Genomic DNA, 72,089 nt, shown 5'->3' on the forward strand with positions numbered 1-72,089 from the left:
GTATTGTCTTTACATTAGGTTGGCATTGTCTTGACAGTTTTATATCGTCTTTGCATTATGTTGTCATTTTCCTGCATTTTTACATTGTCTTTGCATTAGGTTGGCAATGTCTTGACAGGTTTATATTGTCTTTGCATTAGTTTGGCATTATCTTGACAGTTTTATATTTTCTTTGCATTATGTTGGCATTGTCTTGTCATTTTATTTTATTTTGTCTTTTCATTAGATTGGCATTGTCTTGACATTTTATTTTGTCTTTTCATTAGATTGGCATTTTCTTGACAGCTTTATATTGTCTTTGCATTATTTTGGCATTGTCTTGTCATTTTATTTTGTCTTTTCGTTAGATTGGCATTTTCTTGATAGTTTTATATTGTCTTTTCATTAGGTTGGATTTGTTTTGTCATTTTTATATAGTCGTTACATTAGCTTGGCATTTCTTAACATATTATATTGTCTTTGTATTAGATTGGCTTTGTCTTGATATTTCTATATGGTTTTTACATTCAGTTTTCATCGTTTTGACCGTTTTATATTGTCTTTGCGTTAGGTTGTCATTGTATTAACAGGTTTACATTGTCTTTACATTAGGTTGGTACTGTCTCGATATTTTTATATTGTATTTGCATTAGGTTGGTGTTTTTTTGACAGTTTCATATCGTCTTGGCATTAGATTGGCATTTTCTTGACATTTTTATATTGTCTTTGCATTAGGTTGGCAATGTCTTGACAGGTTTATATTGTCTTTGCATTAGGTTGGCAATGTCTTGACAGGTTTATATTGTCTTTGCATTAGGTTGGCATTTTCCTGACATTTTTATATTGTCTTTGCATTAGGTTGGCATTGTCCTGACATTTTATTTTGTCTTTTCATTAAATTGGCATTTTCTTGACAGTTTTCTATTGTCTTTGCATTAGATTGACTTTGTCTTGTCATTTTTATATTGTCTTTTCATTCGCTTGGCATTGTCTTGACATTTTATTTTGTCTTTTCATTAGATTGGCATTATCTTGACCGTTTTATATTGTCTTTGCATTATGTTGTCATTATCTTGTCATTTTATTTTATTTTGTCTTTTCATTAGATTGGCATTGTCTTGACATTTTTTTTTGTCTTTTCATTAGATTGGCATTATCTTGACAGCTTTATATTGTCTTTGCATTATTTTGGCATTGTCTTGTCATTTTATTTTGTCTTTTCATTAGATTGGCATTGTCTTGACATTTTATTTTGTCTTTTCATTAGATTGGCATTTTCCTGATAGTTTTATATTGTCTTTTCATTAGGTTGGATTTGTTTTGTCATTTTTATATAGTTGTTACATTAGCTTGGCATTTCTTAACATTTTATTTTGTCTTTGTATTAGATTGGCTTTGTCTTGATATTTCTATATGGTTTTTACATTCAGTTGTCATCGTTTTGACCGTTTTATATTGTCTTTGCGTTAGGTTGTCATTGTATTGACAGGTTTACATTGTCTTTACATTAGGTTGGTACTGTCTTGATATTTTTATATTGTATTTGCATTGGGTTCGTATTTTTTTGACAGTTTCATATCGTCTTTGCATTAGGTTGGCATTTTCCTGACATTTTTATATTGTCTTTGCATTAGGTTGGCAATGTCTTGACAGGTTTATATTGTCTTTGCATTAGGTTGGCAATGTCTTGACAGGTTTATATTGTCTTTGCATTAGGTTGGCATTTTCCTGACATTTTTATAATGTCTTTGCATTACGTTGGCATTTTCATGACATTAAGCTGTCATTGTTTTGACCGTTTTATATTGTCTTTACATTAGGTTGGCATTGTATTGATAGGTTTATATTGTCTTTGCATTAGGTTGACTTTGTCTTGTCATTTTTTATAATGTCTTTGCATTAGCTTGGCATTGTTTTGACAGGTTTATATTGTCTTTGCATTAGGTTGACTTTGTCTTGTCATTTTATTTTATTTTGTCTTTTCATTAGATTGGCATTGTCTTGACATTTTATTTTGTCTTTTCATTAGATTGGCATTATCTTGACAGCTTTATATTGTCTTTGCATTATTTTGGCATTGTCTTGTCATTTTATTTTGTCTTTTCATTAGATTGGCATTTTCTTGATAGTTTTATATTGTCTTTTCATTAGGTTGGATTTGTTTTGTCATTTTTATATAGTCGTTACATTAGCTTGGCATTTCTTAACATATTATTTTGTCTTTGTATTAGATTGGCTTTGTCTTGATATTTCTATATGGTTTTTACATTCAGTTTTCAACGTTTTAACCGTTTTATATTGTCTTTGCGTCAGGTTGTCATTGTATTGACAGGTTTACATTGTCTTTACATTAGGTTGGTACTGTCTTGATATTTTTATATTGTATTTGCATTAGATTGGTATTTTTTTGACAGTTTCATATCGTCTTTGCTTTAGGTTGGCATTTTCCTGACATTTTTATATTGTCTTTGCATTAGGTTGGCAATGTCTTGACAGGTTTATATTGTCTTTGCATTAGGTTGGCAATGTCTTGACAGGTTTATATTGTCTTTGCATTAGGTTGGCATTTTCCTGACATTTTTATAATGTCTTTGCATTACGTTGGCTTTGTCTTGTCATTTTTATATTGTCTTTGCATAGGTTGGAATTTTCTTGACATTTTTATTTTGTCTTTGCATTAGGTTGGCATTTTCATGACATTAAGTTGTCATTGTTTTGACCGTTTTATATTGTCTTTACATTAGGTTGGCATTGTATTGATAGGTTTATATTGTCTTTGCATTAGGTTGACTTTGTCTTGTCATTTTTATATTGTCTTTGCATTAGGTCGGCATTGTCTTATCATTTTTATATTGTATTTGCATTATGTTGGCAATGTCTTGACAGGTTTATATTGTCTTTGCATTAGGTTGGCATTGTCTTGACAGTTTCATATTGTTTTTGCATTAGATTGACTTTGTCTTGTCATTTTTATATTGTATTTTCATTTGCTTGGCATTGTCTTGACATTTTATTCTGTCTTTTCATTAGATTGGCATTATCTTGACAGTTTTATATTGTCTTTGCATTACGTTGGCTTTGTCTTGTCATTTTTATATTGTCTTTGCATTAGGTTGGCATTTTCTTGACAGTTTTATATTGTCTTTGCATTACGTTGGCATTTTCCTGACATTTTTATAATGTCTTTGCATTACGTTGGCTTTGTCTTGTCTATTTTATATTGTCTTTGCATTAGGTTGGCAACGTCTTGACAGGTTTATATTGTATTTGCATTAGGTTGGCAATGTCTTGACAGGCTTATATTGTCTTTGCATTAGGTTGGCATTTTCCTGCATTTTTACATTGTCTTTGCGTTAGGTTGTCAATGTCTTGACAGGTTTATATTGTATTTGCATTAGTTTGGCTTTGTCTTGACAGGTTTATATTGTCTTTACATTAGATTGGCATTGTTTTGACAGTTTTATATTGTCTTTGCATTACGTTGGCTTTGTCTTGCCATTTTTATATTGTCTTTGCATTAGGTTGGCATTGTCTTGACAGTTTTATATTGTCTTTGCATTACGTTGGCTTTGTCTTGTCATTTTCATATTATATTTGCATTTGGTTGGCATTTTTTGACATTTTTATTTTGTCTTTGCATTAGGTTGGCATTTTCATGACATTTCTATATTGTCTTTACATTAAATTGTCATTGTTTTGACCGTTTTATATTGTCTTTACATTAGGTTGGCATTTTCCTGACATTTTTATATTGTCTTTGCATTTGGTTGGCATTGTCTTCACAGATTTATATTGTCTTTGCATTAGGTTGACTTTGTCTTGTCATTTTTATATTGTCTTTGCATTATGTTGGCATTGTTTTGACATGTTTGTACTGTCTCTACATTAGATTGGCATTGTCTTGACAGTTTTATATTGTCTTTGCATTACATTGGCTTTGTCTTGTCATTTTTATATTGTCTTTTCATTAGGTTGGCATTGTCTTGACATTTTATTTTGTCTTTTCATTAGATTAGCATTTTCTTGACAGTTTTATATTGTCTTTGCATTAGATTGACTTTGTCTTGTCATGTTTATATTGTCTGTATATTAGATTGGCATTGTCTTGACAGTTTTATATTGTCTTTGACTTACGTTGGTTTTGTTTTGCCATTTTTATATTGTCTTTTCATTAGGTTGGCATTGTCTTGACATTTTATTTTGTCTTTTCATTGGATTAGCATTTTCTTGACAGTTTTATATTGTCTTTGCATTAGGTTGGCAATGTCTTGACAGTTTTATATTGTCTTTTCATTAGGTTGGATTTGTTTTGTCATTTTTATATAGTCTTTGCATTAGCTTGGCATTTCTTGACATTTTATTGTGTCTTTGTATTAGATTGGCTTTGTCTTGATATTTCTATATGGTTTTTACATTCAGTTGTCATTGTTTTGACCGTTTTATATTGTCTTTGCGTTAGGTTCTCATTGCATTGACAGGTTTATATTGTCTTTACATTTGGTTGGCATTGTCTTGACAGTTTTATATTGTCTTTGTATTAGGTTGACTTTGTCTTGTCATTTTTATATTGTCTTTGCATTAGGTTGACTTTGTCTTGTCATTTTTATATTGTCTTTGCATTAGGTTGACTTTGTCTTGTCATTTTTATATTGTCTTTGCATTAGGTTGGCATTGTCTTGACAGTTTTATATTGTCTTTGCATTACGTTGGCTTTGTCTTGTCATTTTCATATTATATTTGCATTTGGTTGGCATTTTTTGACATTTTTATTTTGTCTTTGCATTAGGTTGGCATTTTCATGACATTTCTATATTGTCTTTACATTAAATTGTCATTGTTTTGACCGTTTTATATTGTCTTTACATTAGGTTGGCATTTTCCTGACATTTTTATATTGTCTTTGCATTTGGTTGGCATTGTCTTCACAGATTTATATTGTCTTTGCATTAGGTTGACTTTGTCTTGTCATTTTTATATTGTCTTTGCATTATGTTGGCATTGTTTTGACATGTTTGTACTGTCTCTACATTAGATTGGCATTGTCTTGACAGTTTTATATTGTCTTTGCATTACATTGGCTTTGTCTTGTCATTTTTATATTGTCTTTTCATTAGGTTGGCATTGTCTTGACATTTTATTTTGTCTTTTCATTAGATTAGCATTTTCTTGACAGTTTTATATTGTCTTTGCATTAGATTGACTTTGTCTTGTCATGTTTATATTGTCTGTATATTAGATTGGCATTGTCTTGACAGTTTTATATTGTCTTTGACTTACGTTGGTTTTGTTTTGCCATTTTTATATTGTCTTTGCATTAGGTTGGCATTGTCTTGACATTTTATTTTGTCTTTTCATTGGATTAGCATTTTCTTGACAGTTTTATATTGTCTTTGCATTAGGTTGGCAATGTCTTGACAGTTTTATATTGTCTTTTCATTAGGTTGGATTTGTTTTGTCATTTTTATATAGTCTTTGCATTAGCTTGGCATTTCTTGACATTTTATTGTGTCTTTGTATTAGATTGGCTTTGTCTTGATATTTCTATATGGTTTTTACATTCAGTTGTCATTGTTTTGACCGTTTTATATTGTCTTTGCGTTAGGTTCTCATTGCATTGACAGGTTTATATTGTCTTTACATTTGGTTGGCATTGTCTTGACAGTTTTATATTGTCTTTGTATTAGGTTGACTTTGTCTTGTCATTTTTATATTGTCTTTGCATTAGGTTGACTTTGTCTTGTCATTTTTATATTGTCTTTGCATTAGGTGGGCATTGTCTTGTCATTTTTGTATTGTCTTTGCATTAGGTTGGCATTGTCTTGTCATATTTATATTGTATTTGCATGATGTTGGCATTGTTTTGACATGTTTGTACTGTCTTTACATTAGATTGGCATTGTATTGACAGTGTTATATTGTCTTTGCATTACGTTGGCTTTGTCTTGTCATTTTATATTGTCTTTGCATTATGTTGGCATTGTTTTGACATGTTTGTACTGTCTCTACATTAGATTGGCATTGTCTTGACAGTTTTATATTGTCTTTGCATTACATTGGCTTTGTCTTGTCATTTTTATATTGTCTTTTCATTAGGTTGGCATTGTCTTGACATTTTATTTTGTCTTTTCATTAGATTAGCATTTTCTTGACAGTTTTATATTGTCTTTGCATTAGATTGACTTTGTCTTGTCATGTTTATATTGTCTGTATATTAGATTGGCATTGTCTTGACAGTTTTATATTGTCTTTGACTTACGTTGGTTTTGTTTTGCCATTTTTATATTGTCTTTGCATTAGGTTGGCATTGTCTTGACATTTTATTTTGTCTTTTCATTGGATTAGCATTTTCTTGACAGTTTTATATTGTCTTTGCATTAGGTTGGCAATGTCTTGACAGTTTTATATTGTCTTTTCATTAGGTTGGATTTGTTTTGTCATTTTTATATAGTCTTTGCATTAGCTTGGCATTTCTTGACATTTTATTGTGTCTTTGTATTAGATTGGCTTTGTCTTGATATTTCTATATGGTTTTTACATTCAGTTGTCATTGTTTTGACCGTTTTATATTGTCTTTGCGTTAGGTTCTCATTGCATTGACAGGTTTATATTGTCTTTACATTTGGTTGGCATTGTCTTGACATTTCTATATTGTCTTTACATTAAATTGTCATTGTTTTGACCGTTTTATATTGTCTTTACATTAGGTTGGCATTTTCCTGACATTTTTATATTGTCTTTGCATTTGGTTGGCATTGTCTTCACAGATTTATATTGTCTTTGCATTAGGTTGACTTTGTCTTGTCATTTTTATATTGTCTTTGCATTATGTTGGCATTGTTTTGACATGTTTGTACTGTCTCTACATTAGATTGGCATTGTCTTGACAGTTTTATATTGTCTTTGCATTACATTGGCTTTGTCTTGTCATTTTTATATTGTCTTTTCATTAGGTTGGCATTGTCTTGACATTTTATTTTGTCTTTTCATTAGATTAGCATTTTCTTGACAGTTTTATATTGTCTTTGCATTAGATTGACTTTGTCTTGTCATGTTTATATTGTCTGTATATTAGATTGGCATTGTCTTGACAGTTTTATATTGTCTTTGACTTACGTTGGTTTTGTTTTGCCATTTTTATATTGTCTTTTCATTAGGTTGGCATTGTCTTGACATTTTATTTTGTCTTTTCATTGGATTAGCATTTTCTTGACAGTTTTATATTGTCTTTGCATTAGGTTGGCAATGTCTTGACAGTTTTATATTGTCTTTTCATTAGGTTGGATTTGTTTTGTCATTTTTATATAGTCTTTGCATTAGCTTGGCATTTCTTGACATTTTATTGTGTCTTTGTATTAGATTGGCTTTGTCTTGATATTTCTATATGGTTTTTACATTCAGTTGTCATTGTTTTGACCGTTTTATATTGTCTTTGCGTTAGGTTCTCATTGCATTGACAGGTTTATATTGTCTTTACATTTGGTTGGCATTGTCTTGACAGTTTTATATTGTCTTTGTATTAGGTTGACTTTGTCTTGTCATTTTTATATTGTCTTTGCATTAGGTTGACTTTGTCTTGTCATTTTTATATTGTCTTTGCATTAGGTTGACTTTGTCTTGTCATTTTTATATTGTCTTTGCATTAGGTTGGCATTGTCTTGACAGTTTTATATTGTCTTTGCATTACGTTGGCTTTGTCTTGTCATTTTCATATTATATTTGCATTTGGTTGGCATTTTTTGACATTTTTATTTTGTCTTTGCATTAGGTTGGCATTTTCATGACATTTCTATATTGTCTTTACATTAAATTGTCATTGTTTTGACCGTTTTATATTGTCTTTACATTAGGTTGGCATTTTCCTGACATTTTTATATTGTCTTTGCATTTGGTTGGCATTGTCTTCACAGATTTATATTGTCTTTGCATTAGGTTGACTTTGTCTTGTCATTTTTATATTGTCTTTGCATTATGTTGGCATTGTTTTGACATGTTTGTACTGTCTCTACATTAGATTGGCATTGTCTTGACAGTTTTATATTGTCTTTGCATTACATTGGCTTTGTCTTGTCATTTTTATATTGTCTTTTCATTAGGTTGGCATTGTCTTGACATTTTATTTTGTCTTTTCATTAGATTAGCATTTTCTTGACAGTTTTATATTGTCTTTGCATTAGATTGACTTTGTCTTGTCATGTTTATATTGTCTGTATATTAGATTGGCATTGTCTTGACAGTTTTATATTGTCTTTGACTTACGTTGGTTTTGTTTTGCCATTTTTATATTGTCTTTGCATTAGGTTGGCATTGTCTTGACATTTTATTTTGTCTTTTCATTGGATTAGCATTTTCTTGACAGTTTTATATTGTCTTTGCATTAGGTTGGCAATGTCTTGACAGTTTTATATTGTCTTTTCATTAGGTTGGATTTGTTTTGTCATTTTTATATAGTCTTTGCATTAGCTTGGCATTTCTTGACATTTTATTGTGTCTTTGTATTAGATTGGCTTTGTCTTGATATTTCTATATGGTTTTTACATTCAGTTGTCATTGTTTTGACCGTTTTATATTGTCTTTGCGTTAGGTTCTCATTGCATTGACAGGTTTATATTGTCTTTACATTTGGTTGGCATTGTCTTGACAGTTTTATATTGTCTTTGTATTAGGTTGACTTTGTCTTGTCATTTTTATATTGTCTTTGCATTAGGTTGACTTTGTCTTGTCATTTTTATATTGTCTTTGCATTAGGTGGGCATTGTCTTGTCATTTTTGTATTGTCTTTGCATTAGGTTGGCATTGTCTTGTCATATTTATATTGTATTTGCATGATGTTGGCATTGTTTTGACATGTTTGTACTGTCTTTACATTAGATTGGCATTGTATTGACAGTGTTATATTGTCTTTGCATTACGTTGGCTTTGTCTTGTCATTTTATATTGTCTTTGCATTATGTTGGCATTGTTTTGACATGTTTGTACTGTCTCTACATTAGATTGGCATTGTCTTGACAGTTTTATATTGTCTTTGCATTACATTGGCTTTGTCTTGTCATTTTTATATTGTCTTTTCATTAGGTTGGCATTGTCTTGACATTTTATTTTGTCTTTTCATTAGATTAGCATTTTCTTGACAGTTTTATATTGTCTTTGCATTAGATTGACTTTGTCTTGTCATGTTTATATTGTCTGTATATTAGATTGGCATTGTCTTGACAGTTTTATATTGTCTTTGACTTACGTTGGTTTTGTTTTGCCATTTTTATATTGTCTTTGCATTAGGTTGGCATTGTCTTGACATTTTATTTTGTCTTTTCATTGGATTAGCATTTTCTTGACAGTTTTATATTGTCTTTGCATTAGGTTGGCAATGTCTTGACAGTTTTATATTGTCTTTTCATTAGGTTGGATTTGTTTTGTCATTTTTATATAGTCTTTGCATTAGCTTGGCATTTCTTGACATTTTATTGTGTCTTTGTATTAGATTGGCTTTGTCTTGATATTTCTATATGGTTTTTACATTCAGTTGTCATTGTTTTGACCGTTTTATATTGTCTTTGCGTTAGGTTCTCATTGCATTGACAGGTTTATATTGTCTTTACATTTGGTTGGCATTGTCTTGACAGTTTTATATTGTCTTTGTATTAGGTTGACTTTGTCTTGTCATTTTTATATTGTCTTTGCATTAGGTTGACTTTGTCTTGTCATTTTTATATTGTCTTTGCATTAGGTGGGCATTGTCTTGTCATTTTTGTATTGTCTTTGCATTAGGTTGGCATTGTCTTGTCATATTTATATTGTATTTGCATGATGTTGGCATTGTTTTGACATGTTTGTACTGTCTTTACATTAGATTGGCATTGTATTGACAGTGTTATATTGTCTTTGCATTACGTTGGCTTTGTCTTGTCATTTTATATTGTCTTTTCATTAGGTTGGCATTTTCTTGACAGTTTTATATTGCCTTTGCATTAGGTTGGCATTGTCTTGACAGTTTTATATCGTCTTTGCATTATGTTGGCATTTTCCTGCTTTTTTACATTGTCTTTGCATTAGGTTGGCAATGTCTTGACAGGTTTATATTGTCTTTGCATCAGTTTGGCTTTGTCTTGACAGGTTTATACTGTCTTTGCATTACGTTGGCTTTGTCTTGTCATTTTTATATTGTCTTTGCATTAGGTTGGCATTGTCTTGACATTTTATTTTGTCTTTTCATTAGATTGGCATTTTCTTGACAGTTTTCTATTGTCTTTGCATTAGCTTGAATTTATCTTGTCATTTTTATATTGTCTTTGCATTATGTTGGCATTGTCTTGTCATTTTATTTTATTTAGTCTTTTCATTACATTGGCATTGTCTTGACATTTTATTTTGTCTTTGTATTAGATTGGCTTTGTCTTGGTATTTCTATCTGGTTTTTACATTCAGTTTTCATCGTTTTGACCGTTTTATATTGTCTTTGCGTTAGGTTGGCATTGTCTTGTCATTTTATTTTGTCTTTGCATTAGGTTGGCATTTTCATGACATTAAGTTGTCATTGTTTTGACCTTTTTATATTGTCTTTACATTAGGTTGTCATTGTATTGACAGGTTTACATTGTCTTTACATTAGGTTGGTACTGTCTTGACAGGTTTATATTGTCTTTGCATTAGGTTGGCAATGTCTTGACAGGTTTATATTGTCTTTGCATTAGGTTGGCATTTTCCTGACATTTTTATAATGTCTTTGCATTACGTTGGATTTGTCTTGTCATTTTTATATTGTCTTTGCATAGGTTGGAATTTTCTTGACATTTTTATTTTGTCTTTGCATTAGGTTGGCATTTTCATGACATTAAGTTGTCATTGTTTTGACCGTTTTATATTGTGTTTACATTAGGTTGGCATTGTATTGATAGGTTTATATTGTCTTTGCATTAGGTTGACTTTGTCTTGTCATTTTTATATTGTCTTTGCATTAGGTTGGCATTGTCTTGTCATTTTTATATTGTATTTGCATTATGTTGGCAATGTCTTGACAGGTTTATATTGTCTTTGCATTAGGTTGGCATTTTCCTGGCATTTTTTATAATGTCTTTGCATTAGCTTGGCATTGTTTTGACATGTTTATATTGTCTTTGCATTAGGTTGGCATTGTCTTGACAGTTTTATATTGTCTTTGCATTACGTTGGCTTTGTCTTGTCATTTTTATCTTTCTTTGTATGATATTTCTATATGGGTGTTACATTCAGTTGTCATTGTTTTGACCGTTTTATATTGTCTTTTGTTTAGATTTGCATTGTCTTGACAGGTTTATATTGTCTTTGCATTAGGTTGGCATTGTCTTGACAGTTTTATATTGTTTTTTGCATTAGATTGACTTTGTCTTGTCGTTTTTATATTGTCTTTTCATTAGCTTGGCATTGTCTTGACATTTTAGTTTGTCTTTTCATTAGATTGGCATTATCTTGACAGTTTTATATTGTCTTTGCATTATGTTGGCATTGTCTTGTCATTTTATTTTGTCTTTTCATTAGATTGGCATTTTCTTGATAGTTTTATATTGTCTTTTCATTAGGTTGGCTTTGTTTTGTCATTTTTGTATAGTCTTTACATTAGCTTGGCATTTCTTGACATTTTATTTTGTCTTTGTATTAGATTGGCGTTGTCTTGATATTTCTATATGGTTTTTACATTCAGTTGTCATCGTTTTGACCGTTTTATATTGTCTTTGCGTTAGGTCGTCATTGTATTGACAGGTTTATATTGTCTTTACATTAGGTTGGTACTGTCTTGATATTTTTATATTGTATTTGCATTAGGTTCGTATTTTTTTGACAGTTTTATATCGTCTTTGCATTAGGTTGGCATTTTCCTGACATGTTTATAGTGTCTTTGCATTAGGTTGGCAATGTCTTGACAGGTTTATATTGTCTTTGCATTAGGTTGGCATTTTCCTGACATTTTTATAATGTCTTTGCATTACGTTGGCTTTGTCTTGTCATTTTTATATTGTCTTTGCATTAGGTTGGCAATGTCTTGACAGGTTTATATTGTCTTTGCATTACGTTGGCATTTTCCTGACATTTTTATAATGTCTTTGCATTACGTTGGCTTTGTCTTGTCATTTTTATATTGTCTTTGCATTACGTTGGCATTTTCCTGACATTTTTATAATGTCTTTGCATTAGGTTGGTACTGTCTTGATATTTTTTATATTGCCTTTGCATTAGGTTGGATTTGTTTTGTTATTTTTATATTGTCTTTGCATTAGCTTGGCATTTCTTGACATTTTTATTTTGTCTTTGCATTAGGTTGGCATGGTCATGACATTTCTATATTGTGTTTACATTAAGTTGTGATTGTTTTGACCGTTTTGTATTGTCTTTACATTAGGTTGGCATTGTCTTGACAGGTTTATACTGTCTTTGCATTACGTTGGCTTTGTCTTGTCATTTTTATATTGTCTTTGCATTAGGTTGGCATTGTCTTGACATTTTATTTTGTCTTTTCATTAGATTGGCATTTTCTTGACAGTTTTCTATTGTCTTTGCATTAGATTGACTTTGTCTTGTCATTTTTATATTGTCTTTTCATTCGCTTGGCATTGTCTTGACATTTTATTTTGTCTTTTCATTAGATTGGCATTATCTTGACAGTTTTATATTGTCTTTGCATTATGTTGGCATTGTCTTGTCATTTTATTTTGTTTTGTCTTTTCATTAGATTGGCCTTGTCTTGACATTTTATTTTGTCTTTGTATTAGATTGGCTTTGTCTTGATATTGCTATATGGTTTTTACATTCAGTTTTCATCGTTTTGACCGTTTTATATTGTCTTTGCGTTAGGTTGTCATTGTGTTGACAGGTTTACATTGTCTTTACATTAGGTTGGTACTGTCTTGATATTTTTATATTGTATTTGCATTAGGTTGGTATTTTTTGACAGTTTCATATCGTCTTTGCATTAGGTTGGCATTTTCCTGACATGTTTATATTGTCTTTGCATTAGGTTGGCAATGTCTTGACAGGTTTATATTGTCTTTGCATTAGGTTGGCAATGTCTTGACAGGTTTATATTGTCTTTGCATTAGGTTGGCATTTTCCTGACATTTTTATAATGTCTTTGCATTACGTTGGCTTTGTCTTGTGGTTTTTATATTGTCTTTGCATTAGGTTGGAATTTTCTTGACATTTTTTTTTGTCTTTGCATTAGGTTGGCATTTTCATGACATTAAGTTGTCATTGTTTTGACCTTTTTATATTGTCTTTACATTAGGTTGGCATTGTATTGATAGGTTTATATTGTCTTTGCATTAGAATGACTTTGTCTTGTCATTTTTATATTGTCTTTGCATTACGTTGGCATTGTCTTGTCATTTTTATATTGTATTTGCATTATGTTGGCAATGTATTGACAGGTTGATATTGTCTTTGCATTAGGTTGGCATTTTCCTGACATTTTTTATAATGTCTTTGCATTAGCTTGGCATTGTTTTGACAGGTTTATATTGTCTTTGCATTAGGTTGGCATTGTCTTGACAGTTTTATATTGTCTTTGCATTACGTTGGCTTTGTCTTGTCATTTTTATATTTCTTTGCATGATATTTCTATATGGTTTTTACATTCAGTTGTCATTGTTTTGACCGTTTTATATTGTCTTTTGTTTAGATTTGCATTGTCTTGACAGGTTTATATTGTCTTTGCATTAGGTTGGCATTGTCTTGACAGTTTTATATTGTTTTTGAATTAGATTGACTTTGTCTTGTCATTTTTGTATTGTTTTTTATTAGCTTGGCATTGTCTTGATATTTTATTTTGTCTTTTCATTAGATTGGCATTATCTTGACAGTTTTGTATTGTCTTTGCATTATGTTGGCATTGTCTTGTCATTTTATTTTGTCTTTTCATTAGATTGGCATTGTCTTGACATTTTATTTTGTCTTTTCATTAGATTGGCATTTTCTTGATAGTTTTATATTGTCTTTTCATTAGGTTGGATTTGTTTTGTCATTTTTATATAGTCTTTACATTAGCTTGGCATTTCTTGGCATTTTATTTTGTCTTTGTATTAGATTAGCTTTGTCTTGATATTTCTATATGGTTTTTACATTCAGTTTTCATCGTTTTGACCGTTTTATATTGTCTTTGCGTCAGGTTGTCATTGTATTGACAGGTTTACATTGTCTTTACATTAGGTTGGTACTGTCTTGATATTTTTAATTTGTATATGCAGTAAGTTGGTATTTTTTTGACAGTTTCATATCGTCTTTGCATTAGGTTGGCATTTTCCTGACATTTTTATATTGTCTTTGCATTAGGTTGGCAATGACTTGACAGGTTTATATTGTCTTTGCATTAGGTTGGCAATGTCTTGACAGGTTTATATTGTCTTTGCATTAGGTTGGCATTTTCCTGACATTTTTATAATGTCTTTGCATTACGTTGGATTTGTCTTGTCATTTTTATATTGTCTTTGCATAGGTTGGAATTTTCTTGACATTTTTATTTTGTCTTTACATTAGGTTGACATTTTCATGACATTAAGTTGTCATTGTTTTGACCGTTTTATATTGTCTTTACATTAGGTTGGCATTGTATTGATAGGTTTATATTGTCTTTGCATTAAGTTGACTTTGTTTTGTCATTTTTATATTGTCTTTGCATTAGGTTGGCAATGTCTTGTCATTTTTATATTGTATTTGCATTATGTTGGCAATGTCTTGACAGGTTTATATTGTCTTTGCATTAGGTTGGCATTTTCCGGACATATTTTATAATGTCATTGCATTAGCTTGGCATTGTTTTGACATGTTTATATTGTCTTTGCATTAGGTTGGCATTGTCTTGACAGTTTTATATTGTCTTTGCATTACGTTGGCTTTGTCTTGTCATTTTTATATTTCTTTGCATGATATTTCTATATGGTTTTTACATTCAGTTGTCATTGTTTTGACCGTTTTATATTGTCTTTTGTTTAGATTTGCATTGTCTTGACAGGTTTATATTGTCTTTGCATTAGGTTGGCATTGTCTTGACAGTTTTATATTGTTTTTGAATTAGATTGACTTTGTCTTGTCATTTTTGTATTGTTTTTTATTAGCTTGGCATTGTCTTGATATTTTATTTTGTCTTTTCATTAGATTGGCATTATCTTGACAGTTTTGTATTGTCTTTGCATTATGTTGGCATTGTCTTGTCATTTTATTTTGTCTTTTCATTAGATTGGCATTGTCTTGACATTTTATTTTGTCTTTTCATTAGATTGGCATTTTCTTGATAGTTTTATATTGTCTTTTCATTAGGTTGGATTTGTTTTGTCATTTTTATATAGTCTTTACATTAGCTTGGCATTTCTTGGCATTTTATTTTGTCTTTGTATTAGATTAGCTTTGTCTTGATATTTCTATATGGTTTTTACATTCAGTTTTCATCGTTTTGACCGTTTTATATTGTCTTTGCGTCAGGTTGTCATTGTATTGACAGGTTTACATTGTCTTTACATTAGGTTGGTACTGTCTTGATATTTTTAATTTGTATATGCAGTAAGTTGGTATTTTTTTGACAGTTTCATATCGTCTTTGCATTAGGTTGGCATTTTCCTGACATTTTTATATTGTCTTTGCATTAGGTTGGCAATGACTTGACAGGTTTATATTGTCTTTGCATTAGGTTGGCAATGTCTTGACAGGTTTATATTGTCTTTGCATTAGGTTGGCATTTTCCTGACATTTTTATAATGTCTTTGCATTACGTTGGATTTGTCTTGTCATTTTTATATTGTCTTTGCATAGGTTGGAATTTTCTTGACATTTTTATTTTGTCTTTACATTAGGTTGACATTTTCATGACATTAAGTTGTCATTGTTTTGACCGTTTTATATTGTCTTTACATTAGGTTGGCATTGTATTGATAGGTTTATATTGTCTTTGCATTAAGTTGACTTTGTTTTGTCATTTTTATATTGTCTTTGCATTAGGTTGGCAATGTCTTGTCATTTTTATATTGTATTTGCATTATGTTGGCAATGTCTTGACAGGTTTATATTGTCTTTGCATTAGGTTGGCATTTTCCGGACATATTTTATAATGTCATTGCATTAGCTTGGCATTGTTTTGACATGTTTATATTGTCTTTGCATTAGGTTGGCATTGTCATGACAGTTTTATATTGTCTTTGCATTACGTTGGCTTTGTCTTGTCATTTTTATATTTCTTTGCATGATATTTCTATATGGTTTTTACATTCAGTTGTCATTGTTTTGACCGTTTTATATTGTATTTGCATTAGGTTCGTATTTTTTTGACAGTTTCATATCGTCTTTGCATTAGGTTGGCATTTTCCTGACATGTTTATAGTGTCTTTGCATTAGGTTGGCATTGTCTTGACAGGTTTATATTGTCTTTGCATTAGGTTGGCATTGTCTTGACAGTTTTAAATTGTTTTTTGCATTAGATTGACTTTGTCTTGTCGTTTTTATATTGTCTTTTCATTAGCTTGGCATTGTCTTGACATTTTAGTTTGTCTTTTCATTAGATTGGCATTATCTTGACAGTTTTATATTGTCTTTGCATTATGTTGGCATTGTCTTGTCATTTTATTTTGTCTTTTCATTAGATTGGCATTGTCTTGACATTTTATTTTGTCTTTTCATTAGATTGGCATTTTCTTGATAGTTTTATATTGTCTTTTCATTAGGTTGGCTTTGTTTTGTCATTTTTATATAGTCTTTACATTAGCTTGGCATTTCTTGACATTTTATTTTGTTTTTGTATTAGATTGGCGTTGTCTTGATATTTCTATATGGTTTTTACATTCAGTTGTCATCGTTTTGACCGTTTTATATTGTCTTTGCGTTAGGTTGTCATTGTATTGACAGGTTTATATTGTCTTTACATTAGGTTGGTACTGTCTTGATATTTTTATATTGTATTTGCATTAGGTTCGTATTTTTTTGACAGTTTCATATCGTCTTTGCATTAGGTTGGCATTTTCCTGACATGTTTATAGTGTCTTTGCATTAGGTTGGCAATGTCTTGACAGGTTTATATTGTCTTTGCATTAGGTTGGCATTTTCCTGACATTTTTATAATGTCTTTGCATTACGTTGGCTTTGTCTTGTTATTTTTATATTGTCTTTGCATTAGGTTGGCAATGTCTTGACAGGTTTATACTGTCTTTGCATTACGTTGCCATTTTCCTGACATTTTTATAATGTCTTTGCATTACGTTGGCTTTGTCTTGTCATTTTTATATTGTCTTTGCATTAGGTTGGCATTTTCTTGACAGTTTTATATTGTCTTTGCATTACGTTGGCATTTTGCTGACATTTTTATAATGTCTTTGCATTACGTTGGCTTTTTCTTGTCATTTTTATATTGTCTTTGCATTAGGTTGGCATTGTCTTGACAGTTTTATATTGTCTTTGCATTACGTTGGCATTTTGCTGACATTTTTATAATGTCTTTGCATTACGTTGGCTTTTTCTTGTCATTTTTATATTGTCTTTGCATTACGTTGGCATTTTGCTGACATTTTTATAATGTCTTTGCATTACGTTGGCTTTGTCTTGTCATTTTTACATTGTCTTTGCATTAGTTTGGCAATGTCTTGACAGGTTTGTATTGTATTTGCATTAGTTTGGCTTTGTCTTGTCATTTTTATATTGTCTTTACATTATATTGGCATTGTCTTGACAGTTTTATATTGTCTTTGCATTACGGTGGCTTTGTCATTTTTATATTGTCTTTGCATTAGGTTGGATTTTTTTTCATTTTTATATTGTCTTTACATTAGCTTGGCATTTCTTGACATTTTATTTTGTTTTGCATTAGGTTTTGCTTTGTCTTGACATTTTTATATTGTCTTTGCAATAGGTTGGTACTGTCTTGATATTTTTATATTGTATTTGCATTATGTTGTCTGATCTACAACTCTAGTGCGCCTTCTGTATTACATCTTGAGCGCAAATTTCCCCCATCTTTCAAGATAAGCTCTGACATTGTTGAAATTGACCAATCAATTTTATCAAAAAAAATATGTGTCAAGAACCTTTAGAATTATTCAGTGGTGTGTCTGTGCGCGTTCTCCTCTGACCAGATCACAAACCCTAAGCGGATGAATTCACTTTCCGCCGAGTTTCGAATTTCAATTTCTTGAATTTGACTTGTTCTTATTTCATGTAGGAGTGGTTCTACGACAATGATGTACAGCAAACCAGACAGAGAGCATCCTTGGCGGATACCTCGACAGAAATTGTGAGGGTGTCATTCGCCATCTTGTTGGTCCAGGTCAACGACTGCAAGCGGTTTATTGGTATGATATGAATAAGACATTACATCACATATGCAGTGTGATGATTGGTCCATGTTTATGATTTCAGGAAGTACATGCTTTACTCTCAGTGAGATAGTTTAATGAAATGTTATAGTCAGAGATTGTTGTTTATTTTTTGGAAGCAGTGTGATAATGACCTTGTGGCAATTTCGTTCTCAATTGATGCGAAAAACACATCAACGAGATCTTGACCTAAAACAAACCAGAAGTGTTTATATAATTCTCCTGAAAGCCTGTGGACACCATACCAGCAGATATCTGGTTATTTAAATTGTGACAAAATCGTTTGCTACCATTATGTAAAAACAGAATTGTGTAAGCACATCGTTCTCAATAAGCAGCTTGTATCTAGCTCATGGTGACACTTGAACCCAGCAACTAAACAATTTTCGTTGTCACGTAATTAGTTGATATCATGGCGTTTTATATTTCCAAGGATATGACACGAAGATAAAACAGATTTATATACAACAACACTTTCTGACCACAATTCCGTCATGATTTTCGCTCAGAGTACCGGGTCCAATGGTGCCAACGTTTCTGTACTATTCACACATATTATGACATAGGCAAAATTAATATAAAGTTAAATTGTCTGGAAATAATATTCACAATGCCCCATCGCTTGAGGAAAAACTGTTGAACGAGTTTGTTAAGCTAGAAGAAGTACAATTTACGAGGTGAAAGTGACCACTGTAAGTGTAATATAATAAACGAAGCTGTTTTTCCTACTTGCTATACATAATTTTAATGCATGCTGTGCCCTTGTGGCATTCACTATAACAGGTCTCATACCACTAATCAACCAATGGCCTTGCAAGAACCAATGACATTTTTTTTATATTTTTTTTTCCTCAGGTGTTCGAGGGCGTGATCACCTGGGTCAAAGGTGAGACCAACATGTGGTCTTTTGTTTACTACTTAGCGGCTGTGTACCTGCGCGTTTATTCGGTGTGTATTTGGATATTCTAATCTTGGTGTTTTTCAAGTGATTTATCTAGGTACAATCCAAATACAGTTGGTGTGTCTTGTTTACCTGAGATTTGCAAGAATCTGAGCTGGTCAACGTCGTAGTTTTTTTTTTCATGTGGTTGATTACTGGTATGTTGATTTCCCATTTTAGAGCCATGTTTTCAACTTTTTTCATCATTTTCATATAGCAATATCGTCATATGTTAACATTGTCGTCTATGGAGTTTCAATTAGTGGTACGAGACCTCAATATACAAACTCAAGCTGCGTTGACAGTTATTATAATCCAGAGTTAGCGGGACCAGCGCAATATAAACGTGACCTTGATAATAAGATTGTGTTTTCCCCGAGTGCTCAAATAATAGAAGCTGACATTTTTTGACTAACATGTAATTGAAACACAAGACCAAATTATTAGATGTATTATAAAAGAGGCTATTCAATATGGGCAAATGATTTGCTCGAGCCATTGGTAAATTTATGGAATTGATTTTGCTGTGACAATGTATACATGTATGAACAATTATGTGAATATGGTGTTGTGTGTTATAGCTAGTAGGTGATGTCTTAAGTCTTTTGGATCAAGAGGGGGAGGTTAAAGTACTTGATCGGAAAGAATGATTATGAATGGCTTATTTGTACTTGACTGTGACCCACCCACCACTTGTAATTTGGCCGGTTGCTATTAGACATCACTAGCATGACTAGTTGGAAGACAACCATGTAAGAATAATGTGAATAGAATAATTGTCTGTAATGAACTAGAAAATAATCTTTTTTATCTTAACCAACAATAAACAACAAGTTTACAAAAACATTCGAGTAAGAATAAAGTAAGAATAATTGTCAAGTTTAACCAATAGGAGGTACAGGTGATGGTTGAATTATCTCGCCTGGCAGAAAATAAAAAAAAAAGTAAGTGGTAAGATTATATAAAGGTAATGAATTATTTGAGTAAGGTGTTGAGTAGAGGAATGTTCAATAGGAAGAACATTGTTGAAATAGATAATGCTTTGGAAATGAGTGGACTTACATAATTAAATCTTGAGGCACATTGTAAATAACTGGCGAGAGAATGCTGAAAGCACTGCCACATCCTCCCAATGAAAATAAACACAGGTTATGCACATTTACATTATAATTTACATGAAAAAGTACGAACGAGTACAGCCAGCCTTGCCTATGTGGTGAATGAAATGCAATTATTGCATGGCTTTCTGCTCAATATTATACAGTGTGTGGTAGCCTACGCCGAATAATCAATGGCGTGGTCACAAATGATCATGAAGATTAATCATGATCACATACTTCATATACATTATAACATTACATTAATGGGCAAAGACTATAAATCATACCCATGCCCTAGACATGGCTACATCCGATGCCATTCTTGCAATTTCATTATTGCTAGCTGCATAGACCAGACTAATGTACAAGTATTTAAACATATCGGCCTTATTTTGGTTTTAGATGCTATTTGATTGAGATGCATCGATACAACTGTGGCCGTTTAGGACCGGTAGGTTAGGTAATTGTTACTAGTCGCACCGTGCTTGTGCACATCACACAAATCATACGCGTTCACAGGTCATAGGCCTAGTAAATCGCTGTCATCATTTATGTACAATGCAATATTTGGCGATCTATTTTTGGCCATAAGATTCCCTGATTCATGACATCATGTGCCAATAAATCCTGAAAATCAGCTTTGCTAAGCGATGATTCGTTTAGAACAAAACACTGAATGATCATAGCATAGTGTGCAGATTTTTAGAGTTAAGAATATATTAAAATTTGTGGAAAAGGACAAGAGCTCTTACCTTTAGTACAATGTACGGCGTCCTCGGCTGGCTGGCAAAATAATCTACGTCATCGAAAGATGCGTGCACGTGTAGTGTGGACAATTTCCATGACGCTGCATAGCATGCGTAGAGTCGACTTCACGATTTTTGCCTATCAATTTTTTCAACAAATAATTCACTTTTTTCTTCTCGGAAAACCTCGTCAATTTTATTTTATTAACCTGAACTTTGTCTTGACAGCGCAAATTATACCCAAATAAGCGTCTTTGGTTGATTTCTGGTACCCAAAATTGATTCTCGGCTCAGTCCTAATTACGCATTTAGGAATGACCTGGTAATTCAAAATTGACCTCGCATGAAAATACTGCCGCCTACGTCGGGTCCCGGGATCAATGCGTCCAGTGTCATTGAACTGAGGTGAACGATCTCGAGGAACGACCTAGTTAATGCTTTGGTTAGCTTCACTTATTTCCGTCGTGCCATTGTTGACAAAAGTATCACATGACATGCGATCTGGGGTTCACAACCTCTCCGTTGTCACCATTTCTGTGTCAGTGTAGTAGTGTATCTGTTCGTCTGTCTGCGTGAAGTAAACGACATATTTGAAGCAAGTCAAGTTCACATTGTTAAGGTACATACTATCAACGTTTATCGGAAACTTCAGTTTACATTTCGCTCATAAATGTATTGAGGAGGCGCTGTGTTTCAGGCATAAACAGTGTGTTTGTGATCACAGTGATGTCTGGAGGTGAAGGCCGCCTGACAGTTGGCATATGGTGGTCAGATGTTAGGCTTTAACACGCAGTGATATAATTTTGTAATCTTGACGAGTTAGAAAAAATAGGTAGTCACGTACACATAACTAGAGCACACCATTCTTGTAGAATAGCTCGCCCGACGCTTTTAAAATCCAGTGCTGCTTTGAAGCATAATGCGCATGCTCATATTTACACGCTTGTAGCAACGTTTAACGCCACGTTGCCTCTGACTCAAATTTAAAGTTGGACACATCAAACGCATTTAGGTATATTGCATCCTTTAGCGGTCCGAGAAGTATGTATCAATAATTGTATAATATTAGGCTGATCTGTAAAAGACATGCCTGGAGTTGACCTCCAGTGATGGTCATTTGACGACTATATACTCGTTTAAGGTAGCGGGACTATTATTTGCATACTTGTTTTCATCTTCTACTTCTGACTAAATGACTACAAATAGACCCGGGAAAGTATATATTTTTAGAATCGCCAGACTTCAAGCTTTTCACAAGTGTATTTTGCATGCCCGTATCTGCAATCTACGACGCGTTACTCAATCAAAGGTGAAAAATTACTTTTTCTGTAAAAAAAATAATTACGCATTTATGCTGGCGATAAGAAGTATTTTTTTCACTTTTCCTAGTTGTTCAATAGTCTGGTAAATTGAATGTGTCTGGTTAGTTTTATTCAAGCAACGCGTTTTAAAAAATAGTGTCCTGAATTTCAATTACTGTTTTAGTCGCATTGCCCCCAACTCAAACCACAACTCGTTGGTAAATAATCGATGAAATAGTTTGTCTGGACACATTTAAGTTCCTCTCATTGTCACCTTATAGCTGTGAAAATTTGGTGTTAATCCGACGACAATAAGTATACGTTATTTTTTGTTAAAGACCTTGTATTTTGAAAAACATAAACTCCTAGAAAACGTCCATGAAGTAACAGCAAAGATTTTCAAGCTTGTTTATCGGCACAATCAATTTGTTTTCCCATCAAGGTCTGTTTTACCATGTGTAGGGACATCCAAATGTGTAAGGCTATTGGAAACCAAAAAAATAAAGGAATGGGATAGCTATAATTGGATAAATTCGGCATATGAAAACACCAAAATTAATGATTTTTTTTCAGTGGCTGTGTGACCTTGTGTCTGACACATTCATATGCAAATGACTAATCTGTGAAACAAACCACTCAAATGTTTGGAAACACTCATTGTGTGTCAGATAGCTACTGGTAACACATCCTAACATTGCTTTGTCTTGAGTTTATCTTTGAAACTTATAGGCACACAGATTAAACCTGTGTTGTTGATTTTGGAAAACACTACTGAGGCTGCCTTGCTTCCCTTCAGAAAATCTACATTTTAACCAACTTACATGACATTCTATGTTATATTGACTTCATCATATGAAAGTGTATAGTGCATTTCATCAATTAATAAATAAATGTGAAAATCGTAATTTTCAACACAAATAATAGTCTCGCTACCTTAAATCATTCATGCAAAGAAACTACTACTTACATGATATTAGAATGGTCGAGATGTAAGGAGTCAATTAAGAGTTACGGCGGTCATGGCATTAACAAGCTGTATTGCGAGGTCAATAGGGTCTCGTCATTTGATTTTTGGGGGTGGGCTGGGAGATTATTTGAAATAACTTTGCGGTTAATTAATTTTCTCTTGTTCCATTCCAGTCTATTATTGTCTTGCCTGGTCTCGGATACATCTTTTAATACGATGAATGAGAGAAATGATGGAAAAACGGAACAGGTTTTACCAAATACACCATCTAAATGTACATGGACCTTAGGAAGTGACATCAAAGAAAGTCCACATAAACATATTCCACTGTAAGTTGTTTTGTCGCTCTGAAAGTTTTTATTGTAAACACTGTTAAAGTAATGACGTACAGTCTTAAGTGGGAGTGAGTTGCAAAAAACTACCCTTTCCAGATAAATACACAGCATTTCGGCACCACGCGTACATGAGCATTTGCATATGTCTTGTATTAATGACAACATTGGGCATTGACTTTATTCGCTAATTGACATATAAGGGTAACAAATTATAATATTTGTGCTTAATAGTGGTATAATATGCAAAGTAAAATTAGGATTAGACGCATTCATATTATTTTTCTACAATCATGTTTGAATATGTGCTTGTATAACAATTATTACAAACATATGTATATAATAGCTGATTACACTAAGATGCACGCTTTTAAATGTATTTATTGTAATTTTCATCATGAGAAAATATTGTTATGTAAACAACATATAACATCATAACAAAGCAAGAGATGGGTTATTATTATTCGGCACAATATAACCATAAAAGAGATAGTGTTTTTATTACAGACCTGCCGTGGAAGAGAAAATACTCCCGAATGTTTTGAGTCGAACTGGAAACACGCCAATGGTGAGAATCAATAAACTCGGTAAAGATGCTGGGTTGAAATGTGAACTACGTAAGTACCACTGATCTCAGTATTGGTTGCCTGAGCCCTGATTAAAACAACTGCAGTATAATCATAAATTTGGCCTCAGAGTGCATTCACATTGGTATGTGATGTGACACACATTGTCTGCATAGAAGTAACTATTGAAAATACCTTGTATTTTTAGGGGGCGCTTATGAAGTACAGTTAGCAAAGGATGTAATCAACTGATCGATAAATCAACCAGCTATTGTTTTGTGGTAGACACTGTAGCTGACTTTCCAAAATATGGAATACAATCCTTAATATCATAGCTTATATATGTTCACTATGTCGCGTGATACTCTGTCGAGCATTGATTTCGAAAATGTCGTGGTTGTGAATTCAAATTACGTGTTTTGTGTATTACACACCGCATTATGCTTTTAATTTATATTTACCACCCCAAAACGACTACACGCAAATGACGATCATTGGGCGCATGCATTAGATGTATTTGACTTTCGGTTTATCGACGCACACATGGCGCAATATGGAAAAAAATACAGACATATAATTTCGACCGACACTACGTTTTTTTTCTTTTAAAGGGGAGTCCTCTCATATTTGCGCAACATTTTATGATATTTTGTTCATAATGTGATAGTACCCATTTTGTGCAAAAATTGTCAAATGACTTAGTTTTAAAGCGATGCATTTATTTTACACACATCATTGTAGCTGTAGATTTTTTACCGCAACGTACACGAGCTTCGAACATCTGGTGCGTATCGGAAACTAAATTGCATTTGTGAATACGACACGCCGTCTAATTAACCAATCAGAGGCCGTTAATTTTGACCAATCATCAGTGATATTAATGAACAAATTACAACCGAGATAACGTTTGCCTGCTACTTACTGAAGGTCATTTTAACCTACGAGTATATAATCTTATGTCTATTAGTTTTGTTGACTCTACGTAATAAACGTTGTTGCTGTTTCCTATTGTACTGATTGTATCTGTTTGGTAAGTATCGTTGACGTGATTTCAAAAACTACTGTTTTTTCCATATTGTTATAGGCGTGAATTTCACAGCGCCCGCACACATCATGATGATCTCGTACGCACATTTTGTTCACACAAGGTTGCAGTATTGTTAAGGATTAAAAGCTTGCACGTTTAGGCTAGACATAATAAACATATATTACAGGAATTTTATAAATAGATTGTTTACTAATTGCATTTAGTGGTGGCAAACCATGTAATGCTTTATCTGTGAGACATATCCCTGGTAATCGTGCCAACGACTGCAAGGATTGGCTGATCGCATGTTTACTCTAAGTGTGAATGTTATCAGCTAAACGAGTCAAAGTTCACAACGCGGAGTTCACAACAATAGAACGTGTGAGGTAATCGGAAAAAAATAACAAGACATGAGCACAACACTAATATGACTCATTGGTGTGTTGGTCTTTGTAGGTTAATTGGTTCATAACCCTCAATATATTTTGAACTTGTAAAAAAATTAACATATTGATAAAATCGCCAAGAAGTCGCTATATTAGTCGTCGCGTGTGACTCATCAATTAAATCATATAATCATTTTACTCTCTTGTTTCTTAAACAATTATATTATATTAACATAATCGTCCACAGTCATTTTATACAAGGTACACACTGTACAGTAAAGCGGGACTCGTCAAGCAACACACGAAACGATCTTCAAACTTGTATATCAAAGCTATCGATAACTATGCCGCCGACTGATAGCAGATACGTCTTTATTGTCAGCTGCAGAATTATAAAAAAGATGGAAGGTTGTCTTCTTCAACATGCTTGACATATTTCAACATGTGTGGGAACTGTTTCGTGACGATTGAAACGGTACTGGAACGAAATACATACCCCGGCACATCAACGAAAACCTATTGCGATGCTATGCGTGAAATCAAAGCGAGAATGGAATTTGTTTTAATTACTATACCAAAGCTATTTGAACCCCAGCCAATTAGCGACCATTTTCAATGCAGTATATGCATAGAGCCAGCACATTTCAAGGTCTTCAAAACCTTAATAAAAGAATGCGATGCAATGTGTAATCGGGACAGTGTTGGCAATTTGTATTGTATCCATAGACTGGCATACTCAATATATCAGCTCCCGTTTTTGAATTTATTATGATTTTTTTTGTTTCAGTGGCTAAGTGTGAATATTTCAATGCCGGTGGAAGTGTAAAAGATAGAATAGGCAGAAGAATGATAGAAGATGCTGAGGAAAAAGGATTAATTAAACCCGGTGATGTGATCATTGAAGCAACAGCAGGGAATACAGGTACAAGTTTCATTATTGTCTTTAAGCAATTCCAGTTTGTTGTTACCATATAAACAATTTTAATATTATTTTCATTTTGGTACGTAAATTCATAACTATGTACTTTACATTGCCAAGTTGTGATGACTATGGCATTTTGTGTGAACGTGTCGGATGGTTGTTATTTTGTATCTTGCTTTCATTTGCTATGAATGCTAGTAGTATTTGTAAATAACTTTCAGCACCATTATCCACATAATAATATAGGGTTATTACGAGGATACTGCAAAGTATGCATGAAGACAGTACAGCGTGATAATCGACCGACGGACAGTAATGTCGATGCGATCGCGTAATGTATTATACATCTTTTCCAGGAATACATCATGGGAATGCCGAAATCATTTTTAGAGGACGCTTACGCGTGTAATCGTTCCATATTTGGAATTTGCGTTTACTAATATGGTATGATGAAAATACCCAGTGAAATACCGCAAAATTACGACACGCTGTAACTTATGACGTTACGGTGACAGACGTATAATAATTTATGTTATTCAACCCCACCCTCAATTACCTTTACCCTTTTACTCGTAGGAATTGGTCTTGCATTAGCCGCATGTGTCAAAGGTTATAAATGTATTTTTGTCATGCCTGAGTACATGAGTATGGACAAGGTTGATATCCTCCATGTGCTAGGGGCAGAGATTGTCCGTTCTCCGACTGCAACAACGCTTGACAGTTCGGACTCCCTTTTTGGTGTGGCTCACAGCTTGAGTAAGGAAATTCCTAATTCCATTATATTGGATCAGTTTCGGAATGCAGAGAATCCGTTGGCCCATTATGATGAGACAGCTGAAGAAATATTATCAGCTTGTGATGGTAAGAAGATATATACATTCTTTCACTTTTTATTACTAATTTGGCGTTTGCATGTACACTAATTTCTAGATCACTACAATATTAATCTGGCGACCAACCGATTGATTTACATAATGAAGCTAATTCAAAGGAAGTAGTAAAAAAACAATAACATTATTGGCGGTATCTATTGTTTCATTTTTAGGTAAGTTGGACATGTTCATTGCTTGTACAGCTACAGGTGGTACAATTACAGGTGTGGGTAGAAAACTGAAGGAGAAATGTCCACAGTGTAAGGTGAGTATTTCTCTCTAAAATCTACATCAACACAATTGATTTTATTTTCATATGCATCAAAAGGTACATTATATTGCTGTAATATAGGCCTGTATACAATTTATGTAGGTGTAAGAAGGTTCATGAAATATTAAGTCATGTTTGCCATACTTTCATTAGGAGCTCATACCAAATAAAAAAGGCATATCCGGGCGAGATATTTAAATTTGAAATATGAAAAATAGTAAAATTGTATATTTCAAAAAATTGACCGATAATATAGGATATGAAAATTGACAAAGTGAAATCATTTCGGAATTTTAAAACTAATGTTCAGGGTGATATTATTCAGATCAATAACATAGTTTCACTGCCATGTTCGATTGTTTTAAAAATGTACAAATTTTCGCCATTTGTTTCTCCACGCACTTGCATCAATCTACGTGTAATTTTGCGTTTGGAATATATTGCGCAAGTATTTTACAAGAACTATAACGTGAACCCATTCCTTTATTAGACTGTTAATGGCTAATAATTCAGAATGTGTTGCTTATAAATGTCTTATGACCAACTTGATTTTTGTTGATCCGTGCAACAATAAAATAACTTTGATCTGTCATGTGGTTTCGCCCCAACTTAAATTGCTGGAAAATGTTAGGCATTTGTTTCTCATGAGTGCTTTAACAGACAAACATATTTAGCGTGTGTAGTTTATATTCTGCCAAAATGTATGAGAAAATAAAATAACATTGATCAGTCATTGGTTTGTCCGTCATCTTCTGGAAACAATCACAAATCGGGGCATCTGTTTACCATGAATGCTTCAACAGATCAACATATTTTTTTTATTGTAGTATGTCCGGTCAACGCTTTTTATAAGAAAAAAAATATGTTTCTTATGTAGCATGTTTAATATTTCAGGGGTGCAGAGCGATGTTAATTATTCATAGCTACTACACAATCTAGCTATTGTATTTTTTTTTATCTAAAATACATATTCAATAAATTGTTGCACCCATAGCGTGAAAACACTACAAATGCATGCTGAACTAATGAAATTAGTGTATATTAGTGTATATGCATATGCTATCGAAAGCCAATGCAATGCCCTGCGCATGATTCGTTATGTAGATGTGGATAGAGACAAAGTAATGTTAATCAGTAACTGTTTTAATAATTTTAAATTTGATTATATTGGCCTTCGACACATAGGGATGAATTGTGTAAGGGGACTGTCTATTTACGCATGTAGGCATAGTTAACTTAGTTATTAGGCTTACAGTTGTTACTAGTTTGCATATATTTTCGCTCACTTACATACAGAAACAATAACACAATTCCAACAAGTCGCATCGCGTTTAGATGCACCATTATGTATTATTTTACATGACCCAGACGCAACAGAAACAGAACATTCTTCCTGCTCCAGGTTCCATGTCAAAGTAAAACTAAATAAATCAGAGTCAAAATTTGATCTGCAGGATAATTGTATAGTACATTAAGTCTCAAAATTGGCAAATCTATACAGCAAGTGAAGGTGACATGAACTAGATGCAAAGGTCCTGCTTTAGATTATTATGATATGTAAACTGTAATATGCATGTCATTGAAAAAATGACACCCAATATGAAAAAAACATGTTTATGCATTATGTTTGTCTGTATAAATTGTCTTTAATTTGGATTTAATCTTTAATCTCATGTTTGTAGATAATTGCTGTGACCCCTGAATCATCTAAACGAAGTGAACTTGAAGGAGTCCAGGGTGCCTTTGTTGCGACAACTATGGATCCATCTGTAATTGACGAAAAAATAGAATGCAGTGACAAAGACTCATTCCTATGTGCAAGAAGACTGATAAGAGAAGAAGGGTTGTTATGTGGTAAGTTAACACAATTCATATAATTGACACTAATTAACATTATAACACATCACTCGTTAATACTGTACTGTAATTGGTCAAAACATGATCACGTGTTATTGTCTGAATTACCATAGTAGCGCCAAGGAAATTACTAGTTCCCTAGGGAGACTAGTACATCAATGAGTGCCCGGGGATGACGTCACTCGTCACCTGATCGTGTGATTTCCAATATGTCGTCTGCTAGTTCGATCGCTGGTATCGATGGTCGGCCTTGAAAGACTGGACAATTTAGCTTCAGTTCAGAAGAAGAGCTTGACACACTAGTAGAAAATAAAGATGCACCGAAGACGATGGACGCAATCAGATTTTCTAGTAGCGTCTTTACATCGTTTTGTGAAGAAATCGGGACACCGCTAGCAGACGACGAGAAGGAGACATGCAGTGTGTTTACTATTAATGATACAGTATGAACGTGTAATGTGGTATAAAACACATATTGCATGGCCTATGTGCTTAATATGACCAACACTAGCACAATACTAAACAACCACTTATTATAAGGGGTATTCAAAATATGTTTTTTTTGGTATATGAATATTGTATGACTTACACCCACAGGTGGCAGTAGTGGATCAGCTATGTCGGTCGCTCTGACAGCAGCTAAGGAATTAGACGCCGGACAACGATGTGTGGTTTTGATAGCAGACTCTGCCAGAAACTACTTGTAAGGGGATTATGCCATCAACATTTCACCATCATTGTCAATGTATTTCACCTCCTAAATATACTCTTTAACAGTTATAGCATATCATGTTACTTTTTAACACATGTTTATCACCAATTAACTGTGGACATTAATGCATAGATGGGTTTGGTAAAATCAGTGTAATTCAATAAGTTGCATCAGTTGCAAAACGCCCGTTTTGTAACCGAAATCGTCATGTAACTGTAAAGCCGTCGTTGATTGGCTTCTGTGTTGAATGACGATTTCGGTTTAACTAAACCTTGGAAAGTATCCTCTATGTTTTTCATGTAATTAGGTGTTTATGTGCATAAGTTTGAATTCGCCCGAATTGTGTTAGTGAAAGGTGTGCCTGCAAGTGCCCATTTTCAGTTTGACCATAGAAAGATACAAAGTCAGTCTGAAAATCCAGGCAAGGTTGGGTTACTGAATATGCATTCGTTTTTTATTTGGCCTTAAAAAACGTCTGTCCATTTACTCGAATGCAGTAACAGGTAACTCGCCCTTTAAATGCGATTCTTTCATTTGTTTAATACAAATATGCAAATGGTCGTTCACCCATACAGTTTTCATATACATATTTCACATCTTTACATTCTGAAATTCAAACTACATAATTTAAATTAATAAAATTACTGACCATTCCAGAATATAGCAGCCCAATACTGCACTTGGTGAGGTCAGGTTTACTAAAAATTAAATTCTTGACAGTCAATTCTACATACATTGCTAGTGTCACTATTACCTGCGACAATTGTTCAGACTTTGTGACCATTTCACGACTTCTTTTTAGAACAACAAGCCTGATTGTTTTGATATTACACTTATGGGTACCTGAGGTGGATTTCTCTCAGATTTGTACATTTAGTGATGATATCTTTAATTCTCTAATTTTGATGATTACTTTTGTAATTTTTGGTAAAAAATGATATTTTTGACTTCCTGTTAAAACCGCAAGTCCGATTGCTTGGATACTACACATAATGGTACTGAAGCTGAACCTCTCGAGTCTCTCCCAGATTTGTTCTTTTTGTGATGATATCTTCAATTCTTGAATTGAAATGTGCATTGCAGAGCTATCTTATCTGAGAGACTGCTTGTTATATAAACCCAAAACTGCAAGCCAGTGTAACTCAGTTGGACTAGTTATTATTTGGCTTTTTCATGCATAATTTCTCATATGCATAACAATATGTGATAATTGTTCATTGCAGGACCAAATTTATTTCAGATGACTGGATGATAGAAAGGGATTATGTGGAGAAAGATGGTGGTGGGGCATCAGCCGGTAAACAACCGTGAGTGGCTTGAATTCTACATTTACTTGGCAACCTTCGAACGAATAACATAACTATCTTATCACTAAAATAATACACCACACCCAGTATCATACATAACATAGGTATCCAGAATATAGTTTGACATGATGACGAAGTACGTGTACTCCCATTTGGTATTTTTTTTCGTCCAAAAACTGAATGGCAAAAAACACATTTGTGACATGTGTTATCAGAATTATCAGAATTTAGTATTGCAAATATAATCAACCAGCATTGATTATTCTCTGATATAATATTAACTAATGTGTGTGTGTTTTGTTTAGATGGAAGGATATGAAAGTATCATCATTAGATATAAAATACTCCATGACAGTATTATCGTCACATTCCTGTGAAGATTGCATCGATATTATGAAAAAAGAAGGATTGTCACAGATGGTTGTAGTGGATGAAACTGGGTGAGTCTTCATTACATTATCACCAGATACAATCAGTAGATGAGGCTGGGTAAGGTATATAATTTATAGTGTAGTAGTAGATGAAACAGAATGATTCATTAGCATATAACCGGAGTGGACTAAGCAAGATAGGTAAATCAATTATATCCAGGAACAGATGAAACAATAAGCACTGCATCGTGATTATAATACTATGTAATGTTTCTTATAAAATGTTTGATGAAAAACATTGCCTATAAAATCACACTACAAAAATCACATCTACATTTATTGAAAATATGAGAAATAAGAAATGTAGATGGAGTTACATACTTTCAATCGTAATCGTGGTTTGTTTGTCTCACTTTCGTTTTAATGTTTTTTGTTACTGTATGTGTTGTAGATGAATATATTATAGAAATGCAAGGCTGAATGAAATGTGGTGAAATTATGTCATCTTGTAATCATGGTATTATATGTTTCAAAATAAAATCTACCCCTGTATTATGCGATATCGAATGTTATGAAATTCAATGTAATACATGACCCTAATATAAACAAAAATTCTTAATTGTAGACAAGTGTTAGGTATGGTAACCCTTGGTAACATAAATGCCCAGTTAAAGGCTGAAAAGGTGGATAAATCTACTGTAGTGTCAAGCGTTACATACAAGCAGTTTCAAAAGGTACTAGTATTATATTACATCTTCCGCTAAAGAATACTAATAGAAAATATATTTGAACCATCTACCGAGCGTGTATAACAAATCTATTTTACAACATATTTTAATATTTTATTATAATCAACAGAAAAATACGTTACTTGTGTTACTTGTGGCACAATTTTCACCAGATAATAGACCAGTGCAAGATGAAATGGCTTTTTTGTCACTTTGTACTAACCTGATAGTCGAAATGGTGAACAATGGTCATTGGAAATGCTAATACAAAACACATTGTTTGCCAGTCCGAACGTTCACAAGCTTTTGAAATAAATATTTTACGTAACAGCTTTTGCTCAAATTCATTGTATGCTTGATATATTATCTTAGTACCGCACATATTCCCTACAGTTATTCTCATACTGAAATATATTGTTTTACAGATTACTTTGGATACTACTCTCGGCAAGTTATATCGCATATTTGATGCTGATCATTTTTCAATTGTAGTAAATGATCAAAAACAATGTAAGTGACATTTACCATATTCGGCTTAGTGTTTGTCTTTTCTCTGAAAAGGACACGAGTCAGAAGTACATATTAGATGACACACAGATGGGTGTGTATTGCGCCCTCTACTGACCGTTTTTAAAATTGCAGAGTAGCAGCGTTATATTGTGTGAGGCAGGGTCAAATCTAAACAGTGTATTTGACAGTTATATTTGGCAGACGGCATATTAGTTGGTTTAAAATATTTATTTTTATTTGTTTGATAGCGTCTGACAGTGATGACCCGTCAAAACAGATGTTTGCCATTGTGAAAAAATACGATCTCCTGAAATTGATCTCCAAGCAGCAAGAAGCTGAATAAGTTACCACTGTTTTCTGATATGGTTTGTATAATTATAGTACTATATTGTTTCATCAGTTCATATGTTATAGATTGTGTTATTTTATCATCCCTATACTCAAATACATATATGCGTAAACAATGATTTATTAAAGTTGCTATTTAATTTTCATAAAATTTCGTTAAGCACCCAGGGCAAGCAATGTTTGTGGCTAAGATTAATAAATGTATTTTTAAATACTATATTCAAGTATTGTGTTAAATGTTCACCATTTGGTACCATGGTAATGCTGTTTATATTTTCTATAATTGTGGCATATAATGCTTTATATCGTTGCACCAACAGGACACCACTGGGAATTTGAAGTTGTAATGATCCTGCTCAAGTAAAAGAATTGTATTTTATGGTATTTTTACGAATTAATAAAAATAATATTTTCATTTTGAGAATGTAGTTATAATTTACGGCTCCACAATTATAGTTAGGAAGTTGCTCTGTTTTACTTATTTGGTATTGTAGTAATGAATATGAAAAGTCGGCATGGCAAATAATATACATGTTTTTAATGTAGTTAGAAATATTTGTTTGATGGCGTCAGACAGTGATGACCCGTCAAAACAGATGTTTGCCATTGTGAAAAAATACGATCTCCTAAGTTACCACTGTTTTCTGATATGGTTTGTATAATTATAGTGTTTGTGGCTCTACGATTAATGAATGTATTTTCAAATACTATATTCAAGTAGTGTGTTAAATGTTCACCATTTGGTACCATGGTAATGCTGTTTATATTTTCTTTAATTGTGGCATATAATGCTTTATATCGTATATCATAGTTACAAATACACTTCTAATACCTATAATGACTTATCAATTAGTAGGCATTTTGCTAAGTATATCACCAATAAGACTGTAGTTGCTTACGTCAATATATGAAAACAAAATACTCTATGATCTATATTTCATGAATAAAAGTATAATGAATTGTTATGTTGTTATGAATATGTATATTCGTCATCATTCAATTGGTATTGCTTATTATTTTATATTACACTAGTGTACAACGTCTAGTCACACCTAACGTAAATACATTACATCTTTCACGCAACTCGCGGGATCTCGCAGTTGAACGGAGAATCACCTATTGTCCAAGTTGGTTGCGTCTCCTCAACTCTTTTATTTATTAAATTCATTGATATTCAAGTAAATTTCTTCACATTTGACTATTATCTGTAATTATACGAATAGAATATTTGTGCCAATAATCAGATTTTTTCACAGTGATAGGCCGAATATATATAGGGCAGGTAATTTTTTGGGATGTTCATCCTAGATTGTTTTTTCCCTAAACAATCTAACCCATGTATAAAATTGTGTAGTCATGTTCATTACTTAAATATGATAATGGTGAAATTATTCACTTTTAAGGCAGTGTTCCTGGTCTAATATTTATGCAATGGCATTTATGAAAGCTATGTTATACAGGGAACATAATTCTGTTTGCTTTCTTCAAAATAAAACTGAAAGCTCAGTAGAGAATATATTTTACTCAGTATCTCAGTCTCATTGTCATTCCAATTGCCTCAGAACAGCGCCCTCATGTGTTCATCGGAAATCGGAGATGTGGTATAATTTTGACCACGACTTTCAATCTCGTTTGAGTAGTAGTTGGATTGCACTTCGTTTAATATGTTTTGAGTATGTATATGAGTATCTTTTGGCGATATTTGACTTAATTTTAACTTGAGTAAATGTGTATAGTAGACAATAACCGTCCGTGTCGGCTTCTAAACGACTGTCTATCAGCGCATGAACTGAGTTTAACAACCCATACCTTCTGCACCTCTTAATCACCACCTTTATATCTTTAAGGTAGCGGGACTATTATTTGCATACTTGTTTGCATCTTCTAATTGTGACTAAATGACTACAAATAGACCCGGGAAAGTATATATTTTTAGAATCGCCAGACTTCAAGCTTTTCACAAGTGTATTTTGCATGCCCGTATCTGCATTCTACGACGCGTTACTCAATCAAAGGTGAAAAATTACTTTTCCTGTAAAAAAACATAATTACGCATTTATGCTGGCGATAAGAAGTATTTTTTTCACTTTTCCTAGTTGTTCAATAGTCTGATAAATTGAATGTGTCTGGTTAGTTTTATTCAAGCAACGCGTTTTAAAAAATAGTGTTCTGAATTTCAATTAAGGTTTTAGTCGCATTGCCCCCAACTCAAACCACAACTCGTTGGTAAATAATCGATGAAATAGTTTGTCTGGACACATTCAAGTTCCTCTCATTGTCACCTTAAAGCTGTGAAAATTTGGTGTTAATCCGACGACAATAAGTATATGTTATTTTTTGTTAAAGACCTTGTATTTTGAAAAACATAAACTCCTAGAAAACGTCCATGAAGTAACAGCAAAGATTTTCAAGCTTGTTTATCGGCACAATCAATTTGTTTTCCCATCAAGGTATGTTTTACCATGTGTAGGGACATCCAAATGTGTAAGGCTATTGGAAACCAAAAAATAAAGGAATGGGATAGCTATAATTGGATAAATTTGGCATATGAAAACACCAAAATCAATGATTTTTTTCAGTGGCTGTGTGACCTTGTGTCTGACACATTCATATGCAAATGACTAATCTGTGAAACAAACAGGGGCGGAGACAAACCACTCAAATGTTTGGAAACACTCATTGTGTGTCAGATAGCTACTGATAACACATCCTAACATTGCTTTGTCTTGAGTTTATCTTTGAAACCTATAGGCACACAGATTAAACCTGTGTTGTTGATTTTGGAAAACACTACTGAGGCTGTCTTGCTTCCCTTCAGAAAATCTACATTTTAACCAACATACATGACATTCTATGTTATATTGACTTCATCATATGAAAGTTTATGGTGCATTTCATCAATTAATAAATATATGTGAAAATTGTAATTTTCAACACAAATAATAGTCTCGCTACCTTAAAAGAACCCCACTTATTTATATATTTTTGTTGAGGTCAGACGTGTGTTAAGAAAGCATCGTCGTGATAAGGGTACTCCAGCGAGCGTACGGATGACTCTTACACATGGATGTGCCAGTGTCTTACCTCAAAGAAATACCCACATTTGTTCATTAAAGGTAGCCCAGCTTTATTCATCAAAACGGTCAGCTGAGGTAATGCCTTGCTGTCCACATCACACTTTCTATCTTACAAATCTCACAAACTCTAGCATTAGTCTCTAAGGCGTGGCAGATTAAACATGAGATCAACCAATCGTTACAGTCGTTGACGCGATCACGTGATTACCAGGGATGTGTCTCACAGTTAAAGCTTTACGTATTTACCCCACAATTGGTATTCAATGTATTTATAATTGCTGTAATATATATGTTTATAATGTCTACCCCAAACATGCATGTTGTTGTTTATAACAAATACTGCCAAGGCGTGTAAACTAAACGTGCGTACATGATGTCATTGATAACAACTCTATGCGTGTTTTGTGCAGAATCTCCGCGTATAAATGTTCGCCCGGTCTGTGCATTCGTATTTTTAACCATTGCTCTATTCATTTTATCGTATCATTCTGTGTATGTATGTTTATCCAGACTCTATGGCTTTTTATTCTAACACCCTGTCAATTATTATTATTATTATTATTATTATTATTATTATTATTATTATTATTATTATTATTATTATTATTATTATTATTATTATTATTATGTATATACTCCTGTATGTATTATTGCTTTATTTGCGTAACTTTTATATTTGGCAACATGGTCACAATATTATACGTGCGTAAATGAATTCAATCAGTACAGTATCAACTGTATGCAGTGTTAAGCAAACCATACTTGCTTTCAACGTAATATTCTGTATTCGCATCCCGCTCTCGTTATAAGCGAGACATATGTTGTACAAACAGTTTGCTGACCTACTTCGTCTATAAGTGGCCATGAATTAGGATGATATGGATAGACCGCACAATTTTACGAGTTTACGACAATACGCTGCATACTGCACTTTGTAGTCTTAAACCCATTATTGATGTTGAATATGCCGGGACTAAACAGGTATTCCATTCTATATCATAAGTGATTTGAAAATCTAATTTATAAATTGCTGAAATAAGTCGACAGTTCATCGTATTTTGTTTTGTTTATTACTATGTGTATTTTTACCAGAAAGATAATTTCATGGCCTGGAATGATATGTACAACCATACTGGGATTTATTGTCGTGTTTTTTGTTTTAAAAGGTGAGAAAAATAAATAATGATCAATATTATTCGGTGTTTTTACTTATATGGTTAAAATATATTTTATACTCCACCAACGTGGATATATTGATGTGAGCACTAGCGTTGTGTACAGGAACTGTGACTCACTTCGCTGACAGCACGTAGAGATGCCAGATTTGATCCAAATCTGGGTTTATTACAGATAGTCCAGATTTATTCAACCAAAACGGTCAGCTGAAATAAACCCTACTCGCAGTGATCACATTTGTTACAACATGCTTTAACGTCTTTGACATAATCAGGTCAGATACTGCGCACCCTCCACAACACCAAGGTTCGTTCCACACCCTGTAACTGATGATAGTAACACTTGAACTGTTGCCTTTATTCCGTCCTGTCTAGTGGAAACCACTTCTTATAACATGACCCACAAGTCAAGCGAGATAAGGTAACGCTCTTTGGTTACACTCATCAGTATTTAGGTTAACCTGCAGAACTTAAAAAGTGCGTGCTATGTAATTTCACAGACTTTGCATATATATTCAGATTTTCAATTGGAGGCTAAAATTAACACCACAGTTCAATATAACTTTCATTATTCAATCTCTGTATTTTGATCACATGACCACTAATTGGTTTGTTTGTTTGTTGGTGCCAACAGTACTGTAATCGACAATGGGCACGTCAATGGGATATAAAAGGGGATGACGTGATATATAAGGGGATGACGTGATATAAAAGGGGATGACGTGATATAAAAGGGGATGACGTGATATAAAAGGGGCTTCCATCCACTTCACCTTAATCTTTTACGTTTAAGATGACAAAATCCAATTCATTGACAGGACTGCATTTACACTGCAATTCCGAACCGTCTTCAAATTCTGGGCTAGCATCAAAGAACTTGACTCAATTTTAGACACACAAAATGTATAGTATTAAATTCTTCTTCACAAGATCGTCTGTCTTAGCGTGGTATCCTGGGACAATAGGAAATTTGACACAAGGTTTTTAACTTTAATCAAATTCAAAAATATAACACACATTCTACAATTGCTCATTCCTCTATGTTTTTACTGAAGGATACCAGAGATAGATATATGTTATTGCTTTTACACTACTAAACATAACATTTGGTATACTGGTGTATCATATATATATATAAATAAATACGATATACTTGGCTCTTTGCACATCAACGCTGATAGGCAATAAATGTTTTATTTTAGGCAGTACAATGTTGTATTATGCAATACTACCCAATAACGTCATTGGTGTGCGGAATACCTACCAAACTACAAATAATAACAGACTATATGTAAGTGACAAGATTACATTACGTTGTTGCAGCTAGCTAGGTTTGTCATTTCATTTGTGGTTCTCATCGTATTTGTTCAAAGTACCAGTGTGTGCATATAATACACACTACTCATATTTAAAGCGGGGGAGTCGTCACCTGCGCATGCGTCAGATGGCCATAGCGTGCCATTGTTTACAAACAAGCATCTACCCATGAGCCTTAGCGATTTTAGCGTGTGTTGTTATCATCGCTTGGGACTAAATTCCCGCGCGTGCGCAGGTGACGCCCCATTACTTCTGTTATGAATTATGTAGCATACAAAGTGGAATGAATCACCCGTGAAATCCGCAAGTATAGAGAAGAAATCGCTGACACAAGCACTCGGGTTAGTCCCCGTGAATAACGTGGAACTCGGGTCTTTAATGTATCACCTCACAGCTGAGCAAGCTATAGGACAATTGTGGTACTACATTACAAATGTAACGTTCCAGTGTAAAGACGATATAAGATTTGGACAACCTGATGATATAGATGGTGGTTGGAATGTTTGTATGGACGTTGGTATCGATTCAAATGACTGTACGGTTTATTCAGTCGGGTGAGTGAAATATGTATATAATGATCATGAATGCATAGTACAAAGAACATTTTTCATCTTAATTTCATCATAAATATCATTGCAAACACAACCTCAGGAAGTGGTGTATCCTTACACATGAGCTTGTAAATTTATAAGTTCGATTCTTTAATTACTGCTATTTTCTCTCTCTCTCTCTTACGCACGTTTTTTTGTGACGCCAGGGTTTTAAATTTTGCAGGATCAATCAGGAGTACAAAATGATAGAGTTCAACATTTAATGTTATTGTTTGGCATGAAGTAACTACATCAGGCACGCGATGTCAAAGGGGAATGTTTCGTAGTCAAACTCTATTTTGTCATGATAACGATTTTATTATGCAATCTGAATATCAATACGTCAACCACACTAGACTCTTTACGTTCTACGACACACAGTGAAAATAATGTGTATTTGTGTATTTGTCTCGGAATTATTAAATCCAAACTCTCACAATTAAAATTATTTGCTCAGCGTAAATTATTTATTAGTGTCTAATTGAATTTTTGGCCAAAATTTGCAATAAAAAGGGTTAGTTGCAATATATGGACTACATTATTCCACTTTGCTGTCGACGTTTCCAGTCTGTTGCATGTTACGTCGTTGTCGCATACGACTTATTTACCACTTCCTTGTCACTGAGATTGTTCTAGAACCGTACTGTGTCTGGGTGGAATATTCTAAATTATTTTAGAAACTGGTTGAATAGGTAATAGAACACTGTAGGAGGCAATAGAAGGTAATGGAACATTCTAGAAATTTGTAGTAAGTTACAGACTCATTATGTATGCTGATGTAATGGTCTATTTATTGACAGTGGTAGTATATATAGGGGAGTTGTTCAGTACTGAGGTCAGATCGGAGATCTCGTTGAATTGTATTAGAGTTTAAGTATCTAGTAATTGGAGTAGTGGAGTTTTACCGCGTTATTGTACTTGATGTTTGCAGAGTATAATAATACCAGTACCAGTTGAAACCTCATCTGTTGGCTCAAAATTTGATTCGTTGACATACAACTCATTGCAATGACATGGTTCCTTGTTTCACTCATTAAAAAGAGTCTCTAACTCACTAAAGTTACTTTTTCCAGCTCCAGCTATGCACTTACTGACTTAATGTCGCCATGACACAAACATAAACGCACGGAAACTGGAATGAAGCCTTTTAAAATGGCGCATTGTTACACGACTTCTGCACTGACAATGTGTCCTCAATCACAACTTTACTCTTTTTATCACACTTCAGATATAAATCACCGTATCCGGGTCACGTGACCGTACGTCATCCTAGTAATTGTCAATCAGCAGTGCGATACAATCTGTTGTGACTACCCGCAAGTGTTCAATTTAATACTTGACGTTCATATATCTTTGTTTTCCGTTTACGTAAACATAATGATTTTACTTTAGTCGACACGGCTTTTACACGGTTGATCACTACACAGTTCGCTTTATAATTTGATTCCCTAATTTTCCCTAATGGTTAAATGTCATATTGCTTCTACACACCTGATCTAAAATAACATCAATGTTAGTTGTCTGTGAAACATTGCGTCACTTCATGTATACCGTGGTCAATATTCAATTTATTACTGAATATGCATTGCAATGCATTTGTTCAGATTTTTGTTCGTTTTGAAGGATTATACAGTCGGTTATTTATCAGTCGTCTGTGTTGTGTTCTTGGACTTGTAAAGTGCCTGAATTAGTTTTAGGAATAATATCTTTCGGGCATGTAGATATTTCTATATTCCCTGGCACTAATTTGGTAAGATTGATATCAATAAACTTTATTCCTCAGAAATTTCGCATAATTCTCACAAATGTCATTCATGAGTAATGCAGATATAACATTAATGCAATTATGTTTTATACGTATCGACGTCTCTTGAGAACGTCGGGATCGCACAATCAGCAAAAAGAGATCGGCGTACCCATACCAATTTCATATATTCATAATATATAACAAAAGCGAACATCATGATAGGAACAAAGCCAAGCCAGACAACTGATCAAAGGCGTAGCATTTTCCATACAATATATTATTGTAAACGGCAAGGGTATATTTATATCACAGTCTAATCTAATTTATCAGTATTGGCGACGACTGGACTTTTGATGAAGATATTGCTAAATATGGATGCAATGTATACAGCTTTGATCCCACGTAAGTGTTACGTCTGTTTTAGATTGAAAATGTCAGCAAGCTAACAATATTATTCCTTCAACAATAAACATGTATCCCACTGCTGTGAGTAATTGTCAACTCAAACAGACAGATTTACACCTGCATTAAGTCCCTAGGTATTTCCTCGCTTATATATATATATATATATATATATATATATATATATATAAATTGATAACCCGAATTATTTTACCAAATTGACAAAAGAAGTGACATCAAGATTTATTCACTTGCATTTGTTCAGATATGGTCGCTAATGGTCCGAGTATACATATTTAGATTTGTAAGAACCAACACTTACATCGTATACAGCTTCCCATCAGTTAACTTTACAATTGATTGGGGTTCAAATGTTGCTCACGTTTTTTAATGTATGCCACTGATATTTTGAAACGTCACCATACAGTGATTTACATTTTTTTAAGATTTGCAAAATTTTAATTGTTGCACTACTTCGAAGCAGGTTTATTTCAAGTATTATCAATAATCAGTTGATGACAAGATTTATTTTACTTATTATTATTTATAGGATTGGATTAGTATAATTTAAATATTCAGAACGCATATGGTTCTACAATATCGGTTTGTATGACGATAATATAGACGATCTAGTATCTGGTACACAACATTGGAAAGTTAGAAGTTTATCGTTCATCAGAAAAATGTTACACCATAAAAAAGTAAGTTTTTTTTTACACAGCAACAGTCTCAGCATATCGGATTAATAGTGTTTTAAAAGCGTTTTGCAGGTTCCCGTTTACCCCAATCTAAAACAAATACTAGTTCTTATGCAAGTCCCCAAAGTCGCATCAATTAGTGAAATAATCTTTGTCAGTGGCCTTGGCCTCACCTTCCAGTATGCGCTAAATTCACCAAGGATACTGGTCAACAGGGGTACCTGTTAAACGCCAGGTAGGATTTGAACTCGGATGTACTGTCGCATGCAACAATCACTTCGATGTCTTGCTAAAAACTGTTTATTATATCATTATTTCAATAGAAATGCATCGATATTGTGAAATTCAACATAGAATATGGCGAATACTATATATTCCAGCAACTAATCAAAAGTGATGTTCTCAAAGACATCAAAATAGTGGCGTTTGAGCTTCATCTATCCGAGATTGGTATGTTGGATCACAAGGAGGACACTCTACGCATTTATCTGGCATTAAGGACAGCTTTCGAAATGAGTGGGTTCAAACTCTGGCATTGGCATAAGAACAACCACTTGGCTGCATTATTCCCGACACTGCGTCTTAGTTGGATTGAATTATATTGGATCAATATGAGATGTATACACTGAGTTTATATTTGGTATATTTACAATAGTGGTCAATAGCGATTATATGCCTGTGATTGCGTATTACTGTGTTTATTAAATGTGTCTCTTAAATCTGATTGTAAGTAGTGCATTGTTCTGCTAAATTTGTCCAAGACCTTTCACTGTTGCGAACATCCAGATAAATACATGACATGAGATTTCATAACAATTTAATTAAAAGTGGATATATTTGATCACTGGAATCGTATCATTGGGAAATGTACAACTTTGGGGACTGAAACAAATATCGACACAATTAATTATGCATTACCTTTCTACCAACTTGAAACACAATTTGTGAAAGTGCATCCAATATCGTTCTCGTGTGTCTCTTAAATCTGATTGTAAGTAGTGCATTGTTCTGCTAAATTTGTCCAAGACCTTTCACTGTTGCGAACATCCAGATAAATACATGACATGATATTTCATAACAATTTAATTAAAAGTGGATATATTTGATCACTGGAATCGTATCATTGGGAAATGTACAACTTTGGAGACTGAAACAAATATCGACACAATAAATTATGCATTACCTTTCTACCAACTTGAAACACAATTTGTGAAAGTGCATCCAATATCGTTCTCGTGTGTCTCTTAAATCTGATTGTAAGTAGTGCATTGTTCTGCTAAATTTGTCCAAGACCTTTCACTGTTGCGAACATCCAGATAAATACATGACATGATATTTCATAACAATTTAATTAAAAGTGGATATATTTGATCACTGGAATCGTATCATTGGGAAATGTACAACTTTGGAGACTGAAACAAATATCGACACAATAAATTATGCATTACCTTTCTACCAACTTGAAACACAATTTGTGAAAGTGCATCCAATATCGTTCTCGTGTGATATACCCGTATTACTCCCTACAATATTAACGTGAACCAATTGACGTACCGGAAAAGTAAAGGAAGGCATTCGCTAACTCGGCAATAAGTGAGAAAATGCGTGTCTTCAATGGCGATCAAGTCGTGATTGGGGGGGGGGGGTATGGAATTGGCGTAAACTAAAATAGCTACATCGCTGGAACAAAATATCACAGTAGTAATTACTCAAGGTGGTTGTAATAATATAAATGAAATATAACTTTATAATTTCGCATAAGTATATGGCCAATAGAAGTAAAAGGTCGCAACCATCTGGGTAAGATGAAATGAGAATTATTATTGACGGATTCTGTATCATAACATAGGGCTGGTAAATAATCCGGTAACATTCTCTTTTACAATGATGTCTTTCCTGAGGTATGTTGGATAGCAATCCCTAGCTCCTGGTAACACGTGGTGACACATGGCATATTACACGTGGAAATAAAATCCAGCCTGTGGTAAACACTTATATATTTGTTTGGCGGACATTGTCGGCCAATAATTGAAGGGCATTGCATGCATTCTCTAAGAATTTTTGCGAGGCAATATTCGGACCCCGTGGTTCGCGAATCATGACATCTGAACTGAAGACAAGTACGAAGAAGCAGGTCGCACAAATTTACCTCCAATTGTTATTGTTGCATATAATATTATTGCCGAATAATAATAGTATTTCAAATAACAATCGTTGGGCGTGAGAATCTATATGTACAGTACACACCCCTTGTGTTCAATTGATATTTGGGTACTTACGAAAACCTGTGACAATCACTAACGACATAAAAGGCTGTAACACATGTCATATATAGGACTGGCCCAATAAAATACTCCCTAGATGCACTCATTATATACTATATCACTCACTATATTACTCACTATATTATATTGAATATCAATGGACAGCCTATTACACAAGCTACTAACATTACAATTCATAATTTAGATGTCTAGTACAATTATATTACACAACTGCACTGAAATTCATTGAAATATTTTTTTAGATTTGGTAAAAACAAAAATAATACAGCATCAACGTTGCTGGATTCAATGCACATACAAAAATCAACAGAATATTTGCATGCTCAATAAAATTGTGCATATTAATCCATTCCGTGGATTTTACTGTATATTTCTGAATGTAACATAAATTTTATCTAAACTACACATAGATTTATGATGAAATTACAAGCTTTTACATTTCACGTAATAGGCCCTGAAATGCATAAGGCAATTATCATATTGTTGAAAAATGTATCACGTGATCTAGCCTGATAAAGGTCATGACGTCTAGACACAGCCCCCTTTTCTGTCGCTAATTCTGTGCCAGTGTAGTGTTTCCCCTTTTGTGTGTAGGATATAAAGTAAGTAAGTTCAAATATCATTGGTACGAACAGACAACCTGATATATATGCTTGAATTTGTTGGTTGAAATATCACGTAAAACGCATTTTAGCGTTCCATTCACCGGAAATAATTTGTTTCCACAAGGTCGGCATCACGGTGGTCGGATATGGAGCAATATAATTAATCCTCAAAAATACGAAACGATAATGGTTTGTACAAAATAGTGAGATATTTGGCAAGTTAAAATATTGAAAAGTCGTGTATACCATGAATCTAGACTACAGTGTCCTTGTCTAATGATAGTTGACCTGCCTAATCCAACGCTATTATGTAGTGCAATGCGCATGCTCAGGGTGCACGTGCTGTTAATTATAATACATTTTCACAGTGAATATATGTTACACATCTAATGCATTGGAGTGTATTATTCTATGACAGTGTATACCGATACTTGATAACACGAGTTGTAGAAGACTTACCTCCTCGTCAATTGTAACTTGACGACCCTCAATAGAGGTCAATAGGTCTGCAGTCCAACGGTTACTTATATATCACACAACTAAATTCGTACTTTACCCGAGTGAAAAATTATTTACCTAAACTGGAATATCCGGTTTTGAAGTAGAATGTGCAAGTTGATTTTTTTCATGAGGGGAACGTTTTTACGAGACTCTGAGAAGTACAAAACGACAGTATTTTTTCGTGACATACATGTGACAATAAACAAATGTTAACCCCAACAGCGGTGGAGTACTATTATACTCAAGCATGACAATCGTCTAGGGCGCCCTCGTTGAGCTGAACTCGCATGAATGCACACAAATATACAAGTTGAAAAAATTCATGAGCCGTGAATGATTTTATCATGGACGCCTTTTTTACTTTCACGGGTGTACAAACATAATTTTAGCAGCTTCAGCCGAGTGAAGAATTAATTAACACAGCCATCGTCAACTTGTACACTATCTGGGCCACAGCTATACATACATGGGGTTCCTGGTTACGTTAGAACATTAAAACGAGCTGCACACTGTTCGAGTATAGGCTTATTGTCAGCACCAATCTCATTCAACAAATACACTATACATACTATGGAGATATAATGTTAAAACACACAACAAACGTAACAAAATCAAAAACAGTGATGCCGTTCGACGGCAAAGTGCACAATGTCTCAAAGAGCTAGTTAAGCGCGCTAATCACGCGTAATTCCTAGTTTTCTCTTCTAAAGTTAATCAAATAGTGAAAGCAAACTTGGAAATTAGTTATTTCATGCCGCTTGTCGTGTTCACTTCACAAATTGTTGGCGTAAATCGGGTATATTCGGGAGTTGGGTACCGTGTTGATGTAGTCAAACGAATATGACATGGCATGTAGAGACATGAATATGTCTGCGTGTTTTGCACGAATCTGATTGGCTGTCATGGTCATGATGTTTAATAATGCTGGATGGTAGTCGCCATGTAGCGAGTTTTTTTTATTCGTTTCTGAAAACAGCATGGCATTTATACAGATGATGTAGGATTTTGATGCTAATCGTTTTTTTGTGAATAATCTGTTTCAGGTACATCATACAATTAACTGGTAGTGATAATGATAATATAGTATAATAAATCATTAATACCTGTTTTTAGAAAAATATCCGTGCATATTGACTAGCATAATTAATCAATTATCAGTTTTTGTTATTTCAAGTACTAATCATCATATTTTAATGAAACTTGGTACACAGATTCTCTAGTACAATGCGCATAAGTTTTAGATTAAAATATGTGAATATTAATAATCTAATGAGCATAATAATTCATTTTTTTGGTTCTAATCACATTTCAATGAAATTTGGTAAATATATAGCCTGTAACATTGCACAGACCTTATTAGTCTTGTACTCACATATATGCATACTAATTACTTTATTTGTCAGTTAATTAGTCATTTTTCAGCTTTTTCATCACTATCTCAAGTACAAGTAATTTTGATTTAATTTTTAATGTGTTTACTATACTCTCAGCGCACGGGAGTTCCTTCTAAATTTCTTTGATTTTTGAGAAATTAATAAATCGTTCTAAACTTTCTTATTTAATTTTGGAAAGTGTTTCAAACAACTGGTTTGATGGTCACTTTTCTAACCAAAGCATGTCTGAATAATTTGGTTAGTTACATATTGACACTAAAAGGAGAAGACACAACGAAATGACCGTTGTTTAATCGCGTTTACGTATTATAAGTTTCCACCTATATGTCGGTTAGAAGTTATTTTGATTTGTTACAAATTGAAGCTAATGGGAGAAAACACAATGAAATGTCTGTCGTTTAACCTAGTTTAGGTAATTTGTCCGATTTGTCGGTTATACATTGCCCTGAAAACTACATGACTTCCCTGCTACTAAGTTGTTCTCAATATCCTGTTATGTAGCCAACCTTTAACCTCTAACACAAATATTATGCATACTTGATGCTACACTTCACGATGCATTCGCCATGTCACTTTTTAGATTCAGTAAAATAAGAATAATAGATTTAATTCCGAACGTTCCAAATTCGGTTAAATTCTTCTCAAATAACAAAGAAAGCATTTCAATGATTGTCATCGCTTTGATAATTTGTCCAAGAAAAAACATTTAGTTAATAATTTCTACAGCTAAGTGTTAAACAAACTATGGATATGTTATTTCTGTCTGACATGGTGGTCGGACGTAATCATTTTTTTTCACGTATATTTGATATCACTCAACATTTTATTATTTAACATCAAACAGACATTGTGTTTTTAACTTCCATTATTCAGTAATAATCTCTCTGTTAAATCAGTTTAATACAGTTGTATTAAATTTGGAATAAATGTACATATCATATATCAATATCGTTGTGTTTAACTATACATGAATATTGACGAACATGGGAATTCCTTGAGCGATATTGCGTGAAAACAATAACACTTATTTGTGCTAATGTATATTTTTGTTTTTTTAGTAAAAGTCTTATTTGGTTTGACACAATGGATACCCAGAATGACGTAAATTTTACGCTAGATACTCCATCTAAATGTACTTGGACTTTTAGAAGTGATATCAAAAACAGTCCACACAAACATGTTCAAATGTAAGTTTTGTTTCATTATGCGCTGATTGTACTGCTCGAATTACTGAATATATGTGAACCTGTATTGTATTGTAAACTACACGAAACATAATTATAATCTCATATTTCATATTGTAGATTTTTTGCGGATATTTATATTTGAATATGTGTCTGCTAAATGCATTATTTCTATCAACAGTTTACATACAAGCAGTTATATGTTAAGTTTTATTTTGTTCCACTCTGATAGCCATGAGAACACATATATACATTAGTCAACATATACCTAGGGCAATTTGGTTATAACTTTAAATTCATGACCGTTATAAACTATGTTCGAGAAATAATTTATAAACAACACTTTTCCAATTCCTTGGCAAAAGCTCAAAAAGGCATGTAAATGTAAACGGCAAATTGTCATCAGAAAAGTCTTGAGTAAAATGTCACCTAAAACCCTTGGGACCATTAATACATGCCCTGGATTATCATTGCACTATGTGCTACAATGCACGTGCAATAATATGTTGTTGGTAATTACTGTTGTGAAAATTGAATCATTTCGTCTGGCATGCAGTCTTTTGAAAAAAACAATATTTTCCGGACAGAAACGCGTGCATACACAGCGTAATATTGTATCGAGTGGTGGTCACTAGCCGCTGATGTATCACGTATCACATTTTACTGGATTGCCATACTCAACAAACATACACCTCACTACAAACGAATTATTTTCGAAAGTGATAATTAGTTTTTGGTTAATTGATCCTCTATATTTCTTTATATTACTTGATATGTCTTCAGTGTGAATACACAACATGAATCCTATTTTACAGAAATCCTTTAGAAGATAAGATACTGCCGAATATTCTGCGTCAAACAAGAAATACGCCAATAGTGAGAATCAACAGACTTGATAAAGATGCGAAGCTAAAATGTGAACTATGTAAGTAAACGTGGTCAAGTACAGAATATGTATAAGTTTGTTATAGTAGTGTATTTGCTTCAACGTATCTGCATGCAAGAAGCATGAAAGTCTTCACAAACAGTGCTTGTGTTCAATATTAGTTGATACAGGGTTCGTTATTGCAATTGCGTTGTTGCATTATCAATACAAGCGATTATATGTAATATAATGTAATCTGCGTAGTAATATTGAAAACTTGTAGCTTCCTAACAAGCGCAAATACTTATGGCAAATGGTCATAATAGTTATGTCAAATGTTATACCTGATATACATATGTCTTGTTATGATATAATTAATGTTTTTATTTATGGAGTTTATATACTCCATTGTAACTTACTGAGGATTTGCAAAAAAATAATATCCCATATGAGGATCATGGTAGCTATAATAATTTAAAGAATCAATGAAGTACTTATGCACGTGTCCAAATACTATTTCTTTAAAACAAATTGTTTAACTTTACTTCATCTAAATTAGTATGGAATCAATGGACTTTGGCAGCAACATTGACAGCACTAGGAGACTGACTGTTAGTAATAATATTCTCGGGGAAGGCTGACGACATTTATAGACTATTTATGTTATTTTGTTTCAGTGGCTAAGTGTGAATATTTCAATGCTGGTGGAAGTGTAAAAGATAGAATAGGCAGAAGAATGATAGAAGATGCTGAGGAAAAAGGATTGATTAAACCTGGTGATGTGATCATTGAGCCAACAGCAGGGAATACAGGTACAATTTACATAAATGTCATAAATAGATTCCAATTGGTAGTTTGCAGATACTTATTATTATAACCAGTGAAATCGTATCTATATAGTTGCTTGGGCCTGCATGTGACGATTCTTGGATTTCACATGAACATTGATTTTATTTGCACAGAAATGCTAACACTAATTTTACAGAATTTCGAATATTGCTGGCCACATGGTAATGATTGATAATAGTAAATTTTGTTTTCCTCATTGTTTGTAGGAATTGGTCTTGCATTAGCCGCATGTGTCAAAGGTTATAAATGTATTTTTGTAATGCCGGAATACTTGAGTATGGACAAGGTTAACATCCTACACGCGCTAGGTGCGGCGATTGTCCGTTCACCAAATACAACAACGTTAGACAGTCCAGATTCTCATTATGGTGTGGCACATCGTCTACAAAAAGAAATTGCTAATTCCATCATATTAAATCAGTTTCGGAATGCCGAGAATCCGTTAGTCCATTATGATGAGACAGCTGAAGAAATATTACAGGCATGTGATGGTAAGTTCCAATGGTGTTCGTTTTTGCTTTGACGTTTAATAAATATGTGTATGTAATTGTTGTTCTGTGTCTGAGCTTCATCTCTTCTACATAAATGATATTTCTCTATAACTATCAAAACTAAGCCCACTGATTCACGTGCTAAAACCAATCGATTGAATATTGATGGTAAATATATTTTTATTTCAGGAAAATTAGACATGTTCATTGCTTGCACGGCTACAGGCGGTACAATTACAGGTGTGGGTAGAAAACTGAAAGAAAAATGTCCACAGTGTAAGGTGAGAATTTACCTATATAAAAGTAGTTTCCGGACTGAGCTGATCACACCTCTCTTTCAAAAATTCTTGTGATGTCAATCAAAGCTAAGCAATTAAAATTACAGATCATTAAATATTTCATATTTATTTTGACAAATATTAATGTTATTTTTTGATCGCATGAGTTGCATTGCGCAGAATACACACACTGTAACAATGTCGCTAAAATGCATAAAAAACTGTTTGTTTTTTTATAAAAATGACGTGGTCGCAAGGGGTCAATTCAGGATAATGCCGTTTATAGTTATTCTCATCAATAACTTCATTAAGCTTTGCAACAAATCCATACATCTACATAAATCATCCTTGGTAGATACGTATAAAATATAGATATTTGTTGTCTGGTATATATATATTAATATATATATATATATATATATATATATATATATATATATATATATATATATATATATATATATATATATATATATATATATATATATATATATATATGTGCCATATATCATATCAACATTACTATTTATAAATATATACATATATTACTATAAGTGGGTTGATACAGGAACATGTTTCAAAGCTGACGTGTTTGAAATGGCAGGATACATGACAACTGTTTGAATTCATATAGTTATTTAGCACAACTATTTTATGTAGTAGTCGGCCTCGTGCCAGTTTCTTTAGTGATCGAATACATTATTGTTCCCTGATATTTTACATATAATAAAATCAATGAAAATATTATATTTATGCATTGTTATTTACCCACCATACAAGAAATAACCTGGGTCAAACATCTTAACCCTGATTAACATAAAATATCTCGACATGTGATCCTCATTCCTCTGACTAAACACTCTATAGTTTTGTAAAATGCAATTCAATATATAGTGTTATTGTATCATAAATTATTTCATTTAGATAAACAATAGCCTTGGCCTGGTCATATCTAGCGAACGATGTTATATTAAACACATGTACCGTGTATGCCAAATTTGGTGTTTCAATTATTATGTCACGATCTTGTTTGAGTTTTATGTATACTAATTTGAATTCATACGCATTTATGTATAATAATTAAAATCTTGTCTCGTCATTTGGAAATATCACCTCATACCATAAAATATGAAAATAATATTATATTATATTTGAATAGTTACATTGTGCAAAATACAAGTTGAAATATATCGCTAATTACGTTATTGTTACGTAATAGTATTGAATTTATTGACAACTCTCCTGTCTGCGTAATAGTAAATTATCATTGCTACAAGAGGCAGATAATTTGACGATTGCTTTGAATTGAAACGGAAAGCCTGCGGTCAAATAAAAATCAAACATTATTTGTGAATTATTTGTGAATGTACAAATAAAAAACACACTTTGGATGGATACGTTTATGCAAACTGTAACCCTGGACTGCGACATTCGCCGCTGTCAAAATTCAAGTATTTTGGTCTCGTTTCGCAAATAATGCAGTATTGCGACACTATAAAATGCGGAATAAATATCATTTTCCTGTACTTGAGCACATCGTTTATTACATTGGCTTGGATAAATTAGCCCGGGTTAAGCTTAGTTTATTGGTACCACCAGGCAAATTGGGACTCTCCAGTGACAGCAGTGTCCGTACAAATTGTCTAAAGTTTTGTACGTTTTCTTGGGAGTTATACCGACGTTTAGTGCTTCCATCTATTTCATCAATGTAATTTCGTTAATGAGTTGGGTACATAAAACGTGGATTTCATTAAATTAATGACAATGCTCTCGACGGGTGGACAAATCTGTATATCAGCATTGGCCCGGGTTACTACTTCTATGTTATATTATAATATATAATTGGTGTGAGGTCCGAAGCCATTCCTGGTAAATTAAACGAAGTGGAAGGACTGATGCGTGGATTCATTCCAACCACCTTAGATACATCTATAATTGATGAATGGTACGAATGCAGTAATAAAGACTCATTCATGTGTGCAAGACGACTAATAAGCGAGGAAGGGTTGCTATGTGGTACGTTAAGGCAATGTATAGAAATTGCTTTTATTAAAAAAAATAATCAACATTAAAATACTATATTAGGTTATCAGACTTTCTTGGACTCGATCCTTACTTGTAATAATAATTCAAGATCGATAACAGGCTAAAAGAAGTTTTTGAAATTCATGGTTGTGCGAACGTTTGTATTCAGAGACAAGTGATATTTCCACTACACGCTTTAACGCCTCTGTGTTAATTGCGAACAAATGAAATCATGATAATATGACAACACTAATATAATTGAACCCTCTCTATGCTGGTTGCTCATATTAATATAAGATACAACATTTAACACTTATAATTAGTATTAAAGATATTAAATTGACCCTAAATGAAACATGTACGTCTTAATCTTTTAGGTGGTAGTAGTGGTGCAGCTATGTCGATCGCTCTAGAGGTTGCTAAGGAATTGAATGTTGGACAACGTTGTGTTGTCATGTTAGCAGACTCTGCCAGAAACTATTTGTAAGTAGATTTCCGTTGAATGATATGTTGTGAATGCTAGCTTTGTATAAGAGCAACTAACATATATGAATATGTCAGACCAGTTTCAGAACCCATTATTGTGCAAAGTGATAATAATGAATAGAATATTCCTTGGTTACCAAATTGGGTTCGAAAGATCTTGACTATCGTGGACATCGCATCCCTGGTATAACGTATTGTGCAGATCCAACATTCGAAACTACAGAATGACGCTACAAAAATGAACACATAGAGATACTCGCACATATGCATAGTAATTCACCAGTGTCAATTTCCAGGACAAAATTCATATCAGATGACTGGATGAGAGATAGGAAGTATTTGGAGAAAGAGGTATCAACAAAAATCCAGAGGTGAGTTTTGTTCTAATCTCTGTTTTATAATCTTCCTGCTTGGCCATATTTGGCAACATACTATAGTCATCTTGCCACCCACATATGTTTTCTCATACCATATATCTGCATACTATAATGCACAAATACGTGTATAATAAAGCATAAACAATAAAGTATCATTTAGTATATTCTGCTACAACAATAATCAATGTAAGTGTGAAATTATTTATAAATATACTTGAAATGCAGGCACACATCATAACTAAGACAGTGTGCGAGCGTTTCTGTTTGGTGATCGTATGTTTATTATTGTTGTGTCGTCCATCAGGACGCGTTTCTAAAGTTGCTACCATCTTACCACAGCGGTAATCTGTCACATAATTTTACATAGAAATACAGCATTTCCTATTGTCCTTTTCAAATATTAAAATCCATTAGTAATGATAACAGCCAACTATACTCGATGCCGACTTATCAATACGCACTTTACTTGCTTAGTGTGTTATCCCATAACTTTATATGTTATTCAAGCTCCTCACAGTCTTATATCGATATGCCAATTCAGCGGTACCTGTACATGATGGAAACTATAATTAACCAAGTGCATTGATGACGTCGTTGGTATTGACGATACAATGGTATTGACATTGTTGTGGTATAATAATAATCTTAGCATTTTTGTAGATGCTTGTTTGTGTACTGGCCAGAACATGCTTGAAAACAACTGGTGTCACCTGTCGAAAGGCCATGCATCAATGTATCTTTTTTGTCAATTGACTGGTGTGCTGTCTTGAGTTTGTTGTTTGTCGCTTTTTACAGGAATAACAATTTACTTCAAAATGTTTATGTTGTCAGAGTTAACTTGTTAAAGTTGATTATTTGTATTCCATATAGATGGCGGGAAATGAAAGTGTCATCATTAGATCTTGTCTACTCACCCACACTATTAGCATCACTTCCTTGTAATGATTGTATCAACATCATGGAAATGAAAGAATTGGAGCAGATGTCAGTAGTGGACGAAAGAGGGTGGGTAATTACATTATTTCCCGGAGTTTAGTAAACAGGGCGTATTATTCAACTATTATATTGAGTTTGTGAAGCAAGAGAATATGTTAAATTATTGTCTGAAGTAGATAATGCGAGACGAACTAAGAATATATAGAATAAATAAACCAGGGTGTATTGTTTAATTATTAGCTCTTGTACATGATGATGGGTGGCATTACCAGTAGTAGATGAAACAGATTAAGATGCTGTCTACCAGCTAGAACAACCTCGATGTTTATGAATTCCATCCATTTAATAATGGCAGTGTTTGGGTAGCTCTAAATAAAAGATCTACGGCATTGATAGACTAATCTTTGCGGAATCGAGGGCGATCCCTGTTCATAATTCCAGTGACAAATGTGCAAGCCCCGGAACAGTCTAATTTAACCAATCAGCAAGTTTCTAGGATGTGCAAGGGCATATAAAGTGATAGATACTGCTGCGGGACGGAGCAATGTTATGGGATCTAAGAGTTATGTCAATATATCTGTTCAATGCACCAATTACCGATCTTGGAAAACAATGTTTAATTTGGGCTCGTTATACATTAATTTATGGTGGTAATCTATTCAGGAGAAAGAATGAGAAGTTTAGTTAACAGGCCACCACAGCAATAGTGTACTGTAATATCATTATAATAGAGCCAATACTTTGGCGGAGTCTTAAGAATGACCCTGTGGATTATCGGAAACGAATTTCTTCACGAAAAACAAAATTGTACTGGTGACATAGCTGTGTCAGATATGTGGCAACGTCATTACAAGTCTATACTCACTAAGACAGATGTGGATTTTAATATTGAAATTCCCACTTCTGATTTTACTACATATATGTTAGTTTCCCCAGTAGAAATTTCGAATATGATAAAAGAGTTAAAATCATGAACTTCTCCGGGTATTGATTGTGTTAGTACCGAGTTTTTGTTAAAAATATGCATTCCTAGGCTTTAGGTTTTGCTATCTCTTTGTTTTTCTGCAATTTTGATCTATGGTTTTGTATCTAATCAGCTTATGTCTACTGTTTTAGTCCCCATTCCAAAAGATCCTTGGGGCGATGTATGTGATCAGTCTAATTAACGTCCGGTTGCTGTTGCAACTCTGTCATCAAAATGTTTAGAGAAAGTTTGGGACTGGAAATCACACTTCGATTTTTATAATCTCCTTACGTGACGACTCTCAGTGTTGTATATCACCTTGTATATCACATTGTCTATAGAGCCAATATAATTGTACCTAAGTAGTTAACATCTGAACAGCAATTATACATAGACATAACATGATTGTATGAAAAGAAAGAAAATATACATTGCTTCATGAAATTACTTACGTTAGCAGAGTTATCCAAGTTATAATAACGTTTGGCTCATCCTCATTATGTTGGGATTTTATTTTGTTAATATTTGTCGTTACTATATTAGTTAGAAGTGAGTTTCATTGTTGATAAATATCCGTTTTCATTGGTAAGCAAACAATTTGTGAACATATAATGTGATGTACGAAGTGTAGTTTAATTCTTATCTTACCAACTGCACTTACTTTTACATTGATTTCAGTCGATAAGAGTCAAATAGGCAGAAATATTTTTAGAATGTGCTATTTAGTAAACAGTTTGTCATATTTCTTCTAATAATCTACACAACTATCATATGCTATTGAAAATGAATATGCTATGCAATTTGATCTCATTTATTTAGTAGAGTGATTGGTATCGCAACACTGGGAAACATAAACGCCCAGTTGAAAGCTGGTAAGGTGAACACATCTACTGCGGTTTCAAGTGTTGTATTCAAACAATTTAAAAAGGTACTAATATTAACTCAAAATTAAATTATGAAAAATAATGATAGAGGAATGACCATGATATATGTGTGATATATCACTCTGATTCTCATTTCTTGATTTTTGCAATTGCATGAATATGTTGGACATATGAATGAAATGTATATTTCAAAAAGAACACTCACAAGTCTCACTACAGTGTCCCTATTGTCCAATTATGTGTCCTGTGAGCAATTTCTAAAGCTCCGTTAATCATTTCCAATACAATCTATTTCACTATTTTTCACGCTAAATTCTGCTTCTGATTATGATTGTTATTGCTACAGATCACTTTGGATACCACACTAAGCAAGTTATCTAGTATTTTAGATATTGATTATTTTTCAATTGTTATAATCGAACAAAAGCAATGTAAGTTGATATACCATGCTAAGAACAGTAATTATCGTTTACTCGCATCACGAAACAGACATGTGTCAGGAAAATGATTTTTAGTTGATGCGTATTATGAATGACTGTATAGTGCCATTGCAATACTGTGTAACGTAATGACAAAACACATAACCAAATTAAGTGTTTAAGAGAATGTGTTATGTTAACAAAAGTTGATATCGAGGTGACCAATAAATCATATCAATAATTACAATTTGTTGGTATTTCATGATAGCACCAGACAGTGACAATGGTTTTTGCAAGCAGATAATAGCGATTGTGAAAAAAATTGACTTGCTTAAGTTTATCAACAAGCAAAAGGAAGCTTAGTAAGTTACTGTATTTTTTAGCTGTGATTGTGAACCTTGATGCAATTGTAATTCTGATTACGCTGTTAAGTTAATGTTTATTTCTTGTCTTTATGTGAGTGTATGTTTAAATCATATGTTGCATTGACTTACAATACCACTCCAACAACTGTTTATATGCCACTTTATTTATCAATTGTGATTTACATTATTTTTTTTTCATTTACCAACAGAACACCACCGATAGAAAAAAATTAGAGGCAACACGATCCTGCTAATCTAAAACGTGTCTAGATAAAGGGAGTGTGTTATTTTAAAGTATATGTAAATATTAGGTACATAATTAACTAAATCTGGTTCATTTGTTTGAAGCTGTTGGTTATGTGGTTGTAATAAACGACTGCAATATTTTAGTTTTAGTTTCTGAGGCAGAGCCTTGAATTTAACTCCATGTGGTTATTTCTCTCTCTAATTTTATTGTGTGTAATGTAGTGTAATTGTCAGTATTTAGATATTTGAGGTATATATTATAACATTTGCTTTATACATTACCAATGAAAGTTTATTTCATTATTTCAATTAATAGAGAAAATATTGTACCTGACGTCTGTAAAATAATTAGACTGCCCGAAGATATTTAAAGGATAAAGTTATATTCGTATGGTCTGTGTCAATTAGTGCATCGGCGATTATTCATTCCTCATGTATTCTTTTTTCATTCTACCTGTTCTACATACGTCACAGACCGAACTTCCTTTCCCTCATCAAAATGACCCCACTTAAAGGATGCACCAAGATTGTTATATTGTCTCATATGGATACATCGTAATATTATATTGAGCTCGGATAATATCTCCTCCCAAATACGATAATTCTCCCCAAGAGAGGTTTTTGTATCCACAACATAGTAAACGTTGCAGTACTTTCAAGTTTTTCATTAAAACATTAATTGAAAACACACTGTTATTAAAAACATGTGCATTATGTTATAAAACACCTGTATTTTTTTAAACACCTGTATTTTACTTTTCTAAGAAAAGAGTTATTTTTGAGTTATTTTTGAACTAATCCATCCAACTTTATGAAACCAATATTAACAAAATTCATTGAAAGGTCTGGAGACTCGTATGTAAACATTATGGTGTATACGCCAACTAGACAATCAGGTATGTAAAGATAATGTTAAATAATAATTCAAAAATGAGAGAAAAAGTGTTCACCGTACAAATACGACTTACATATTGTGATATAGTAAGGATAACAAACTTTGCTAGACATGATAGCTATTTTGCATTTTTAATATTGGAGAGTTAGTTCATTTTTCTCGCCCTAGTATTGTAATACTTCCGTGAAAATGTGTTCAGCTACTTTAAATGCTGGACATATTAAAACAGAATACATTTCAATAGCCGGATCTGCAGCCACACATAGGTCACCTTTATTACAGAGCTGGTTATTTTGAAATCTACGTTCGAAAATTGATAATGCATGATAGCCATAGCAACATTTTTGTCAAACTAATATGTTGTGTCGCGCTCAAGACAGAAATATCACTGTTCATGCCATGCTCTAATAATTACCAGATTTAACGGTATAATCATCGTGATAACATTTGTTTACTTACGGGATATACATGTCTTAACTTCTGCCTATGGAGAGGGTGCCATTATGATATATTTTCGCCAGAAATATTTTGTCTCCCAATAAACAAATTGAATTGGGTTGGCGTTCAATAAGTAATGCCCCTGACCCATTTCCAATAGCAGGAGATTACTGAAACTTGGCACAGTTATTAGTCTTTCATTACATAGAAACCATCCAGAGTTATTTCTCCCATTGTTTGATACAGCTCTGGACACAGTTTTTGTAAAACACCCCAGGTTGGTCCCCCAACCACGTCGTAACTTCAGAAATGAAGGTTGCATTATCTGAGAAAGACTTTCCTTTCAAAAAACAATCTCATGGCTGGAAAAAGATGAAAATCAGAGGGTGCAAAGTCAGGAGAGTAAGGGGTGGGAGAGGATTTCATAGCCACACGCCCGTGCTTCTGATCTGGCGACTTTGGAGTTGTGGGTCGGAGCGTTGCCATGCAGGAGGAGGATACCTTTGCTGATCTTGCCCCGCCTCTTGATTTTGATAGCTTCTCTTAATTTCATCAAAACTGAAGTGTAATACGCTCCTGTAATTGTGGTACCCTTTGCCAGGAAATCTGTCATCACTACTCTGTCCTGGTCACAGAAGACTGTGAGTATGTCCTTGCCAGCAGAATTCTGAACCCTTGCCTTCTTTAGAGGTGGTGAGTCCAAGTGCTTTCACTGCATTGACTGGGTTTTGGTCTCATCGTGTTGTACCCAAGTTTCATCCTGTTTCTTTTGAAAAACTTTGACTCATCTTCTTGGCACATCTCCAAATTTATTCCCAGCACTCGACGTGTTCTTGCTGCTGGAAATATTTGAGCAATCTGGGAATACATCTGGCAGACATATGCAAATGGTCATGAATAATAGTTTCCACAGACCCTGTACTAAGCTTGACCTCTTGGGCTATTTGGCTAACAGTAATGCGTCGATCTTCTAAAATGGCTGCCCAACTTGACGGACATATGCCTCATCAATGGCAGAAGAGTGACGACCAGGTCTGGGAGCTGTTTTCACAGACTTCCGGCCATGTTTGAATACACGATGACAGCGTTTTACAAGGTCATATGATAAGGCATCATCACCATAAGATTCTTTCATTTCATCAAAAGTCTCCTTTGGTGTGCGTCATTCAAAATACAAAAAAAAAAACGATCACAAAAAACACTGCTTTTTATTGGACGTCGCTCTAAAATTGTTGACTCTCAATATTACAAGATAATATTAACACATCAAGAAAACATTACATTAGACCCGCGTTTTGTTCAATATATACAGCTTATATACTCGTATAAGCCATTCACTAACATGTCCAGTTATTCACGCGTGGTATCAGCCAAAGATGCTCTCAGCTTTACTTGATTTTCATTGAGTCGTTGCTTCACAAAACCTGAACTGAGAGCGGATTTTTTGGTATTCATGTTGACACCTGTATTGATAAAAGGTCAATCACTGCGTTTGCTGACGACGGAACACGAAAGAATGTCTTCACTAAACTACAAGAATAGCTTGTGGTTTACAAAAAAAGCAAGTAATTCCATATTAACAAAGGAAAATTACAAGTTGGTTATTGGAAACAAAGGCTTGATGGACCGTTTGTTATTGAGTGGAATAACACCTGACATTAACTGGCCTGGCATTACAGATGAGGTTGATTCAAAACTCGGTTGGTAGCAGGGTATGTACCCGTTGTCATATAGAGGGCGTGCTTGGGTGATAAAGAGTCTAGTGGCGGCTAAGCGATACCATAGGTTAATATCTCTATGACCTCGGAAACAAATTGTATTCAGAGTGTTGTTTCTGGCAGGGACGGTATTTAGTATCATGGGTATAATTGTCCTTCTGTGATGGCGGGCAGTGTTTGATTTACAAATATCAACACGTATTGTGTAATTTTGTTTGCAGCTAACACGACGGTAATTACACTTGAACTTTTACGATTTGTTTCTAGGGAATGCTCACTTCTAAGGGCGGAGCTGACAGGGCTGGCCAGAGGTGTTAGCAAAATCCTAAGGAACTGTGCCAATATATTGACTCTTGTACCTGTATGATCAAATACAGGTCAACATGACATACAATTACCCTCAGACCATAAATAAATGTCAAGCCAAATCCCATTCTTTTTGCAATCTGAGAAGATGTTGCTGGAATTCCATAACATTGCAGTTTGTTGTCTCCACAAAAAAGACAGATGAAAAAATCTCCTTTTGTACTTCTTTTGTACTGATGATGAGCGTTCTGCTCAATTAGGCGAGATGTGTGTCATCATGGGTCTGTATCATGAAATTGCCTAGTAAATAGTCCAGTAACGTTTTCCAACACATTGAGATCTGTCCTGAGATCTGTAGTAGCAATATGGCAAGCCGTAGCTACTGGTAACACGTGGTGATACATGGCATATCACACTTACAAATGGAAACTAATCTGTGGAAAAGACGGACATTGCCGGCCGACATTGCATGCAGTCTCTCAGAATTGTTGCGAAGAGCTATGCGGCACCTCGTAGTACACTAATTACATTATGTGACAATGATTGAAGACAAGCAAGTCGCACCAATTTAAGAGTAAAATTTCCATACGCACACACTTTTACCTGTGTATTTCCACCAATTGCTTTTATTCAATTTATGGATATTGATGTTGTTCGTGCAGACACATTTATCATCGTTCATACATATTACATCCTGTAATTTATTGTATTCTTATAAGTTTAAATTACATGCAATACCACCGTATACCTGTGTCTGTGTGACTAATGTTGCGATCCGTTAAATGCGAGGTCAGTTTCATTTTTGTTTGACGTATAAAAGTTCAAACAACAATCGTTAAGCGAATAAACCTGCAATAAAAGTGCTCGTTCATCATATGTTTGGTACTCACGGAACCATTTGTCAGCCATTACCAACAAAAAATACTGTAAAACTTGTCCTATATAGGACTAGCCCAATAAAATACTCTCAAAATGCACACATTATATACTATATCACTCACTATATTGTATTAAATATCAACGGAAAGCCTATTACACAAGCTATTATCATTTCAATTCATAATTTAGATATTTAAGGCAATTACATTACTCATACTGCTCTAAAATTAGTTGAAATTAGTTTCTTCTAGCTTGGTAAATCAAAAATTATACAGCATCGATTTTGCTGGATTTATAGCAAATAAAAAAATCAACAGAGTATATGCCTCGATAAACCGTGCTGAATGTCAGCATAAATTTTATCTGCACTATACGTTAATTTATTATGAGTTATAAGCTTTTACATTTCACAAAAATAGACCCTGAATTGCACAAACCTACTATCATAGTGTTGAAAAATGTATCACGTGATCTAGCCGTGATAAAGGTCATGACGTCTAGACACAGCCCCCCCATTTAATTGCTAATACTGTGCTTGTGAAGTGTTCTTCCTTTGTCGTCTAGTAGATAAAGTGTGATAAATATCTTGGGTAAGTACAAACAGCATTGTTCCGGAGCACACAGCTTGATATATCTGTTTGGATCCTGTAGTTGAAATGTCACGTAAAATGCATTCACCGCAAATATTTTATTTTCATGTTCGTATGTCGTGATAACGCTTGTATATCAAAGGTCGGCATCATGGTGGTCAGATATAAGACGATAGATTTGAATTATTCTTGAAAATAAGGAACAATAATTGTTTCGATATTTGACAAGTTAAAAAACCGTGTATAGCATAAATCTAAATTACAGTGTCCTTGTGAATAATAGTAGACTTGCCTAATACAACGTTATTATGCAGTAAAATGCGCATGCTCAGAGTGCACGCGCTGCTAATTATAATACATTTTCACAGTGAATCTAAGTTGAAAAAATCGAATGCCTTGGTGTGTATTATTCTATGACGGTATATACCGATACTGAGAACACGCGACTGAGTTTTAGAAGACTTACCTACCCGTCAATTGTTGAATACACTCAATAAAGGTTAATAGGTTTGCTGTCCAACGGTTACTTATATACGACACGAATAAAGTCATACTTTACCCGAGTTTTGAAATAGAATGGTAAGCTTTTGTCATGATTACATAGTTTTATATGACTCTGGGGAGTACAACGCAAAAGTATTGTTTCGTTTACTTGGTAACCATATGATTTACAGTTATGCACTTTGACTGAGTATATAGACAGAACAGAAACAGGAATGTTAACAACAAATGTAGAGTGACATGCATGTGGCAATGTACAATTGTTAACCCCCAACAACGGTGGATATACTAGTTTTAAAAATCTTCAGAGCTCTACTATTTTACCGAATAAATCTTAAAACAGAAATTATGGCACTCAACCATGGCAATCGTCTAGGGCGCCCTCGTAGAGCTGAATGCATGTATGCACACAAATATATAAGTTGAACAAGTTCAAGAGCAATGAATGATGTTATCAAGGACGACTTTTTTACTTTCATGGTTAAACAAACCTAATTTTAGTAGCTTTAGCTAGACGAAGAATTAAATATTAGAAACACAACTATAGCCATCCTGTACATTCCCTGGGGTACAGTTATATGCACACCGGGTCCCCGTTCACATTAGAACACTGACACGAGCTGGATACGGAGCTGCACACTGTTTGAGGATAGGCTTATGTCAACACCATTAAACTGCACATAGTAACATGTAAAAATACTGTCAAAATACGCAAATTACGTAACAAATACAAACACAGTCCACGACTATAAAATTACAGATCGAATGTCTCAAAGAGCTCGCTAGTCAATTAGTTAGTCAAAGAGGAGAGAAAGCAAACTTGGCAAACTAGTGATTTCATGAATAATGCCGCTTGCCGTGTTCCATGTCAAATTAAACAGGAGGAGGGTACCGGGGCATACGAATATGTCAGCAGGTAAAACAGGAATATGTCTACCTGTAATGCACGAATCTGATTGGCTGTCATCATCATGTGGTATAATAATCCTTATGGCAGTCTCCATGTGTCGATAATTCAAAATAAATATATTTTACACGCGTCGTATTCATTCTACAGGGAAAGCGTCTTGTATGTCAGAGACATTTCAGTCTACCAATAACAGACGTCCGAATGTTTGGTCCCCTAATATCCGCCACTGATTGCACGGTTATGGCCATCTATGTTAGAACACATAAATTATAATAAAGATTACATTTTCATTGAAAAACTATTTTAATCTATATTTATTTAAATAATGAAATTCATTATTACTATTATTATTATCATAGAGTATGGCCTATATTATGTGATGCCAATGAATTGATTCAACATCACACTACTACCGTCTTTATTTATTCATTTCTGAAAAGAGCATACAGCTGATATAGGACCTTGATGTTAAGCGCTCATTGTGAATAATCTTTTTCATGAAATTCATTTGTAGTGGTAATGCTAGAATATAATAAATTAATAATGAACTATCAATGTCAATGTCATGCGTGAATTTTCTAGGTTGTAAACCACCAATGATCCGATATTCCATGTTTAGAGTTTAATCACTGGCCAACCAAACCACTTAATATTCACTATAAACATGTATAGTAACAAACTCGCGCCGATATTTATCAGATTTATTTTTTGAAAGATAATTATCTCTATATACTATATACTATATACTATATACTTTGCAGTTATTGGTAGTTGCAGCAAAAGCTGATTCGCAATGGTAGAAAAAGACGACCACAGTGAAAAAGTCACATCGCTCTGAACGAATGTGAAATGAATACATCATTTAAGCATGGCTGTTGCCATAGCATTGCTACTTCCAACCATTCAACTGCAGAATTAAACGATATTGATTTTCCACACATTGAGTATAGTCAACAAGCAATTGTACAAATAGCCGTGTTGTTGAAATAATAGGAAATACTCAATACTGTATTTGGTACACTTTCAATATTGCAACCTCAAATATGAAAATCATCTACACGTAATCATTTTCTTAGGATATTTTAGTTTCGGAAGAGGTGTTCAATATTTAAATTTATTCAGGCAAGTTCACAAAACTTGAGTGAACTTTTTCTCTGAACACCGACAACAGTATATCATTTAACTGTTTCATATCACATCATAGAATACATGACACATGTGCAAAGAAAACCCAGACTCAGGCGAGCGTGCAGATGACACATACCTTTTAGGGAAACATGATCGACCCAAAGTAGCACACTTTCATTACATAGTAAAGCTTTATTCATCCAAACCGCCAGCCTCCTTCTCTCCTTCTTCTGTTTCTCCTCTAACACAATCTTACCAACTCTACCATAGAATTCTAAGGCATGGAAGAGTAAACCTGCGAGCATCCAGCCGCTACACCCGTTAGCATGATTACGTGACTACCAGGGATGTGTCTCACGGTTAAGCATTGCGTAGTTGCCACTATTAAAAACAATTAGCACATCGTTTAATTATAAAAGTCCTTTAATATATGTGTACCCTAATAATATAAGTTGTTGATCCTAAATAATACTGTAACGTCATGTGAACTAAATATGCATACGTGATATTATTATGATAACATATGCCTCAGGAACAAATTTGAGCTGTCCTTTAGCTCAAGTGGAAAGATCTATCATTACAAAATATTATTGAGTTACATATGATTCTGTCGATCATGAATACATGTTTGCGATTATCAAGTAATACATTCGCGGGCGCGAGTTCTATTACAGAATGACTTTAAAACATTACAAAATATGCCGCTCAAATCATTATATTCAAACTCGCAAAGTATATTAACTATTCTAAAAAGTATCTTAGAATTACGTATTCCATACTTGTAAACTTCTTAAAAGCTTAATAAAAACCTTATGTTGCAAATACTTCGTCTAAAGACATGTTTAAATTCATTATCATGAAGGATTTCACAAAATTATTACATAAAATGTAAAATATGGGCACTCACAAAAACAAAATTCAACACCACGGAATAAAATATCAAGCATGCACACATGTTACATAAACTAAGCAATAGTTGTAAGACTTAGATAATGTTCATAGTTGTTGATTCCTGCATATGTTTTCTTTATGAAGAGAATTGTTTATTTAACTTGCGTTTACCTGATAATATAATAATAATATTAGTATTTTATATAAAGTATATTTTTTACTGGTTGATTAATAAGTCATTCTAAACTTTCTTTCTTATTTTGGAAAATGTTCAGAACAGCGACAAGTCGTCTGGCTTGATGGTCACTTTTTCTGACCCAACCACCGTGACGACTGATAATTAGTTGATCTTGAAAGTTCAACGAAATTTCTGTTGTTAATTAATCAATCGAGTTTTGGCAATTGTACGCCTTTTCGTTGGTTTTTAAACTACATGGCTTCTCTGCTAATAAGTTGTTTTTGAACACCCAGCTGTTCAGCCAACATTTACCCTTTAACACAAACGTCTTGCATACTTGATTCCAAATTTCGCGTTACAAGCGTCATGTCATTTTATAGATTCAATAAAACCAGTTTAAGAGACTTTCAAAATTTGTCCAAGAAAACAATTTATAATTTAACATCAAATATAAAACTGCAGACATTGTGTTTCACTCTCTTATCGAGTAATAATTTCTCTGCGACATTGCGCCATATGATGTCTTTGTATCACAGCATAACATTTGATCTGATCCTGTGTTGCCACACAAGTTTTGAAGCTGAATATTAAATTTATTCAGCGATAAACTTGTTCAGTTTTTTTGTGGAAGCATTCTTATATGATAGCATTTTTGTCTCAATACCATCAATTTGTGCTAACATATGTTTTTATTTTGTTTTATTTCAGTTTAGTCAAAGTCTCATTTGGTTTAACAGATATATATTGGCACAATGGATACTCAGAATGACGAAAACACGATAAATTTTTCACCAGATACTCCATCTAAATGTACATGGGCCACGGGGAATGATATCAAAAACAGTCCACACAGACATGTTCAAATGTAAGTTTTTTGACGTTATATGCCCTGATTGTGGTGGGTCGAATTACTGAGTATGTGTGAACTTTTATTTTATTATAAGTTCCACGAAACATAATGGTAATCTCATATTTACAAAATTTACATATTTACATGACAAGTTATTCATTTGTTGATAATTTTCGGATATATATATATTTGAATATGTGCATGCTAAATACATTATCTCTCAACTGTTTATATACGAGCAGTTTTTATTTAGTTTTATGTTGTTCCTTTTTGAACGCCGTGGTAAGATAGATATACGTTAGTTAACATATATCGAGACTGAAATCAGGTTATACCTTTAAATTCTTGAAAAATAATTTATGAACAACACTTTTCCAATTTCTTGTTAAAAGATCGAAAGTACCTTTGAATGGGAACAGAAAACTGTCGTCTGCTAGAGAATAATATAATTTCAAAACCTCGAGAACATTACTTCATGCCCTGGAATATCATTACAATATGTGCAATAATGCAATAATAAGTTGTTGACTATTACTGTTGTGAAAATTGATTCATTTTGACTGAAATCTACTGGAAAACCAATATCGTCTGGACATAAACGTGTACAGACAAAGCATAAGATTGTATTAAGTAGTGATCACTGAATGCTTATAAGAAACTCATCACGTATCACATTTTTCTGGATTGCAATATAAAGCAAACATACACCTCAATAGTTTATAACGAATTATTTTTAAAACTGATTATTAGTTTAGGTTAATATACCCTCTATTATTCTTGGTATAACTTGATATGTCATCAATGTGCATGCACAATATATATCCTATTTTTACAGAACCCCTTCAGAAGAGAAGATACTGCCAAATATTCTGAGTCAAACAAGAAATACGCCAATAGTGCGAATCAATAAACTAAATAAAGATGCGAAGCTAAAATGTGAACTATGTAAGTAAACGTGGTCAAATCAAGTACAGAATATGTATAAGGTTGTTATAGAAGTGTATTTGCTTGAAAGTATCTGCATGGAAGTATGAAAGTGTTCACAAACAGTGCTTGTGTTCAATATTAGTTGATACCGGGATTGTTATTGCTATTGTATTGTTGCATTATAATACACGCGATTTACCGATTTACTTATGTTTTTGTTTTTTGTTTTTCAGTGGCTAAGTGTGAATATTTCAATGCCGGTGGAAGTGTAAAAGATAGAATAGGCAGAAGAATGATAGAAGATGCCGAGGAAAAAGGATTAATTAAACCCGGTGATGTGATTATTGAAGCAACAGCAGGGAATACAGGTACAATTTACATGAATGTCATAAATAATTTGTTGTTTAACAATCCTTATTTTATATATAATATTATAAACATCAAGTAAAAATGTAGCTATAAAGTTAGTAGTGAACATTAATTTATATGAACATTAATTTTATTTGCGCAGGTCATGACCAGGAATGGTAACACTGTTTTCAAAGAATTTAGAAAATTACTGGCCACATTGTAATGGTCGATAATAGTTAATTTTGTTTTCCTCATTGCTTGTAGGAATTGGTCTTGCATTAGCCGCATGTGTCAAAGGTTATAAATGTATTTTTGTAATGCCGGAGTACATGAGTATGGACAAGGTTAACATCCTACACGCGCTAGGTGCGGAGATTGTCCGTTCACCAAATACAACAACGTTAGATAGTCCAGATTCTGATTTTGGTGTGGCACATCGTCTACAAAAAGAAATTGCTAATTCCATCATATTAAATCAGTTCCGGAATGCTGAGAATCCGTTAGTCCATTATGATGAGACAGCTGAAGAAATATTACAGGCGTGTGATGGTAAGTTCCAATGGTGTTCGTTTTTGCTTTGACGTTTAATAAATATGTGTATGTAATTGTTGTTCTGTGTCTGAGCTTCATCTCTTCTACATAAATGATATTTCTCTATAACTATCAAAACTAAGCCCACTGATTCACGTGCTAAAACCAATCGATTGAATATTGATGGTAAATATATTTTTATTTCAGGAAAATTAGACATGTTCATTGCTTGCACGGCTACAGGCGGTACAATTACAGGTGTGGGTAGAAAACTGAAAGAAAAATGTCCACAGTGTAAGGTGAGAATTTACCTATATAAAAGTAGTTTCCGGACTGAGCTGATCACACCTCTCTTTCAAAAATTCTTGTGATGTCAATCATAGCTAAGCAATTAAAATTACAGATCATTAAATATTTCATATTTATTTTGACAAATATTAATGTTATTTTTTGATCGCATGAGTTGCATTGCGCAGAATACACACACTGTAACATTGTCGCTAAAATGCATAAAAATGACGTGGTCGCAAGGGGTCAATTCAGGATAATGCCGTTTATAGTTATTCTCATCAATAACTTCATTAAGCTTTGCAACAAATCTATACATCTACATAAATCATCCTTGGTAGATACGTATAAAATATAGATATTTGTTGTCTGGTCTGTGTGTCTCAGCGTTTTTTCCAGGCCACTGTTTTCTCGCAAATAAATTCATCTGAGCTGAACTGGTACCATTAACGTAATATGTATTTGTGCGATGTTGCTTTCTCTCTCATATATCATATATCCATATATATATATATATATATATATATATATATATATATATATATATATATATATATATATATATATATATATATATAGTTATATATATATATATATATATATAACTATATATATATATATATATATATATATATATATATATATATATATATATATATATATATATATATATATTTATGTGCCATATCAACATTACTATTTATAAATATATATATTTATATATATATTACTATAAGTGGGTTGATACAGAAACATGTTTCAAAGCTGACGTGTTTGGAATGGCAGGATACATGACAACTGTTTGAATTCATATAGTTATTTAGCACAACTATTTTATGTAGTAGTCGGCCTCGTGCCAGTTTCTTTAGTGATCGAATACATTATTGTTCCCTGATATTTTACATATAATAAAATCAATGAAAATATTATATTTATACATTGTTATTTACCCACCATACAAGAAATAACCTGGGTCAAACTTCTTATCCCTGATTAACATAAAATATCTCGACATGTGATCCTCATTCCTCTGACTAAACACTCTATAGTTTTGTAAAATGCAATTCAATATATAGTGTTATTGTATCATAAATTATTTCATTTAGATAAACAATAGCCTTGGCCTGGTCATATCTAGCGAACGATGTTATATTAAACACATGTACCGTGTATGCCAAATTTGGTGTTTCAATTATTATGTCACGATCTTGTTTGAGTTTTTATGTATACTAATTTGAATTCATACGCATTTATGTATAATAATTAAAATCTTGTTTCGTCATTTGGAAATATCACCTCATACCATAAAATATAAAAATAATATTATATTATATTTGAATTGTTACATTGTGCAAAATACAAGTTGAAATATATCGCTAATTACGTTACTGTTACGTAATAGTATTGAATTTATTGACAACTCTCCTGTCTGCGTAATAGTAAATTATCATTGCTACAGGAGGCAGATAATTTGACGATTGCTTTGAATTTAAACGGAAAGCCTGCGGTCAAATAAAAATCAAACATTATTTGTGAATTATTTGTGAATTTACAAATAAAAAACACACTTTGGATGGATACGTTTATGCAAACTGTAACCCTGGACTGCGACATTCGCCGCTGTCAAAATTCAAGTATTTTGGTCTCGTTTCGCAAATAATGCAGTATTGCGACACTATAAAATGCGGAATAAATATCATTTTCCATGTATGATCGTTGCTAATTTTGAATTTTCTTCATCTATGTGTACGTAGTTACTCTACAGATTTGTAATAAATTTTGAGATCCGTGTGCTTATGGCGATGGCATTACACTTTGATTATTATTGTGTGCATGGTTTTATGATGTGGTAGAGTGTAAACGTTCTGTATTCGCATTCCGTTCTCGTTATACGTGAGAGCCTCATACTGCAGGCAGTTGGCAGAGGTGCCTAACCTGGTCAAAGTTCATATGTAAATGCATGCCCCCACCAACCAGAATACCAACGACAATACGCCTGATGGTACAATTGTCAGTGATGAAAACTATTGAGGATTTGTAATATTGCAGATATGAACAAGTATAACTACCTATATCATGTGATTAGAAAATCGAGTTTTTCAAGTGATACAATAATTGGTCATTTCAATATATTTTGTGAGTTATTGCAGGATTAAAATTTATTCAATGTCTATTAATATCAGAGAGATAATCTCCCGCCTTAAAATGATATGTGCATCCTACCGAAATTTATGTTTTTTTTTTAAATTATAATGTTAACCATATCGAAAATTAGTAAAATAATTTATATTAATGAGTTATAAATATTATTCCACCAACGAGGATATGTTTTTGCTGTTTTTGTTTTGAGACAAACAATGCATATTAATAAGGTAGACGTATTAGTAAATATAAATACTTTGTTACTTTGATGAGGGTTTGTCAGCATTCTAATTTTAAATTCGTTATTTATTTGATGTTTTACCACCATAGAAAGTATTGTTTTTTATTATCATAAGAGTAGAAAAACTGTTAATTTTACATGCATTTCTATGTACATCATACAACAACTGTATTACTTTGAAAAGCCGCTACAATACACACGAATGGGAAAACGAGTACACATGCAAAATGTTCATACAACTACTGCTCATAAAAAAACATTGTGAAGCGAGACAAAATATATAATTTTTTGAATTAATAATCTACACAATGTTTTTTAATAGAGATATTGTCATCCATGAGATGTCACTGTGTATATTCTAATATAGTTGCATTACAGCAGAATGATGAATGCTGCAATGTCTTTATATTTTGACTTTTTGATCATTTGATGACCAATTGCTAGGTCGAGGTGGTATTTGAATAAATATCCCTGCCTCAGTACCATTTCCATAAATTAATTGGCAGTGCGCTGTTTTTCATTTCAAATATAGTGCCCTGCGAGAACAGAATAAACGACGTGCAGTTGCAGCTTGAAGAAAGAATCGACAATGTAGCATGTGTGTCATAA

General features: G+C 33.3%; 3 protein-coding genes across 3 annotated transcripts in view; all 3 read left to right on the top strand.

The window, feature by feature from the left end:
- The first annotated feature begins 21,605 nt into the window (after positions 1-21,605).
- Positions 21,606-34,533, top strand: LOC100378497 (cystathionine beta-synthase-like). The gene is made up of 14 exons (XM_002742212.4): positions 21,606-21,698; positions 23,521-23,676; positions 24,187-24,296; positions 26,446-26,580; positions 27,157-27,441; positions 27,626-27,717; positions 29,406-29,577; positions 30,178-30,283; positions 31,516-31,599; positions 31,905-32,039; positions 32,596-32,704; positions 33,124-33,208; positions 33,457-33,573; positions 33,877-34,533. The coding sequence occupies exons 2-13, from the start codon at positions 23,564-23,566 to the stop codon at positions 33,549-33,551; spliced, it is 1,521 nt and encodes a 506-aa protein (XP_002742258.2). The 5' UTR covers positions 21,606-21,698; positions 23,521-23,563; the 3' UTR covers positions 33,552-33,573; positions 33,877-34,533.
- Positions 34,534-39,503: 4,970 nt separating this feature from the next.
- On the top strand, positions 39,504-57,468 carry LOC102809932 (cystathionine beta-synthase-like). The gene is made up of 13 exons (XM_085498947.1): positions 39,504-39,679; positions 48,406-48,534; positions 49,347-49,456; positions 50,074-50,208; positions 50,452-50,736; positions 50,926-51,017; positions 52,853-53,030; positions 53,417-53,522; positions 53,822-53,896; positions 54,773-54,907; positions 56,622-56,730; positions 57,033-57,117; positions 57,374-57,468. The coding sequence occupies exons 1-13, from the start codon at positions 39,504-39,506 to the stop codon at positions 57,466-57,468; spliced, it is 1,710 nt and encodes a 569-aa protein (XP_085355073.1).
- Positions 57,469-66,902: 9,434 nt separating this feature from the next.
- The window catches only part of LOC102809819 (cystathionine beta-synthase-like), a 5,724-nt gene continuing 537 nt past the window's right edge, over positions 66,903-72,089 (top strand). The window contains exons 1-5 of the mRNA XM_085498948.1: positions 66,903-67,002; positions 67,823-67,945; positions 68,161-68,295; positions 68,543-68,827; positions 69,017-69,108. Of these exons, the coding sequence (XP_085355074.1) occupies positions 66,903-67,002; positions 67,823-67,945; positions 68,161-68,295; positions 68,543-68,827; positions 69,017-69,108 (735 nt within the window). The remainder of the gene's footprint in view (positions 67,003-67,822; positions 67,946-68,160; positions 68,296-68,542; positions 68,828-69,016; positions 69,109-72,089) is intronic.

Source organism: Saccoglossus kowalevskii, chromosome 5 (assembly GCF_978046115.1).
Source record: "Saccoglossus kowalevskii chromosome 5, keSacKowa6.1, whole genome shotgun sequence".
Classification (NCBI taxonomy): Eukaryota; Metazoa; Hemichordata; class Enteropneusta; family Harrimaniidae; genus Saccoglossus; species Saccoglossus kowalevskii.

Coding starts and splice junctions, on each gene's coding strand:
- LOC100378497 (XM_002742212.4), top strand. CDS start 23,564: ATGAATGAGAGAAATGATGGAAAAACGGAACAGGTTTTACCAAATACA. Junction 23,677..24,186: donor CCACATAAACATATTCCACT/GTAAGTTGTTTT, acceptor TTTTTATTACAG/ACCTGCCGTGGAAGAGAAAA. Junction 27,442..27,625: donor AATATTATCAGCTTGTGATG/GTAAGAAGATAT, acceptor TTTCATTTTTAG/GTAAGTTGGACATGTTCATT.
- LOC102809932 (XM_085498947.1), top strand. CDS start 39,504: ATGTATCACCTCACAGCTGAGCAAGCTATAGGACAATTGTGGTACTAC. Junction 48,535..49,346: donor CCACACAAACATGTTCAAAT/GTAAGTTTTGTT, acceptor CCTATTTTACAG/AAATCCTTTAGAAGATAAGA. Junction 54,908..56,621: donor TCAGTAGTGGACGAAAGAGG/GTGGGTAATTAC, acceptor TCATTTATTTAG/TAGAGTGATTGGTATCGCAA.